Below are 62237 nucleotides of genomic sequence, written 5' to 3' on the forward strand. Positions count from 1 at the left end.
AGCCCAGCATTTCTCATGATGTACCCTGCACCCTGCATAGAAGTTAAATAAGCAGGGTGACAATATACAGCCTTGATGTACTCCTTTTCCTATTTGGAATCAGTCTGTTGTTCCATGTCCAGTTCTAACTGTTGCTTCCTGACCTGCATACAGATTTCTCAAGAGGCAGGTCAGATGGTCTGGTATTCCCAACTCTTTCAGAATTTTCCACAGTTTATTGTGATCCACACAGTCAAAGGCTTTGGCATAGCCAATAAAGCAGAAATAGATGTTTTTCTGGAACTCTCTTGCTTTTTCCATGATCCAGCGGATGTTGGCAATTTGATCTCTGGTTCCTCTGCCTTTTCTAAAACCAGCGTGAACATCAAGAAGTTCATGGTTCACGTATTGCTGAAGCCTGGCTTGGAGAATTTTGAGTATTACTTTACTAGCATGTGAGATGAGTGCAATTGTGTGGTAGTTTGAGCATTCTTTGGCATTGCCTTTCTTTGGGATTGGAATGAAAACTGACCTTTTCCAGTCCTGTGGCCACTGCTGAGTTTTCCAAATTTGCTGGCATATTGAGTGCAGCACTTTCACAGCCTCATCTTTCAGGATTTGAAATAGCTCAACTGGAATTTCATCACCTGCACTAGCTTTGCTCATAGTAATGCTTTCTAAGGCCTACTTGCCTTCACATTCCAGGATGTCTGGCTCTAGATGAGTGATCACACCGGATTTACTCTTAACTATTGCTACAACTTTATAATCTTAGTTTATACATTTAGATTATTGATTCAGGGCTTCCCAGGTGGTGCTAGTGGTAAAGAACCCGCCTGCCAATGCAGGAGACATAGATTATTGATTCATTCAGTTAATTTTTATTGTGATGGGAAATAATGATTATGTTTCCCTTTTTACGAACATGAATTTTATCCAATTTTTGGAGCAACATTTGTAGAGAGTATATTGTTTTTTGTATCTTTTTAAAAAATTATTTATTCGTTTATTTATGTATGACTGCTGGGTCTTTGTTGCTACAAGGGTTTTTCTCTAGTTGCAGCCAGTGAGGGCTACTCTCTAGTTACTGTGTGTGGGCTTTTCACTGCAGTGTCTTTTCTTGTTGCAGAGCATTGGCTCTAAGGTGCATAGACTTGAGTAGCTGTGGCACGTGCGCTCAATAGCTGTCGCTCCTGGGCTCTATAGCACAGGCTCAGTAGTTGGAGCACATGGACTTGGTTGCTCCACAGCACATAGGATCTTTCTGGATCAGGGGTCTATGCGGTTGGTGTCTCCTGCATTTGTGGTGGATTCTTTACCACTGAGCCACCAGAGAAGCCTCTTTTTTTTGTACCTTAAAAAAAGATTTCCACATATTACTTGTATAAAAATATACAAGGGAATAATAAAAGTTGCAGACCTTTTATATAAGAAAATTAGGGGATGGAAGTCTTCCCCAAGTTTGCATTAATTATTGTTAAAACATTAAAAACATGTTTATGTATATGTAATACATGAATTTGTATGTTTATCTGCTTTGCAATGTCGGTGGAAATCATGAATAAACAATCTCTAATAGGAAGAGAAAAGATTTTTGATTCAAACTGAGGGCTATTACCCAGAAGGCAACCTCAGATAACTCTGAGGAGTTGCTCTGGATTTTCCGCACAGTTTTATACCTTGTCAGAATGAAGAACATCAATAAGTCAGGGATATATTCTTTTGAGGTTTAAAACAATAGCAACAAAAGATCAGCATGGACACAGAGAGTTAGTATGGCATTGGCATCTGGGAGGGGAGTCTTATCACTGGAGTCCCAGCTTTGATGTCCCAGGAACAGGACATTTAATCTTTATATTTAATATGGACATTATTTCTGGTCAGTGCATCTTTTTCTTCAATGATTAAACAAATGTAGAATGTGTTTGATAGCCTACAAACTGTTTTTATTTTAGTTAACATAATATTCAAGTTAAATTATGTATAAGCCAGCATGACTTCCCCATACCTCAATATGTGAAAATTTCTTCCATTAGTATTCATTTATCAATCTGTTCATTTACACATCATTACTTCCTACTTCAGTATGTATTCCTCAACAATTTTTGTATACAGAGCAGTAATAGCATGTATACAGCAGAGTTATCATTGATTCAACAATACTATCTAACATACAGGTTATATGTAAAATTTCCCAGTTTTCCTCGAATAACATTTTTTCTTTTTTTAAAAGAAAAACACCAATACAGTATACTAACGCATATATATGGAATTTAGAAAGATGTTAATGATAACCCTGTATGCGAGAGAGCAAAAGAGACAGATATATTGAACAGTCTTTTGGACTCTGTGGGAGAGGGAGAGGGTGGGATGCTTTGGGAAAATGGCATTGAAACATGTATAATATCATATAAGAAATGAACTGCCAGTCCAGGTTCGATGCAGGATACAGGATGCTTGGGGCTGGTGCACTGGGATGACCCAGAGGGATGGTATGGGGAGGAAGGTGGAAGGGAGGTTCAGGATGGGGAACATGTGTACACCCGTGACAGATTCATGTTGATGTATGGCAAAACCAATACAATATTGTACAGTAATTAGCCTCCACTTAAAATAAATAAATTTAAATTTAAAAAAAAAAAAAGAATCTGCCTGCCAGTGTAGCAGACATAGATTCCATCTCTGATCTGGGAAGATCCCACATACCAGAGAGCATCTAAATCCTGTGAAAGAAAAAAAAAAAGGCAAAGGAAATAAAAAAAGATATTCTTTATTGATATTTTTTGGGAGAAAAAACTTTATAGCTTTTTTTTTTTTCATTGCAAATCAATATCCAGCCAGGAGCAAGCCTATAATTTGGTTATATTTCCCTGTTTCCTCCTGTTATTGTTCTCTTTGCCTTGTTTGTTTTCTTTTAGTACATTTAACTTTGCGAAGAGTTCAGTTTAGTAGTCATGTAAGATTTTCCTCAGGCTGGTTTTATGTGATTGTTTCCTGGACACAGATTCCAGTTATGATTTGGTAAGAGAATTACATGGGCGCTTTGTGTATCCCACTGAATTTCATTAGGGAGGTGGAGCACATAGTATCACTTATCCCATTGTTGGTTATGCAATGTTGTTCATATGATAAAGTGGTATCTGCCAGATTTCTCTATGACAAAAGTTTTTTTTTTATATTCAATTAACTGAATGTTTCTTTATGGCTTTCTGAATATCATGCTTTTTATTCATTTACCTAGCAGTTTTTAGCATTAATAGATAAAAATTGCTTTAAATAATGATTCTAAGCTGAATTGCTGTAAAATGATTTTTCTAATTTTGTCATCCTTCTGGGTTTCAAAGCTAAGATTAATCTGTAATAAAGTCTACTCTATATTTTTAAATTAAGACAAATAATTTGTGCAGCAATGGTAAACACTAATATTTGTTACTGTGCTTAGTGTTGTTATCACAAAAGAGGTTATAACTCCACATACTTTAAATTAACAATAATGATTTAAATCATAAACCACATATGAGATTAAGTCATAAACCACATATGAGATGAGTGAAAATTGACATAATAAAATAAAGCAGCTGGTGGGGACTTATACTAGTATGATAATCAGATTGGATTCATAAGGTCTGACATCCTAGAGCCCAGGTACTGAGTATTTCAGATGCTGTCGAAGTTCACGTTAGCAACAACACTGCCACTTGTCTTAAATTTATCCTTGTTTGTTACCTGTTTCTTCTGCCTCAAAATACCACTGCCCTTCTTTGGACCTAGGATCATTCATCTATATCATAAGACTGGAGTAAATAATTTGTAACATTTCTCCCAGCTCCATGACTTCTTCATAGTTCAGTTTATCTTTATCTGTTCTTTCCAGGGAACAGATGTATTAACATCCCTGACTTCTGTGCTGCTGCTGCTGTTGCTGCTAAGTCACTTCAGTCATGTCCGACTCTGTGCGACCCCATAGACGGCAGCCCACCAGGCTCCCCCGTCCCTGGGATTCTCCAGGCAAGAGCACTGGAGTGGGTTGCCATTTCCTTCTCCAATGCATGAAAGTGAAAAGTGAAAGGGAAGCTGCTCAGTCGTGTCCGACTCTTAGCAACCCCATGGACTGCAGCCCACGAGGCTCCTCCGTCTATGGGATTTGCCAGACAAGTGTACTGGAGTGGGGTGCCATTGCCTTCTCCAGACTTCTGTGCTACATAATGACAAAGAATCCACAACCCAGAAGTGTTTGGACCTGACCACTTCCTGGATGAGAGTAGAAACTTTAAGAAGACTGACTACTTCATGGCTTTCTCAGCAAGCTATTTAAATTTATTTTCTTTTTTCTATGTATATCTTTTTTATTTCATTTTCTGTTTATTTCTTTTACTTTACAATATTGTATTGGTTTTACCATACATTGACTTGAATCTGCCATGGGTGTACAGGTATTCTCCATCCTGAACCCCCCTCTCACCTCCTTCCCCATCACATCCCTCTGGGTCATCCCAACGCACCATCCCCGAGCAGCCTGTATCATGCATTGAACCTGCACTGGCGATTCATTTCACATATGGTAATATACATGTTCCAATGCCATTCTCCCATATCATCCCACCCTCACACTCTCCCACAGAGTCCAAAAGACTGTTCTATACATCTGTGTCTCTTTTGCTGTCTCGCATACAGGGTTATTGTTACCATCTTTCTAAATTCCATATATATGCATTAGTATATTTTATTGGTGTTTTTCTTTCTGGCTTACTTCACTCTGTATAATCGGCTCCAGTTTCATCCATTAGAACTGATTCAAATGTATTCTTTGTAATGGCTGAGTAATACTCCATTGTGTATATGTACCACTGCTTTCTTATTCATTGGTCTGCCAATGGACATCTAGGTTGCTTACACGTCCTGGCTCTTATAAACAGTGCTGCGATGAACACTGGGGTACACGTGTTTCTTTAAATTCTGGTTTCCTCAGTGTGTATGCTCAACAGTGGGATTGCTAGATCATATGGCAGTTCTATTTCCAGTTTTTTATGGAATCTCCACACTGTTCTCTATAGTGGCTGTACTAGTTTGCATTCCCACCAACAGTGTAAGAAGGTTCCATTTTCTCCACACCCTCTCCAGTACTTATTGTTTGTAGATTTTTGGATAGAATCCATTTTGACTGGCATGAGATGGTACCTCATTGTGGTTTTGATTTGCATTTCTCTGATAATGAGTGATGTTGAGCATCTTTTCATGTGTTTGTTAGCCGTTTGTATGTCTTCTTTTGAGAAATGTCTGTTTAGGTCTTCGGCCCATTTTTTGATTGGGTCGTTGATTTTTCTGGAATTGAGCTGCGGGAGTTGCTCGTATATTTTTGAGATTAATTTTTTGTCAGTTGCTTCATTTGCTATTATTTTCTCCCATTCTGAAGACTGTCTTTCCACCTTGCTTATAGTTTCCTTTGTTGCGCAAAAGCTTTTAAGTTTTATTAGGTCCCATTTGTTTATTTTTGCTTTTATTTCCAATATTCTGGGTGGTGGGTTATAGAAGATCTTGCTGTGATTTATGTCAGAGAGTGTTTGCCTATGTTTTCCTCTAAGAGTTTTATAGATTTTGCTCTTACATTTAGATCTTTAATCCATTTTGAGTTTATTTTTGTGTATGGTGTTAGAAAGTGTTCTAATTTCATTCTTTTTTTTAATTTATTTATTTTAATTGGAGGCTAATTACTTTACAATATTGCATTGGTTTTGCTATACATCAACATGAATCTGCCACGGGTGTACACGTGTTTCCAGTCCTGCACCCCCCTCCCACCTCCCTCCCCATACCATCCCTCTGGGTCATCCCAGTGCACCACCCTTAATGCATATATATGGAATTTAGAAAGATGGTAACGATAAACCTGTATGCGAGACAGCAAAAGAGACACAGATGTATAGAACAGTCTTTTGGACTCTGTGGGAGAGGGTGAGGGTGGGATGATTAGGGAGAATGGCATTGAAACATGTATAATTTCATTCTTTTACAAGTGGTTGACCAGTTTTCCCAGCATCACTTGTTAAAGAGATTGTCCTTTTATCCATTGTATATTCTTGCCTTCTTTGTGAAAGATAAGGTGTCCATAGGTGCGTGGATTTATCTCTGGGCTTTCTATTTTGTTCCATTGATCTATATTTCTGTCTTTGTGCCAGTACCATGCTGTCTTGATGACTGTGGCTTTGTAGTAGAGCCTGAAGTTGGGCAGGTTTATTCCTCCAGTTCCATTCTTCTTTCTCAAGATGGCTTTGGCTATTCGAGGTTTTTTTGTATTGCCATACAAATTGTGAAATTATTTACTCTAGTTCTGTGAATACCATTGATAGCTTGATGGGGATTGCATTGAATCTCTTGATTGCTTTGCATAGTATGCTCATTTCCACTATATTAATTCTTCCACCTCATGAACATAGCATATTTTTCCATCTATTTCTGTCTTCTTTGATTTCTTTAATCAGTGTTTTATAGTTTTCTATATAGAGGTCTTTTGTTTCTTTATGTAGATATATGCCTAAGTGTTTTATTATTTTCATTGCAAAGGTGAATGGAACTGTTTCCTCAATTTCTCTTTCTGTTTTCTCATTGTTAGTGTATAGGAATGCAAGGGATTTCTGTGTGTTAATTTACATCTCCTGCAACTTTACTCTATTCATTGATTAGCTGTAGTAATTTTCTAGTGGAGTCTTTAGGGTTTTCTATGTAGACGATCATGTCATCTGCAAACAGTGAGAGTTTTACTTCTTTTCAAATCTGGAATCCTTTTATTTCTTTTTCTTCTCTGACTGCTGTGGCCAAAACTTCCAAAACTATGTTGAATAGTAGTGGTGAAAGTTCTCCATCTATTTGTGTCCTCTTTGATTTATTTCATCAGTGTTTTACAGTTTTCTATATATAGGTCTTTTGTTTCTTTAGGTAGATTTATTCCTAACTATTTTATTCTTTTCGTTGCAATGGTGAATGGAATTGTTTCCTTAATTTCTCTTTCTGTTTTCTCATTGTCAGTGTATAGGAATGCAAGGGATTTCTGTGTGTTGATTTTATATCCTGCAACTTTACTATATTCATTGATTAGCTCTAGTAATTTTCTGGTGGAGTCTTTAGGGTTTTCTATGTAGAGGATCATGTCATCTGCAAACAGTGAGAGTTTTACTTCTTCTTTTCCAACAAGCATTTAATCAATGACTTAAAATATGTAAAGAAGGACTCTGGTCTTGTAAATATTCTTCAACTTCAGGCTAATCTTATTCCTTAGTTGCAGATCTTCATAACCTTCAAGCTTCAACTGAAGTTGAAATGTCTACTTGGTCCATCTTTTTTTCTGATAGCCTTCAGAATATGCAAGATTTGGGGGAGTTCTAAAACTCCTACGTGACACCTTAGAGTCAACCTTTAAGACTCTCACCTCTGGATTTCAAATCAATAATCACCTCAAAGGTAAAATCACGTCAAATAAGAGGCTTCCTAACATGGACTTCCCAATCCCTCTGCTTTCTTGTCCCCAGAAATTGTCACAACTTTGATCACATTTACATGCTGACAAATATATATATATATATATGTTTGTGTATTGTCTGTGTGTGTCTGTGTGATGAGTCAGAGAAATACAGACATAAATATGCATATATATATAATATCACGAAATTTCTGGTCATTGCAATAAAATATTATCTGCAGATGATGAGATTTCTACTTGAAAGTTAACTAAAAGCTCCAAAATCCACCAAAGAATTCAGTCCTCAGTACACGTAAGGGTTTGATCAAGTAGTCTTTCTATTACAGTCATGACAGAAAAGAAAAGGACGTCCCTGGCAGTCCAGTGGTTAAGACCTCCCTTCCACTGCATGGGGCATGGTTTCCATCCCTGTCTGGAAATTAAGATCCTAACTGCCAGGCAGCGTGGCCAAAAAAACCTTTTTTTAAAGTAAAGTCTGGTTCCAAACAGGAAAAGGAGTACGTCAAGGCTGTATATTGTCACCCTGCTTATTTAACTTCTATGCAGAGTACATCATGAGAAACGCTGGGATAGAAGAAGCACAAGCTGGAATCAAGACTGCCGGGAAAAATATCAATAACCTCAGATATGCAGATGACACCACCCTTATGTCAGAAAGTGAAGAAGAACTAAAGAACCTCTTGATGAAAGTGAAAGAGGAAAGTGAAAAAGTTGGCTTAAAGCTCAACATTCAGAAAACGAAGATCATGGCATCCGGTCCCATCACTTCATGGGAAATAGATGGGGAAAGAGTGGAAACAGTGTCAGACTTTATTTTGGGGGGCTCCAAAATCACTACAGATGGTGATTGCAGCCATGAAATTAAAAGACGCTTACTCCTTGGAAGGAAAGTTATGACCAACCTAGATAGCATATTCAAAAGCAGAGACATTACTTTGCCAACAAAGGTCCGTCTAGTCAAGGCTATGGTTTTTCCAGTGGTCATCTATGAATGTCAGAGTTGGACTCTGAAGAAAGCTGAGTGCCAAAAATTGATGCTTTTGAACTGTGGTGTTGGGGAAGACTCTTGAGAGTCCCTTGAACTGCAAGGAGATACAACCAGTCCCTCTTAAAGGAGATCAATCCTGGGTGTTCATTAGAAGGACTGATGCTAAAGCTGAAACTCCAATACTTTGGCCACCTATGCGAAGGGTTGACTCATTAGAAAAGACTGTGATGCTGGGAGGGATTGGGGGCAGGAGGAGAAGGGGATGACAGAGGGTGAGATGCCTGGATGGCATCACCGACTCGATGGACATGAGTTTGAGTGAACTCCAGGAGTTGGTGATGGACAGGGAGGCCTGGCTTGCTGCAATTCATGGGGTCACAAAGAGTCGGACACGACTGAGAGACTGAACTGAACTGAACTGAAGCAGATATGTAATTTTTAGGGCATTATGCTTCTGTATCTACGAAAAATTAAAGTGCATATATATGTGCAGCCACACCACTTCTAAGAAACTATCCTGAAGAGACAGTAGAGGAATAATAGAAGACATGTGCATGTATTAATAGTAGCATTTTTATATTAACAAGGTTTCAAAAATAATATAAATATCCTTGAATAGGAAGATAATTTCAAAAAATTATCATATCTATTAACAAACTATTATGAGATACATTAACTTACACTGCTTGTGAAAATATCAACTTTATGCTATTATATAATGTCACCAAAAAACCATAGCTATAAACAATACATACACATGCAAACACTGAACACACACATAGATTTCTCTGTGTATGTTCAAATATAACCCATATATGTATTAATTACCTTCCCCTCTTCTTTACTTTTATATGTCTGTATGTCTGTGTGTGTGTGTTTAATCATTAGAGGAAAGAGAAAGAACATCTCTGGAAAGACTAATAAATTCAAGTTTTATCTCGTACTATTCCCTCTAGCTGGAGTCATCTTCACCTGATTTCTTTTGCATGTATATACATATATACACAAACATACCTGTCAATCACATAATTATATTTTTAATAAACATTGGGGAAAAGCAAAATTATTTATCCAAACTATCAAGAGATCATTCCCCTAGAGAGATAAATAGGAGTAAGAGATGAGTGCCTTTTTAAAAATTTTATCACATGGGATAATTGCCAACTTTAATTTTTAATAAAATATGACATTTATAAGGTGCCTTCCATTTGGCATACACAATAAATGGGATGTAGCTTAAGATCTCAGGACTGTAATTAAAAAAAAATTATTGGGGACGAAACTGTTGTATTTCATGCAAAAAAAAACTTGAAGTGAATCTTAAAGAAAATTAGAAGAGGCAGGGCTCAAGAATGTCACTCCTAAAGGAAAGGGAGAGGCGGACAATGGCTAACAGCCAGGATAGAGAGCATCAGCTTGTGTAGATGGAGCTGGAGATGCTCACTCTGCAACCTGGCAGTCAGCCCTTTCTTCAGACTGGAATGAAACACATCTCACAGAAGGGTGGAATAGAGATCATCCCTTTGAAACGTGGTGCAATATCAATGTGCTTTGGATCAACCACAGGTTTCAAGGTAAAATGCTGTAAAATGCTGACCAGGAGTAAAAACAGCTCCATGCGGGCCAGGCCTTCTCCAACACAAACTCTTTTTCCTAAAAATGACACATAAATTAAATAGTTGTTCAATTCTATTTATAACATATCACAAAGGGAAGCATAAATAAATATGAGATGAGTAAATACATAAACAAATTAATAAAAGACAAATTAACCTATGGCTTCTTCTATTTACACCAAAATCTGGTTTGCTTCATTTCCTCAGAACAGATTTCAGTGTACATTCTCTATTAAAAGGAATCTGTTCTGTACACCCATGTCAGGATTGCTTTCCTGAGGCTTGCCAGTAATATCTTTCTACATACACACTCACCCATCCCAAATAACATGAACTAAACACTATATTTTTCCATCTACTTCCAATTCAAGACTCAACAACAGATTTATTTCTCCTCATCTGGATTCCTAAAACTAATCTTGACATTGTCATGTCTCTGTTTCTAACAATATTTCAAGAGCTTACCATTGCCAAGTATAAAAAGAAATGTCACAAACTCGATACCAATATTATTAACCATTCTCTAAACCCCAGACACACTAGCTATTTCAAGTGTTATGAGTATCCAGTCATTCCTCCAACTGAAATATTGGTTCCTTCAGCTCTTCCTGATGAGATTCTCTACATCCTTCTAGATCCACCACAAGTGTCACTTGCTCTATACAAACTTCTTTGACCTATTCAGGGGGATATAATTCATTCTCTTGCTGGTTTTCCACAAGACTCATAAATACTTCTAATGCAAAATGTTTCAAATGAAATTATAATTATTACTGTGTCCCACACATGAAATATAAGCTCATAAAGTAAAGGCAAAAGGAGAAGGGATGTGACAGAGGATAAGATAGTTAGATAGTATCACCAACTCAATGGACATGAATTTGAGCAAACTCCGGGAGACAGTGGAGGACAGAGGGCCTGGTGTGCTGCTATCCATGGGGCTGCAAAGAGTCGAACATGACTTAGCAACTGAACAGCAACAACAAAGAAAGCCTTAGGTCTTATATGATACTACAGTGCCAAGACAAAGCAATCCTGCAAACCCCACAAACGGGGCAGAAATCTTAAGCCAGTTTGTTATGAAACAATGGACCTAAAATTAAGGAAGTAGATAAGGAATACATTAGCAGGATCTCATTTTGAGATCAAATTCTGGGCATTGTTCATAATCTTGGGACCAAGCATCAAGCATTCCTTGAAACCTATTTTCCTGGATGTTCAGTGAGGAGTAAACCTCCTATTTCTATCCCTATTTCAGTTCCTTCTGTAGGAAAGGCCCTTCACCCTCTCCTTTCTACCCTTCTCCTTTGGACTGTGCTGAACACTCTCCACTTCTCCGTCTTTCCAGATCCATACTGTGTTTGTTTTTCTTTTACACCTACTGTGTGTTTAGGAAGCTGATTTCTATGGACTGCATAACCCCACTAGTTAGTTCCCTTCTGCACTGTGAATAAACTCAAAGGATTAGACATTGAGAAGGTTAGAGTACGCCCCCCCTCAGTCCCAGCCTGTCAGGCCACAGTTTCAGCAGTGGCTGTATTCTCCAACCTATAGACCCATCTCCTGCTGAGGCATCCATTCTCTCTTTGCCAAAGATCTGCTTGGGTTCCAGCAACACCCTCCTTCTCCCGGTCCTTCCAACATAGGATGATAACGTTGTCTTGCTGATGTTCATCCCCAAGTACTTAACCACTCCTTGCTACTTCACTTAGTCGTGTCCACACCTCTGAAAAGAGTCTCTTCATTAAACTGCCTTTAATGAAACTTTTTGAGTACCCTGCCTCTTTCTTTGAAGGACCTCCCCCAATTAAAGGAAGATACTAAAATATCTCTTCCTGAAAGAAAATTTCTCCCTGTCCTCTGCCCTGACCCCAAAGTGTAAGATTCAGGAGCTCCTCTCTCTGGGTTTCCACAGAAGCCTTTTGAATAGAACTTTTCTCTCTGGAGTATCATCACCTGTTAAGTCGCATTCCTCTTTCTTAGAGGAGAGCTGTCCCTTATTCACATTTCTATCCCTGGATCTGAGTGAGCATGGGTCTACTACATTTAAGGTCCTCAGAGACATTTATAGAGTGAATGGCATCTCTGGACAGGGGAGAAAAGTCTCAGTGGAACTAGACTTCTATGAGGAGCCCTTAGGATTGTCAGAGTGGGTGAGAGGGCAGAACTCAGTGAGTGCAGCCTCCAATCCAATCACAAACTATCTGCACCTTGGGAGTGGTGCCTCTGGCCTCATGAAAATGACAATTTGTCCAGCTCAGAGTTGCCTACATACCAAAGCTCTTCCTCCTCTCATTTGACCTCTAATGGACAGATAAAAATGAAGCATGCTTGCCTGCTGAAAAAGCCATGAAGTGGTCAGTCTTCTTAAAGTTTCCACTTTCATCCAGGAAGTGAGCAGGATCAAACTGCCCTGGGTTGGGAAACTCCTTACCATCGTGCAGGACAGAAGTCAGAGATGTTAATATGGCTGTGCCCTGAGATGAAGAGAAACGCAATAACTAGATTATAAAGAAAGTCATGGCGTTTTTTTAAAAATGCCTTATCTAATCCTTTTATTTTATAAATGAGGTGAATGAAGCAAAAACATACTTTATTCTCACCATGTCAAAGAACAAATTAATGACCAAGCCTAAGAAGTCTTAAGCCGTATGATGCCATATAAATGATTTATGATTCAATCATATAAATCAACAGTGCCAGTCCAGGGCATTGTTAAGTGACTCCAAGGCTAATCGTCTTCAGCTTGTAGCCTACCAACAGCACTTGCTCTTCAGAAAATTAAGGCAGGTGCTTGTTCTTGACAAATAAATTGGAGTGTTGTTTAAAAGTGCTGATGTCACTAGAATTTCAGCTCATTCTCTTTGGAACCGAATATAGGGTTCTCTCCAAATATGACCTGATAGGCCATATTCTTGAAAACTATTCAGTTTCTCTCTAAGATGAGAAACTGATAAGTATCCCTCTTGCTGCTATGTTTTTTCAATGTAATTGTTGAATGCGCTTGTGGAAACAGGAAGGAATTTCTGAGTTCTAGTAAGTTTTTCATAAACTCAGAGATTTGAAGTTTAGTTTTTATCATCAATCAAGTATTTCTCTCTTAAATTAAGGTTTATGACCGTAGGTAAGTTGTTTAGCATTTCCATGCCCTTTACAAAACTTTCACCAACCTTGCTTTAAAGCAAAATTTATAACATTAATGGTATGTTCATAATATACAAAATATACATGTGATAGCTTTAACATAAAGGAAGTGGAACAAGTTAAATAGCCATATACAACTGCAGTCTTCTTGTATTTTAAACAAAATTTAATAGTATTAATTTTAATACTGTAAATATTTAAGGATGCAAATTGTAACCTCAGGGGCTTCTCAGGTGGTTGCTAGTGGTAAAGAACCTGCCTGCCAATTCAGGAGACACAGAAGACGTTGGTTCAATCACTGGGTCAGGAAGATTTCCTGGAGGAGGGCATGGATTGCAATGGATGACGGCAATCCACTCTGGTATTCTTGCCTGGAGAATTCCATGGACAGAGAAGCCTGGCAGGCTACAGCCCATAGGGTCACAGAAGCGACTTAACACATGCAAATGCACTGTAATCTCAAGAGAAACCACTAAAAAAAAAAATAGTTTGATGCCAATAGAAATTTACAAAGCACAAAAACTTAAACTATTCCAGAAGAAGGAAGAAAAGGAGAAATAAAGGAATATAAAGGAGAAGGACAAACAAAAACAATTATTTTAATATACAATTATTTCAGGAATAATAAAACAATGAAGAGGGAAGAGTGGAATATAAATTGAGTGAACAAGTTGGACAAAAATGATAGATTTATAGAAATAAAACACCTATTGATAATTATATTAAATTTTAATCAACTAGGCATTCCCACTCAAAAGTCAGAATGCACTTAACAGACATGTAAGGAAAACTCCATCCAAAAGCAACAGAACATGTTCTTCTAAGCACAGATGAAAGATTCTCCAGAATAGATCATATGATAGGGTACAAAAAAAGGTATTAATAAATTAAGAAGATTGAAATCATATCAAGTATCTTTTCCAACCAAAATGGTATAAATCAGGTAATCAATTACAAGAAGAAAACTGGAAAATTCACAAAGATGTGGAGATTAAACAATGTGCTATTGAACAATCAATGATCCAAAGACTAAATCAGAAGAGAATCAAAAAGTACATTGAGACAAACAAAAATGTAAGCTGCTGCTGCTAAGTCGCTTCAGTCGTGTCCGACTCTGTGCAACCCCATAGATGGCAGCCCACCAGGCTCTCCCGTCCCCAGGATTCTCCAAGGAAGAACAGTGGAGTGGGTTGCCATTTCTTTCCCCAATGTGTGAAAGTCAAAAGCGAAAGTGAAGTCGCTCATTTGCGTCCGACTCCTAGAGACCCCATGGATTGCAGCCTACTAGGCTCCACTGTCCATGGGGTTTTCCAGGCAAGAGTACTAGAGTGAGGTGCCAGTAAGCACAGCATATCAAAACTCATGAGATTCAGGAAAAATGGTTCTAAGATAAAAGTTCATAGTGAGGGGCGGTCCTAAGATGGTGGAGGAATAGGACAGGAAGACCACTTTCTCCCTAACAAATTCATCAAAAGATCATTTGAACGCTGAGCAAGTTCCACAAAACAACTCCTGAACACTGGCAGAGGACACCAGGCACCCAGAAAGGCAACCCATTATCTTTGAAAGGAGGTAGGACAAAATATAAAAGATTAAAAGAGAGACAAAAGAGCTAGGGATGGAGACCCATCCTGGAAAGGGAGTCATAAAAGAGGAGAAGTTTCCAAACACCAGGAAACCCTCTCCCCGGTGGGTCTGTAGGGAGTTTTGGAATCTCAGAGGGCAACATAACTGGAAGGAAAAATAAATAAAACCCACAGTTTTCGCATCTGATGGCAACTCAGCAGAGAAGTAGCCCAGATGCTAGCGTCCACCACCAGCAAGCAGGGGCTGAACAGGGAGGTGTGGGCAGCATTGCTTATGGTAGGGACCAGGCCTGAACACCCTGAGGACAGTCTGAGGGATCTAATGTGAGATAGCAATCCAAACAGTGGTATAGCCAGAGAGAGAGAAAAAAAAGAGAGAGAGAGAGAACTTTCCTGCAAAAAGCTCTAAGATAAGGCACTGCCAGCCCACTCACAGAACAAGGGACTGAGTAAATACCAGAGGAGAGCTAGCCGGCTGCAGACCGGCCCATCCCCCACTAGAAGCAGAGAGGCAGGCAGGTGACAGCCAGAGCTGGAAAGGGACAATCTTGGCTCCAGAGACGGCATCCACTACAAAACTGCGAGCAGGCTCCCAGTTGCTAACCAAGTCTACCTGGGATCCTGGATGGTTGACATCCACCAGGAAGATCGCAACCAGAGATCAGCTCCCAGAGGAGACACTCAGCACACCTGAGATGGTGCTCCCATTGTGCACCCAGGAAACTGAGCAGCCAGACCAGGGAGGTGATAAGATGCACCACCCCACCTGAGGAGAGCACGTTTGCCAAGCGCTTGGTCACCTGAGCTGCTCGGACCTGGGAAGGGCACAAAACACAGGCCCAACTGAGTCTGCACCTTTATGGAGTACCCGCGAATCTGAACCTGAGCAGCTTAGACCTGAGAAGTGCAAGCAATCCAGGGCCTGCTATAGACAATTCCCCTGCAGAGCAACTTGGAGCCTGAGCAGTGTAGACTGGCAAAGCACATACAACCTGAGCAGAGGCAAACCCAGTGTGTCACGAACACTGCGAGCACTCCCCACACACGCCAGTGATATTTGTTGGCATTGTTGCTCCCTCCCCACGGCACGACTGAACAAGTGAGCCTAAGTAAGTGACCACCTTTGCCCTCTTGTGTCAGGGTGGAAATTAGACACTGAAGAGACTTGCAAACAGAAGAATCCAAAATACACAGAGGGAACCTCTTTGGAAGTGACAGGTGCAACAGTCACTTAAAATCCTGTCATTGGCACCAACTACATTGGAAGGGGCCTATAGACCTTGAGAAGTATAGGCTGGAACAAGGAACTATCTGAAAGTGAACTGACCCCACACTTCCCACAGCAGCTCCAGAGAAATTCCTAGATATATTTTTACTATTACTATTTTTTCATTTTTTCATTTTTTTGATTTTTAAGTCTTTTATTACTGCTTTAATTTTCATTTATATAACCTGCCTTGCAAAAAAAAAAAAGACCCTATTTTTAAAGCAAATTTCATATATTTTTATAAGTTTTGTGATTGTGTTTTATTTTTTTAGTATTGCATTTTTGAGTGTCTAACCTCTACTCTAGATTTTTAATCTTTGCTTTCTGGTATTTGTTATCAATTTTGTACCTTTAGGAATCCAATCTTCGGTAGTCATTTTTACCTAAGAGTGTGATTACTGGATTGATTGCCCTCTCCCCTTTTTGACTCTCTTTTTTCTCCTCTAGGTCACCTCTATCTCCTTCCTCCCCCATCTCTGCTCTACCCAACTCTGTGAATCTCTTTGGGTATTCCAGGCTGTGGCGAACACTTAGAGAACTGATAACTGGCTAGATTTGTCTCTCTCCTTTTGACCGCCACCCCCCCTCCCCTTCTCCTAGTGACTTCTGTCTCCTTCCTCCCTCTTCTCTTCTCTTCTCCACGTAACTCTGTGAAACTCTCTGGGTGTTCCAGGCTGTGGAGAGTACATAGGGATTTGATTACTGGCTAGATTGCTCTCTCCCTTCTTGATTCCCCCTCTTCTCCTCCTGGTCACCTTTATCTCCCTCCTCCCTCTTCTCTGATGCATGTAACTCAGTGAAACTTTCTGGGTGTCCCTCACTGTGGAGAACCTTTTCACCATTAACCTAGATGTTTTATCATTGTTGCTGTATGGATGCAAAAGTCTTGAGACTACTGCAAGATAAGACTGAAACCAGAGACAGGAGGCTTAAATCCAAAACCTGAGAACACCAGAGAACTCCTGACTCCAGGGAACATTAATGAATAACATCTCATCCAAAAGCGTCCATACCTACACTGAAACCAAGCTCCACACAAGAGCCAATAAGTTCCAGAGCAAGACATACCACGCAAATTCTCCAAAAATACAGGAACATAGACCTGAGCTTTAATATACAGGCAGTCCAAAGCCACACCAAACCCACAGACATCTCAAAACTCACTACTGGACACTTCATTGCACTCCAGAGAGAAGAAATCCAGCTCCACCCACCAGAACACCAACGCAAGCTTCCCTAAACAGGAAACCTTGACAAGCCACTCGTCCAACCCCATCCATGAAGAGGAACCTGCGAAATAAAGAGGAACCACAAACTTCCAGAATACAGAAAGGCCACCCCAAAGACAGCAATCTAAACAAGATGAAAAGGCAGAGAAATATTCAGCAGGTAAAGGAACATGAGAAAGCTACTGGAGATCAGTGGAGAAATAACTCCAGAAAGAATGAAGGGATGGAGCCAAAGGAAACAACACCCAGTTGTGGATGGGACTGGTGATAGAAACAAGATTCAATGCTGTAAAGAGCAATATTGCATAGGAACTTGAAATGTTAGGTCCATGAATCAAGGCAAATTGGAAGTGGTCAAATAGGAGATGGCAAGAGTGAATATTGAAATTCTAGAAATCAGCGAACTAAGATGGACTGGAATGGGTGAATTTGACTCAGATGACCATTATATCTACTACTGTGGGCAGGAATCCCTTAGAAGATATGGAGTAGCCATCATAGTAAACAGAAGATTCCGAAATGTAGTACTTGGATGCAGTCTCAAAAACGACAGAATGATCTCTGTTCGTTTCCAAGGCAAACCATTCAATATCATGGTAATCCAAGTCTATGCCCTGACCAGTAATGCTGAAGAAGCTGAAGTTGAATGGTTCTATGAAGACCTACAAGGCCTGCTAGAACTAACACCCCAAAAAAGATGTTCTTTTCATTATAGGGTCATGGAATGCAAAAGTAGGAAGTCAAGAAACACCTGGAGTAACAGGCAAATTTGGCCTTGGAGTACAGAATGAAGCAGGGCAAAGACTAATAGAGTTTTGCCAAGAGGATGCACTGGTCATAGCAAACACCCTCTTCCAATAACACAGGAGAAGATTCTATACATAGACATCACCAGATGGTCAACACCGAGATAAGACTGATTATATTCTTTGCAGCCAAAGATGGAGAAGCTCCATAAGGTCAACAAAAACAAAACTGGGAGCTGACTGTGGCTCCGATCATGAATTCCTTATTGCCAAATTCAGACTTAAATTGAAGAAAGTGGGAAAACCACTAGACCATTCAGGTATGACCTAAATCAAATCCCTTATGACTATACAGTGGAAGAGAGAAATAGATTTAAAGGACTAGATCTGATAGACAGAGTGCCTGATGAACTATGGATGGAGGTTTGTGACATTTTACAGGAGACAGGAGGCAAGATAATTCCCAAGAAAAAGAAATGCAAAACAGCAAAATGGCTGTCTGAAGACAGCTGCAAAATAGCTCTGAAAAGAAGAGAAGCAAAAGGCAAAGGAGAAAAGGAAAGTTACACCAACTTGAATGCAGAGTTCCAAAGAATAGCAAGGAGAGGCAAGAAAGCCTTCCTCAGTGATCAATGCAAAGATATTGAGGAAAATAATAGAATGGGAAAGACTAGAGATCTCTTCAAGAAAATTAGAGATACCAAGGGAACATTTTATGCAAAGATGAGCTCAATAAAGGACAGAAATGGTATGGACCTAACAGAAGCAGAAGATATTAAGATGAGGTGTCAAGAATACGCAGAAGAATTGTACAAAAAAAGATCTTCACGACCCATATAATTACGAAGGTGTGATCACTCACACTCACCTAGAGCCGGATATCCTCAAATGTGAACTCAGGTGGGCCTTAGGAAGCATCACTATGAACAAACCTAGTGGAGGCTATATATTCAGGTTGAGCTCTTTCAAATTTTAAAAGATGATGCTGTGAAAGTGCTGCACTCAATATATCAGCAAACTTGGAAAAATCAGCAGTGGCCACAGGACTGAAAAGGTCAGTTTTCATTCCAATCCCAAAGAAAGGCAATGCCAAAGAAGTCTCAAACTACCACACAATTGCCCTCGTCTCACACGCTAGTAAAGTAATCCTCAAAATTCTCCAAGCCAGGCTTCAGCAATACGTGAACCATGAACTTTGGATGTTCAAGCTGGTTTTAGAAAAGGCAGAGGAACCAGAGAACAAATTGCCAACATCTGCTGGATCATCAAAAAAGCAAGAAAGTTCCAGAAAAATATCTATTTCTGCTTTATTGACTATGCCAAAGACTTTGACTGTGTGGATCACAATAAACTGTGGAAAATTCTGAAAGAGATGGGAATACCAGACCACCTGACCTGCCTCTTGAGAAATTTCTGTACAGGTCAGGAAGCAACAGTTAGAGCTAGACATGGAACAACAGACTGATTCCAAATAGGAAAAGGAGTAAATCAAGGCTGTATATTGTCACCCTGCTTATTTAACTTCTATGCAGAGTACATCATGAGAAACGCTGGACTGGAAGAAACACAAGCTGGAATCAAGATTGCCGGGAGAAATATCAATAACCTCAGATATGCAGATGACATCACCCTTTTGGCAGAAAGAGTAGAAGAATGAAAGAGCCTCTTGATGAAGGTGAAAGACGAATGAAAATGTTCGCTTAAAGCTCAACACTCAGAAAATGAAGATCATGGCATCTGGTCCCATCATTTCATGGGAAATAGATGGGGAAAGAGTGGAAACAGTGTCAGACTTTATTTTGGGGGCTCCAAAATCACTGCAGATGGTGATTACAGCCATGAAATTAAAAGACGCTTACTCCTTGGAAGGAAACTTATGACCAACTTAGACAGCATATTCGAAAGCAGAGGCATTTCTTTGTCAACAAAGGTTCATCTAGTCAAGCTATGGGTTTTCCAGTAGTCATGTATGGATGTGAGAATTGCACTATAAAGAAAGCTGAGCACCCAAGAATTGATGCTTTTGAACTGTGGTGTTGGAGAAGACTCTTGAGAGTCCCTTGGACTGCATGGAGATCCAACCAGTCTATCACAAAGGAGATTAGTCCTGGGTGTTCATTGGAGGGACTGATGTTGAAGGCGAAACTCCAATACTTTGGCCACCTGATGTGGAGAGCTGACTCATTTGAAAAGGCTCTGATGCTGGGAAAGATTGAGGGCAGGAGGAGAAGGGAACGACACAGGATGAGATGGTTGGATGGCATCACTGACACAATGGACATGGTTTTGGGTGGACTCAGGGAGGTGGTGATGGACAGGGAGGCCTGGCGTGCTGCAATTCAAGGGGTTGCAAAGAGTTGGACACGACTGAGCGACTGAACTGAACTGAAAGGAACATGATAAGTGCCCAATAAACCAAACAAAAGAAGAAGAGATAGGGACTCTGCCCCCCCCCCCAAAAAAAATTCAGAAGATGATAGTAATAATGATTCAAAATCTTGAAAACAAAATGGAGTTAGAGACAAATAGCCTGGACACAACGATTGAGAAGATGCAAGAAATGTTTAACAAGAACCTGCTGCTGCTGCTGCTAAGTTGCTTCAGTTGTGTCCAACTCTGTGTGACCCGGTAGACGGCAGCCCACCAGGCTCCTCCATCCCTGGGATTCTCCAGGCAAGAACACTGGAGTGGGTTGCCATTTCCTTATCCAATGCATGAAAGTGAAAAATGAAAGTGAAGTCGCTCAGTCATGTACAACTCTTCGCGACCCCATGGACTGCAGCCTACCAGTCTCCTCCTTCCATGGTTTCCAGGCAAGAATATTGGAGTGGGTTGCCATTGCCTTCTCCGAACAAGAACCTAGAGAAATAAAAAAAGTCAGTCAATAATGAACAATGGAATAACTGAGATCAAAAACACTCCGGAGGGAACCAACAGAAGAATAACGGAAGCAGAAGACGGGATAAGTGAGGTAGAAGATGGAATGGTGGAAATAGATGAAGCACAGAGGAAAAAAGAAAAAAAATTAAAAGAAATGACGACAACCTTAGAGAACTCTGGGACAATGTCAAATGCCCAAACATTCGAACCATAGGAGTCCCAGAAGAACAAGACAAAAAGAAAAGCCATGAGAAAATATTTGAGGAGATGATAACTGAAAACTTCCTCAAAATGAGGAAGGAAATAGCCACCCAAGTGCAAGAAACCCAGAGAGTCCCAACAGGATAAATCCAAGGCAAAATACCCCAGTTCAGTTCAGTTCAGTTCAGTCACTCAGTCGTGTCCGACTCTGTGACCCCATGAATCGCAGCACACCAGGCCTCCCTGTCCATCACCAACTCCCGGAATTCACTCAGACTCATGGCCATTGAGTCAGTGATGTCATCCAGCCATCTCATCCTCTGTTGTCCCCTTCTTCTCCTGCCCCCAATCCCTCCCAGCATCAGAGTCTTTTCCAATGAGTCACCTCTTCGCATGAGGTGGCCAAAGTACTGGAGCTTCAGCTTTAGCATCACTCCTTCCAAAGAAATCCCAGGGCTGATCTCCTTTAAGATGGACTGGTTGGATCTCCATGCAGTCCAAGGGACTCTCAAGAGTCTTCTCCAACACCACAGTTCAAAAGCATCAATTCTTCGGTGCTCAGCTTTCTTTACAGTCCAACTCTCACATCCATACATGACTACTGGAAAAACCATAGCCTTGACTAGACGGACCTTAGTTGGCGAAGTAATGTCTCTGCTTTTGAATATGCTGTCTAGGTTGATCATAATTTTCTTCCAAGGAGTAAGCGCCTTTTAATTTCATGGCTGCAATCACCATCTGCAGTGTTTTTGGAGCCCCAAAAATAAAGTCTGACACTGTTTCCACTCTTTCCCCATCTATTTCCCATAATGTGATGGGACAAGATGCCATGATATTTGTTTTCTGAATGTTGAGCTTTAAGCCAACTTTTCCACTCTCCTCTTTCATCAAGAGGCTTTTTAGTTCTTCTTCACTTTCTGCCATAAGGGTGGTGTCATCTGCATATCTGAGGTTATTGATATTTCTCCCGGCAATCTTGATTCCAGCTTGTGTTTCTTCCAGTCCAGCGTTTCTCATGATGTACTCTGCATAGAAGTTAAATAAGCAGGGTGACAATATACAGCCTTGATGTACTCCTTTTCCTATTTGGAATCAGTCTGTTGTTCCATGTCTAGCTCTAACTGTTGCTTCCTGACCTGTACAGAAATTTCTCAAGAGGCAGGTCAGGTGGTCTGGTATTCCCATCTCTTTCAGAATCTTCCACAGTTTATTGTGATCCACACAGTCAAAGTCTTTGGCATAGTCAATAAAGCAGAAATAGATGTTTTTCTGGAACTCTCTTGCTTTTTCCATGATCCAGTGAATGTTGGCAGTTTGATCTGTGGTTCCTCTGCCTTTTCTAAAACCAGCTTGAACATCAGGAAGTTCACGGTTCATGTATTGCTGAAGCCTGGCTTGGAGAATTTTGAGCATTACTTTACTAGCATGTGAGATGAGTGCAATTGTGTGGTAGTTTGAGCATTCTTTGGCATTGCCTTTCTTTGGGATTGGAGTGAAAACTGACCTTTTTCAGTCCAAAACACATATTAATCAAATTAAAAAATATCAAACACAAAGAGCAAATATTAAAAGCAGCAAGGGAAAAACAACAAACACACATGGGGATTCCCAGGCTGATCTTTCATAGAAACTCTTCAGGCTAGGAGGGAATGGCAGAACATACTTAAAGTGATGAAAGAAAATAACCTACAGCCCAGATTACTGTACTCAGCAAGGATCTCTTTCGAATATGAAGGAGAAACCAAAAGCTTTACAGACCAGCAAAAGGTGAGAGAATTCAGCACCACCAAACCAGCTCTCCAACAAATGCTAAAGAATCTTTAGACAGGAAACACAGAAAAGATATATGGCAAAACCAATACAATATTGTAACAGTAATTAACCTCCAATTAAAATAAATAAATGTATATTTAAAAAAAAAACTCAAACCCCAAACAACAATGTAATGGCAATGGGATCATATTTATCAATAATTACCTTAAATGTAAATGAGTTGAATGCCCCAACCAAAAGATAAAGAAAGACAAAGACTGGCTGAATGGATACAAAAACGAGACCCCCTATATATGCTGTCCACAAGAGACCCACCTCAAAACAAGGAACACGTAGAGACTGAAAGTGAAGGGCTGGAAAAAGATACTTCATGCAACTGGAGACCTAAAGAAAGCAGGAGTAGCAATACTCGTATCAGATAAAATAGACTTTGAAATAAAGGCTGTGAAAAGAGACCAAGATGGACGCTACATAATGATCAAAAAGTCAGTCCAAGAAGAAGATATAACAATTATAAATATATATGCACCCAACCTAGGAGCACTGCAATCTGTAAGACATGTGCTAACAAGTATGAAAGGGGAAATTAACAATAACACACTATTAGTGGGAGATTTTAATACGCCACTCACACCTATGGATAGATCAACTAAACAGAAAATTAGCAAGGAAACACAAACTTTAAATGAACAATGGACCAGTTAGACCTATTTGATATCTATAGGACATTTTACCCAAAACAATGAATTCCACCTTTTTCTCAAATGCACACAGGACTTTCTCCAGGATAGATCACGTCTGGGGCCATAAATCTAGCTTTGGTGAATTCAAAAAACTTGAAGTCATTACAAGCATCTTTTCTGATCACAATGCATTAAGATTAGATATCAACTACAGGGAAAAAAACTATTTTAAAAATTCCAAAATATGGAGGCTAAACAACACACTTCTGAATAACCACAAATCAGAGAAGAAATCAAAATATGCATAGAAACAAATGAAAATGAAAACACAACAACCGAAAACCTGTGGGACACTGTAAAAGCAGTACTAAGGGAAGGTTCATAGCAATACAGGCATACCTCAAGAAACAGAGAAAAGTCAAATAAATAACCTAACTCCACATCTAAAGTAACTAGAAAAGGAAGAAATGGAGAACTCCAGAGTTAGTAGAAGGAAAGAAATCATAAAAATTAGGGCAGAAATAAATGCAAAAGAAACAAAAGAGACCATAGCAAAAATTAAAAAAGCCAAAAGCTAGTTCTTTGAGAAGATAGATAAAATTGACAAGCCATTAGCCAGACTCATCAAGAAACAAAGGGAGAAAAATCAAATCAATAAAATTAGAAATGAAAAAGGAGAAATCACAACAGACAACACAGAAATACAAAGGATCATAAGAGATTACTATCAGCAACTACATGCCAATAAAATGGACAACTTGGAAGAAATGGACAAATTCTTAGAAAAGTATAACTTTCCAAAACTGAACCAGGAAGAAATGGAAAATCTTAACAGATCCATCACAAGCATGGAACTTAAAACTGTAAACAGAAATCTTCCAGCAAACAAAAGCACAGGACCAGACGGCTTACAGCTGAATTCTACCAAAAATTTAGAGAGGACTAACACTTGTTCTACTCAAATGCTTCCAGAAAATTGCAGAGGAATGTAAACTTCCAAACTCATTCTATGAGGCCACCATCACCCTAATGCCAAAACCAGACAAACATGCCACAAAAAAAGAAAACTACAGGCCAATATCACTGATGAACATAGATGCAAAAATCCTTAACAAAATTCTGGCAAACAGAATCCAACGACATATTAAAAAGTTCATACATCATGACCAAGTTGGCTTTATCCCAGGGATGCAAGGATTCTTTAATGTCCACAAATCAATCAATGTAATATACCATATTAACAAATTGAAAGATAAAAACCATTTAATTATCTCAATAGATGCAGAGAAAACCTTTGACAAAATTCAACATCCATTTATGATAAAAACTCTCCAGAAAGCAGGAATAGAAGGTACATACTTCAACATAATAAAAGCTATATATGACAAACCCACAGCAAACATTATCCACAGCAAACATGAAAGATTGAAAGCATGTCCCCTAAAGTCAGGAACAAGACGAGGGTGCCCATTCTCACCACTACTATTCAACATAGTTTTGGAAGTTTTGGCCACAGCAATCAGGGCAGAAATAGAAATAAAGGAATCCATATTGGAAAAGAAGAAGTAAAACTTTCACTGTTTGCAGATGACATGATCCTCTACATAGAAAACTCCAAAGACTCCACTGAAAAATTACTAAAGCTAATCAATGAATATAGTAAAGTTGCAGCATATAAAAATAACACACAGAAATCCCTTGCATTCCTATACACTGACAATGAGAAAATAGAAAGAGAAATTAAGGAAACAATTCCATTCACCATTGCAACTAAAAGAAAAAAATAGTTAGGAAAAAATCTACCTAAAGAAACAAAAGACCTGTATATAGAAAACTGTAAAACACTGATGAAAGAAATCAAAGAGGACACAAATAGATGGAGAGATTACCATGTCCATGGATCGGAAGAATCGATATAGTGAAAATGAGTATACTACCCAAAGCAATCTATAGACCCAATGCAATCCCTATCAAAGCTACCAACGGTATTTTTCACAGAACTAGAACAAATAATTTTACTATTTGTATGAAAATACAAAAAAAAAAAAAAAACAACCAATAACTCATATAGTCAAAGCAATCTTGAGAAAGAAGAATGGAACTGGAGGAATCAACCTGCCTGACTTCAGTCTCTATTACAAAGCCACAGTCATCAAGACAGTATGACACTGGCACAAAGACAGATATATAGATCAATGGAACAAACTAGAAAGCCCAGAGATAAATCCATGCACCTATGACACCTTATCTTTGACAAAGCAGGCAAAAATATACAATGGAGAAAACATAGTCTCTTTAACAAGTGGTGCTGGGAAAACTGGTCAACCACTTGTAAAAGAATGAAATTAGAACACTTTCTAACATCATACACAAAAATAAACTCAAAATGGATTAAAGATCTAAAAGTAAGACCAGAAACTGTAAAATTCTTAGAGAAAAACATAGGTAAAACACTCTCCGACATAAATCACAGCAGGATCCTCTATGACCCACCTCCCAGAATATTGGAAATAAAGGCAAAAATAAACAAATGGGACCTAATTAAAATTAAAAGCTTCTGCACAACAAAAGAAACTATAAGCAAGGTGAAAAGACAGCCTTCAGAATGGGAGAAAATGATAGCAAATGAAGCAACTGACAAGGAATTAATCTCAAAAATATTCAAGCAACTCTCGCAGCTCAATTCCAGAAAAATCAATGACCCAATCAAAAAATGGGCCAAAGACCTAAACAGACATTTCTCGAAAGAAGACATACAGATGGCTAACAAACACATGAAAAGATGCTCAATATCACTCATTATGAGAGAAATGCAAATCAAAACCACAATGAGGTACCATGTCACGCTGGTCAGAATGGCTGCTATTCAAAATAAATTCTGGAGAGGGTGTGGAGAAAAGGGAACCCACTTACACTGTTGGTGGGAATGCAAACTAGTACAGCCACTATGGAGAGCAGTAAAGAGATTCCTTAAAAAACTGCAAATAGAACCGCCATATGACCCAGCAATCCCACTGCTGGGCATACACACCGAAGAAACCAGAATTGAAAGAGACACATGTACCCCAATGTTCATCGCAGCATTGTTTATGATAGCCAGGACATAGAAGCAACCTAGATGTCCCTTGGCAGATGAATGGATAAGAAAGTTGTGGTACATATACACCGATGGGATATTACTTAGCCATTAAAAAGAATCCATGTGAATCAGTTCTAATGAGGTGGATTAAATTGGAGCCTATTACACAGAGTGAAGTTAGTCAAAAAGAAAAGCACCAATACAATATATTAATGCATATATATGCAATTTAGAAAGGTGGCAACGATGATCTTATTTGCAAGACAGCAAAAAGACACAGAAGTAAAGAAAAGACTGTTGGACTCTCTGGGAAAAGGCGAGGGTGGGGTCATTTGAAAGAATAGCATTGAATCATGTATATTATCATATGCGAAATAGATTGCCAGTCCAGGTTGGACGCATGAGGCAGGGTGCTCAGGGCTGGTGCACTGAGATGACCCTGAGAGATGGGATGGGGAGCGAGGTGGGAGAGGGGTTCAGGATGGGGAACACATGTACACCGATGGCTGATTCATGTCAATGTATGGCAAAAACCACTGCAATATTGTAAAGTAATTAGCGTCCAATTAAAGTAAATAAATTTTTTTAAAATTTCATGGTGATGAATGCCTACATCAAGAAATAAGAAAGATCTCAAACAAAAAAAAAACCTAACTTGATACCTCAAAGAACTAGAAAAAGAATAAAAACCAAAATTCATATATAGTAGAAAGGAAATAACCAAGAATGGAAAAAATAGAGAGAGACTAATAAGACAATATGAATAAGACCTGTATTTTTTTTTAAATGATAAACAAAGTTGACAAACCTTTAGATTCACCAAGAAATAAAGAAGCACAACTCAAATAAACAAAATCAGAAATAAAAGAGGAAACATTAAAATTGATACCACAGAAACAGAGGATGATGACAGATGATAATGAACAACAATGCATGAACAAATTGGACAACCTGGAAAAAATAGATAAATTCTTTAAAACATGCAACCTATTAAGACAGAATCATGAACAAACAGAAAATTTGAACACAGCAATAACCAGTAAGGAGATTGAGTTGGTAGTCATAAACTCTCAACAAACAATCAAAAAAACCCAAAGATAGTTTTGGGTTTTCCTGGTGACTCAGGCAGTAAAGAATCGGCCTGCAGTGGGGGAGACCTGGGTTTGATTTCTGGGTTGGGGAGATCCCCTGGAGGAGGGCATGACAACATACTCTAGTATTCATGCCTGGAGAATCCCCATGGACAGAGAAGCCCAGTTGGATACAGTCCATGGGGTCACAAAGAGTCAGACAAGACTGAGCAACTAAGCACAGCACACGGATAGTTTTGATAATGAATTCTACCAAATACAACATTTAAAGATAAACGAATACCAACTCTTCCCAAACTCTTCCAAAAATTACAAGAGGAAGGAACACTTCCAAATTTATTTTGCAAGGTCAACCTTGCTCTGCTATCACAACCAGATAAGAACATTACAAAAAAATGAAAATTAAAGGTCAATAGGCTTGATAAACATAGATGCAAAAATCCTCAACAAAATATTAGCAAACTAAATTGACGAATACAGTAAAAGGGCCATAGACTATGAACAAGCTGGATTCATTTCAATTATGCAAGGATGATTCAATATTTGTAAATCAATCAATGTGATTCAACTCATTAAGAAAATGAGGGATAAAAATCATATGACCATCTCAAGAGAGTCAGAAAAAGCATCTATGAATGTCAACATTAATTCATGATTAAAAAAAAGAAAAAGAAAACTGAACAAAGTGGGTATGGAGGGAACATATCTCAACCTAACACCAGCTGTATACAGCAACCCCACAGCCAATATATTCAACAGTGAAAAGGGGAAAGCTTTTCCTCTAATATCAGGAATAAGACAAGGATAACCACTCTCACCACTTTTATTGAACAGAAGGGATCAGGATTTGGGGAAATTTTTCTTAAAATGCAAAAAGATTGAATATGTTTAAATGCTAATGGAAAGGAGCCAGCAAGGAGAGAGAGAATACAGATAGAGAAAAAAGAAGAAATGGTTCCTGAAAAAGTGATAGGAAAGGGATCCATGAGACAGGCAGAAAGATTTACTTTAGATAAAAAGAGAGCCCTTCTTCTACAACAAAATGAAAGAGAAAACAAAGAGTGTGGATGTAGCTAAATTTGTAAACCTCGTGGACTGGAGTTGAGGGAGTTTCCTACAATGGCTCTTAGTTTCTTTGTGGAAGACTAACTCACTTGGGGAGAAGTCCTCAGCGGAGAACTGGAAGGGAAGAATTCAGGGCTGAAAGCCCTTGTCGTGCTTATTGGAGCAAGTTGAGTTGGGTTAACAAGCAAGAATGTTGGATAAGACTGAGGATTCATTTAAGGTTGGTGATAATAATACCAACCTGCTAGGCTGCATGGTCTTTTTCAGAGTCATTAGCTCAAGCACAGGCAGAAAGGCAGAAGACTGTTGCATTGGATTTTGGATAAGTAAGTGAAACAGATAGTTAGGGAAGTGACTAACTATCTGATAGATAGTCAAGTGGGGGCAGCATGGTGTGAGACATATGAGAATAGAGAATACTGGTTAAGTGCTCATAATAGTAAAACACACTGGAAAATAAGGAAGTAGACAGAAGAGTGGGCTAATGAACAGGCAGTGTGGAGTTATCAGTGTACTGAGAACCCTGTGGAAGCCTAAGCACTATTATATTTATTAAAGTGTATTAAACAAAAAGGAAAGGAACACGTGGTCAGAGGGTAAAATGTATGACATGACTGTGTAATACCTGTAAACATTTGTGTGCATGCTTAATTACCCAGCCATGTCTGACTCTTTGCGATCCCAGGGACTGTAGCCCACCAGGCTCCTCTGTCCATAGGAATTTTCCAGGCTAGAATAATAGAGTGAGTTGCCATGGCTCCTCCAGGAGATCTTCCCAATCCAAGGATAGAACCCAGGTCTTCTGCACTGAAGGAAGATTCTTTATCAGCTGAACCACTTTAAGACTCAGGTTATCAACTATCACAGCAGTAGAATTATACAGTGCCTAACTGTCTACTAGCTTCCCTGTGGTTCAGACAGTAAAGAATCTGTCTACAATGCAGGAGACCTGGGTTCCGTCCCTGGGTTGGGAAGATCCCCTGGAGAAGGGAAAGGCTACCCACTCCAGTATAATGGCTTGGAGAATTCCATGGACCATGTAGTCCATGGGGTTGCAAAGAGTGTTTCACTTTCAAGAGTCTTGAGTATAGATGAAATACTTCTTACCTTGGGAATGAGGTATTCTCTGAACTTAACATCCTGAGTTGCTACATGGGGCAGATTGCTGGGGACAAGGTCAATGTATCTCTGGATCTCATGCACCACAGCATCCGTGTAGGGCATGCGGCTCCTGTCCTGCATGCAGGGGCTTCGGTTTCTGCCAACCACACGGTCAATTTCTTCCTGAACTTTAGCTGGCAAGATAGGAATCAGAATTTAGGTCAAGTGATAAAGACATTTTTTATCTTCTTAATCATGGTTACATTGGAAAATTTGTTGTCTCAAAAGAATATAATTGAAAAGAATTTTTAATTGTATATAACTTTTTTAGAGTGAATCTTTTTGACAAAGAACTGTAATTTTGCTGAGTCAATCCTTTCATTACAAATGCATTTGAGTTAGAATTATCTTTTGACAACAATATATTTATCTGGACTTAGAAGGCTTTATCAAGCAATACCCTTTTAGAGAGAGAGGAAGGTTAATGCTTTCCAGATCCTAGGATAACTCTCTTTACTACATTTGACATGATGCAGATCAATGATACTCCTCCACAGAAAACAACAGTGACCTCAGCCCTTGAAACCTCTGCTGCTGATTAAATATTTCTTTATGAGTTTTACTTTAATTTGAATTTAATTCATCCATAGGAAGATCTACTAATGATGATTTTTTTTTTCTTGTACAATATCTAGGCAGATGAAGAATGTTTCATCCTGTCCACCATCTCTGATCCTACCTGTGACTTCTGGGTGCTTCAGCAGGAGCAGGAGCCCATATCTCAGAGTGAGGCTTGTTGTCTCTGTTCCAGCACTAAATACATCCCATACAGTGGTGATCAAGTTGTCCATGGTAAATTCAGGATGTTTATTGTGTTTTTCCTAGCAATGATGTATTAGGATTACTTGATAAATAAAAGAACCTTAACCTAAATAACCTAAAATAATTCCATATGACATCATAATTTTTTTTAAAATTACTCATTTGACAAATTAAGCCAAACATTAGAGAGTGTTATAGATGAAGGTAAAGTTAGATGAGTGTTAGAATTACTTCAGTTAAAACATAGAGTTAAACTTTCAAGTCCTTTCTGATTCTTCACTTTTGATACTCACTAAAGCAAATCAGTTCTTCAGTAATTTCTACCTTGTCTCTTATCAAGTCATCACTGTTACTGTCAATTCAAGTATCTATTGTTTATTTCATCATATCTGAAGTTCTCACTCAAGTATTCAGAATCACCTACCTTCAAACTGCAACACTATTCCCAAAATCATCAGTCATTACACCCATGACAGTTTCTCAGTTACAATCAAGATAATCTCTAAAAATTCCACACACTTCATCACTGCACTTATCCTTCCCTGAACCAATTTTGTCATCTCTGCTAATCTAAGCTGGAGTTTTCTCAAAACCTACCTCAGCTGTTTCCTACTATCTTTCCAACAGTAAGCCTTTCATGATTCCCACCAATTCCTGCTTTCTCTCATTTCTTACATCATCCATTCATGGAATTTATATGATGAAAAAGAATATGCTGTCTATCAATAATCTTGGATGTGCCTATTTGTCTGTATGTGAGTGCTTCAACCTGTCCCCAAATAAAGAACCAGCTTTAACGTGGTAAATATGAAAACTTCCAAATAATTTTCAGTGACAATTCATAAATATCTCAAGACATCCATAACGGTTTGCACAAGCAATATTCATTCTTGTATGTGCAAGCAGTGAACACATCTTTAAGAAGGAGCATTTGTTCTAATAAACCAATTTCACTGAGAAGAACAAAGCTATTCCATGTGTCACATCACTCCATTCGCAAAGATGAAGTAGCGAATCTGGGTTCCATTTTACCTTTTCCATTTTAATCAGAAAGTAATCAATAAAATCTTGAGGGTTATTGAGGTCCAGGGATTCTTGGTGTTTCTTTATTTCCTCCAAAATAAACTTCCTTTGCTCAGTCATGTTTTTAAATATTGTATTATGACTTCCTGGGAAATGACGCAGTAAAGAGGGGAAAGCATTGAAGAGCTGAAAGATGAAAGAATCATTCATTAATTTATTCAGCAAACTTTTATGAGCCCATATTATGGATCAAACACATTGCTATAAAATGAGTAGATTAAGATGAGTAAGACATGCATCTTAAACTAGAATATATTTGAGATTGAGAGGGAACTGATAAATTGGCTGGAGTAACAGCAGGCACACATTACCAACTAATTTCAAAACCATTCATGTTGATGTATGGCAAAACCAATACAATATTGTAAAGTAATTAACCTCCAATTAAAATAAATAAATTTATATTAAAAATATTCAAATTCATTTCTAACCATAGTTCTCTAAAGAAATTCAGGATCATACTACCATCTTTTCAAATGAGGGTACTGAGATTCAGAAAGGCTAGTCAATCAGTTTAAGACACAAAACTAGTGATAGAGGTAGAACCCAGTGTTCACTCCAGTTTACCCTACATGCATGTCTACAGAGAGTCACCTAAAAAGTGTGCAGGGATCGCATCCTTTTTATTATAGTTTTTATGAAAGTATAGCTGATGTGCAATATTTATTCATTTCAGGTGTACAAAATTGTGATTTGACGTTTGTATGCATTACAAATTTTTCACCATGGTTAGTTTAGGAACCCTCTGTCATCATACAGCTATTGAAATGTTATTGACTATTCCTTGTGCTGTATATTATATCCCTGTGACTTTATTTTATAACTAGAAGTTCAGACTTCTTAATCTCCCTCATCTATTTCATTCATGCCCACATTCTATCCCCTCAAGTGATCACTAGTTTATTCTCTGGGTCTATGAGTCTCTGTTTTGTTTTGTTTGTTTTCATTTTTAAATTCCAAATATGAAGTAAATCACATGGCATTTGTCTTTCTCTGCCTGACATTTTCCCTTTAGCGTAATATCTTCCAGGCCCATCGATACTGTCATAAACAGCACTATTCAATCTGTTATATGGCTGAATAAATTTCCATTGTATATATACAAACCATATTTTCTTATCCATTCATTCTTTGATAGATACTAAGGTTGCTTCTATATCTTGACTATTGTAAACAAAGGTACAGTGAACATAGGGGTACACATACATTTTCAAATTATTGTTTTTATTTCCTTTGGATAAATACCCAGGACTGGAATTGCTGAATTGTACATTAGTTCTAGTTTTAATTTTTTGACAAGCTTTCATATTGTTTTCCATAGTGCCTGCATCAATTTAAATTCCCACCAACAGTTCATAAGGGTTCCTTTTTCTCCACATTCTCCCCTACACTTGTTATTTCTTTTTGACAAGAGCTATTCTGACTGGTATGAGGTCATATCTCATTGTGGTTTTGATCTGCATTTCCCTGATTACCTGTGATGCTGAATATATTTTCATATGCTTATTGGACATCTATACATCCTCTTTGGAAAAAATGTTTATTCAAGTCCTCTAGACACTTTTATTTATTTTGAGTTTGTTTTTCTGTTTTGATTTTGAATTGCATGTGTTCTATGTGAATTTTTTATATTAATCCCTTGTCAGAAATTTTGTTTGGAAATGTCTTTTCCCATTTAATAGGTAACTGTTTTATTCCACTGGCATCCTTGTCTTTTGGCTGATCTTAAAAAATGTTTTCAGATATTCACTGTTGAGTATGATGTTAGCTATGGGCTTGTCATTATGGCCTTTATTACATTTTGAGGTGTATTCCTTCAATACTCACCCATGAAGAGCTTTTGTCATAAATGGATGTTGAATTTTTTAAAGTATTTTTAAACATAATTTGCGATCATAAATTTTTTCTTTCATTTTATTAATTTAATGTATCAGATTGAATGATTTGCAGATATGGAACCACTCTTGCATCGCTGGGATAAATTTAACTTAATCGTGGTTTGGGCTTTCCTGATAGCTCAGCTGGTAAAGAATACGCCTGCAATGCAGGAGACCCTTGTTCAATTCCTGGGTCAGGAATATCCACTAAAGAAGAGATAGGCTACCCACTCCAGTATTCTTGGGCTTCCCTTGTGGCTCAGCTGGTAAAGAACCCGCCTGCAATGCAGGAGACCTAGGTTTGATCCTTGGGTTGGGAAGATCCCCTGGAGAAGGGAATGGCCACTCTGGTATTCTAGCCTGGAAAATTCCATGGACTGTATAGTCCATGGGGGTTGCAAAGAGTCAGATGCAACTCAGCGACTTTCACTTCACAATCATTTGGTTTATGACACTTTTAATGTATTGGTGAATTCTGTTTGCAAATATTTTATTGAGAATTTTTGAGGAAGTGTTTCTTTCTCTTCATTTTTTTGCAAAAGTTTTAGAAAGATATGTATTAACTCATCTCTAAATCTTTAATAGAATTGACCTGTGAGGCTATCTGGTCCTATATTTTCAATGATGGAAGTGTTTAGATGATTATTTCAATATGATTACTAATGATTATCAGTCTGATTAGATTTTCTGTTTCTTCCTGATTTAGTCTTGGTATGTTACGTGTTTCTGTGAATGCACACGTTTTTTCTAGGTATCCAGTTCACTGGTATGTAATTGTCCATAGTGTTGATCATGATCCTTTGAAGTGTTGTGATATCAGTTGTAATACTTTTCTCTTTCATTTCTGATTTTATCTATTTGGATTGTCTCTCTTTTTATCTTGATGAGTCTGGCAAAGGTTTATCAATTTTTGTTTATCTTTGCAAGAACCAGCTTTTAGTTTCATTGATCTTTTCTACTGTCTACAGTTAATGTTTCATTTATTTAATCTCTGACCTTTATTATCTCCTTCCTTCTACTAACTTTGGGCATTGTTTGTTCTTTTCTAGTTATTTTATGTGTAAAGTCAGATTGTTTTTTTGAATTTTTTTTAGTTTCCTGGGGTGAAGGGCTGTTTTCTACAAAACTCCCTCTTAGAACTGTTTTTGTTTGTCACAAAGATTTTTAAATGTTCTATTTCTCACTTCAATTATCTCAAAATATTTTCATTTCCTCTTTAATTTATTTATTGACCTATTATCCCGTCCTTTGTATTTTTTCTAGTTATTTTTTTCTTGTGATTGATTTCTAGTTTCACACAGTTGTGGTTAGAAGAGATGCTTGATATGATTTCAATTTCTTGAATTTATTGACATAATTAATTTGTTTGTGACATAACACAATCTATCCTGGAGAATGTTTCATGTGCACTTGAACAGAATGTGTATTTGACTGCATTTGGATAGAATGTTCTGTATAAACCTGATCTAATGTGTTGCTTAACACCAATTTTTCCTTATTAAGTTTAGATCTGCATGATTTATTTATTGGTGCAAATGATGTGTTAAAGTCTCATACCATTATTATATTCTGATCAACAATTCCCTTTATGTCTATTAATATTCACACCCTTTTTTAGTAATGAATAAACTCACCAGCAATATTAAGTTAATGCCTAAACTATGTAGCTTAGTTTTATTTAGGCATTTTATACCCTGAGAAATATACATGTTAAATCTCTTCAGTCATATTCAACTTTTTGTGACCCTATGGACTGTGGGTTGCCATGCCCTCTTCCAGGAGACCTTCCTCACTCAGGGAATGGAACCTGTATCTCTTACACCTCCTACATTGGCAGATGCTTTTTTTACTACTAGCACCACCTGGGAAGCCCTGAGAAATATACATGTTGCCCTTATTCACTTGGCTATTTCTAATCCTAAAGGTTATTGGCTCCTTTTTAAGTAGTACCTTCATGACTTAATACCTTTGCTAGACACTGAAGAAATTTATTAAGGCTGGTAGCTTGTATCAAACTAGCTAGAGAATTGAGAAATCTAGTTTCTAAGTTCGGAGAAGGCAATGGCACCCCACTCCAGTACTCTTGCCTGGAAAATCCATGGATGGAAGAGCCTGGTGGGCTGCAGTCCATGGGGTCGCTAAGAGTAGTACACGACTGAGTGACTTCACTTTCACTTTTCACTTTCATGCATTGGAGAAGGAAATGGCAATCCACTCCAGTGTTCTTGTCTAGAGAATCCCAGAGATGGAGGAGCCTGGTGGGCTGCCATCTATGGGGTCGCACAGAGTCGGACACGACTGAAGCGACTTAGCAGCAGCAGCAGCAGCAGCTTCTAAGTCTAGCTCATTCTTTTTCTTGGTTAGGCTACTTTGGAAAATACATTTAATATCTCTGGGTGAATTTGTATGTTCCAAAAAATGAGGAATAGGATACTTGTCCTCTATGATCCTTCCCAAATGGAAAACATCATAACCTTACATCCCACATAGAATTTTAGTTATAAAGGATGTACCACATATATTATTAACTTTTCCTGACATGTACTATCATAAAAAACACATTTTATATACCACTCTCTTTATCTATAGATATACAAATCAGGGGGTTAAAAAGGTTTCTGAAAAAAATATTTTGCTATAATTGATACACTACAATATTATATTTTTCTTTTTATTACTATATTTCACATTTTAAAACTCAATTCATTAGCTAAATTGAATTGATAACTCACTAATCAGTTACAGGTGATAGTCTGAGTAACATTATCCATTTTGATAGAACACAAAGGGATGATGAAGGATGAGCAATCAATTAGCTAGAAAGTTGTCTCCCATTTAAAGAGAATCTTGACCTTACCTCTATCCAGGGGGTGCTTACAAGCATTGCATTTTCATTAAAATATTTTATCAAGGTTAGCAATTTCTCATCACTGTACTCAAAACGATTCCGGAAAACAATGGAGCATATCACATTGCAGGGAGCACAGCTCAGAAGTAAAGTAGGATCACAAGGAGATCCTAAAAAGTCAATATAAATGTTAGAAAATATTCTAGTATAAATCTTACATTTACTGTTTAAAGTAAGTAAGAAGGGTTGAATTTCAAGATTTTTTTTTAATTATAGGAACAACCTGGACATGCAATCATCACTATTCAACATGCCTAAAATAAAATCTATTGTGTTTTCCCAAACAAAATTATCTAATCCAGTGTGACTTACTTATTTTCCCTCCAAGTGTTCTCCTATTTATGTCATTCTCCAAATAACAGCCACAAGGTAATTCACAAGAAAAAGGTTATTTTAAAATGTCTTTAATGTTGCCAGATTTAGCCCTCACTGTCGATACTTCTTCATCATGCCTACAGGAAACAGCAATATCATAAGAAAACCAAGAGACTGGGGAGAGTTGAAATAATATTTCCAAAATGCAGTTGAAAAAAGTGGACTGGTCAGAATGGTCGTCATAAAAAAATCCACAAACAATAAATACTGGAGAGGATGTGGAGAAAAGGGAACCCTCCTGCACAGTTGATAGGAATGTAAACAGATACAGCCTCTATGAAAGACAGTATGGAGATTCCTTTAAAAACTAGGAATAAAACTACCATATGACCCATCAATCCCACTACTAGGCATTACGCTGAGGAAACCAAAATTGAAAAAGACACATGTACCCCAATGTTCACTGAAGCATTATTTGCAATAGCTAGGACATGAAAGCAACCTAGATGTCCATCAACAGATGAATGGATAAAGAAGCTGTGGTACATATATATAATGAATATTATATATTCATTAGGCCTAAAAAGGAATGCATTTGAATCTGTTCTAATGAGGTGGACAAACCTAGAGCCTATTACACAGAGTGAAATAAGTCAGAAAGAGAAAAGCAACTGTTGTATATTAACTCATAAATATGGTATCTAGAAAGATAGTACTGATGAAACTATTTCCAGGGTATAAATGGGTGCAGACATAGAGAACAGACATATGGACACAGGTGGGTGGGAGAAAGGAGAAAGTGGGATGGATGGAGAGAGTGGCATGGAAACATATACACTAACGTATGTAAAATAGATACCAAAGGGAATTTGCTGTATGAATCAGGAACCTCAAACCAGGGTGACAACCTAGAGGGATAGAAAGGCGTGGGAGGTAGAAGGGAAGTTCAAGAGGGAGAGGACATATGTATACCCATGACTGATTCATGTTGATGTATGGCAGAAACCAACACAATGTTGTAAAACAATTATCTTTCAATTAAAAAAAATAATTTTTTAAAGAAAAAAATTGGAGCATGTTTTTCTGTAGAAGAAAAGAACAGTGATGGAAATTGGAGTTACATTCAAATATTTTAAAAATATGTTATAGTATTTGAAACAGGCTTCCCAACCAAAATAAAGAATATGACTAGCTTAATTCCTGTTTGATAACGATTTGTAAGCCTCGTCTTTTCTTCTTCTACTGACATCTAGACTAGGTGACTTTAAAGAAAGCTCAAGTGATACTTCATTGCAACAAGAACAAAATTTAAAGAACATAAGGTCTGGTTTTTCACTGAGAACCTTCAACCCCAATCTATCCCCCAAAGACCATAAAAATCTCAAGGCTGCATCCTTTCTCTGCTCTCTCAAGCCATTTTTTTGATCTGGTTTCTAGCCACCTGCCCTCCACAGAAAGCCTCATTACGTGTGTAATAGACCTTTTCATGTCCTATTGAGATGTGTGTATCACTACCATTCTCAACATCTAAACTAAATTTTCGATGGGAGGTCCACCCTGCCTCTGCCTGGTTACTACCACAACACTATACTCCAAAAGGAAAAAGTCTATCAGGGATTAAAAAGTAGAAGTTACAAGGAAAAAGGTTATGCCCAACATGTAAAATAAACTTCCAACAGTCAGTTAACCAGTGACAAACTCATTTCAGTTCAGTTCAGTTCAGTCGATCATTCGTGTCTGACTCTTTGCAACCCCATGGACAGCAGCACACTGGGCTTTGCTGTCCTTCACCAACTTCTGGAGCTTGCTCAAACTCATGTCCATCGAGTAGGTGATGCCATCCAATCATCTCATCTTCTGTCATCCCCTTCGACTCCTGCCTTCGATCCTTCCCAGCATCAGAGTATTTTCCAATGAGTCAGTTCTTCCCATCAGGTAGTCAAAGTAATGGAGTTTCAGCTTCAGCATCAGTCTCTTCAATGAATATTCAGGACAGATTTCCTTGGGATTGACTGGTTGGATCTCCTTGCAGTACAAGGGAATCTCAAGAGTGTTCTCCAATACCACAGTTCAAAAGCATATATTCTTTAGCACTCAGCTTTCTTTATAATCCAACTCTCGCATCCATACGTGACTGCTGGAAAAACCACAAGTTTGACTAGATGGACCTTTGTTGGCAAAGTCATGTCTCTATTTTTTAATATGCTGTCTAGGTTGGTCACAGCTTTTCTTCCAAGGAGCAAGCACCTCTTAATTTCATGGCTACAGTCACCATCTGTAGTGATTTTGGAGCCCAAAAAAGTAAAGTCTCTCACTGTTTCTATTGTTTCCCAGTCTACTTGCCATGAGGTGATGGGACTGGATGCCGTGATCTTAGTTTTCTGAATGTTCAGTTTTAAGCCAATATTTTAATAACTTTTTCACTCTCCTCTTTCACTTGCATCAAGAGGCTCTTTAGTTTTTATTCACTTTCTGCTGTAAGGATGGTGTCATCTGTGTATTTGTGGAGAAGGAAATGGCAGCCCACTCCAGTGTTATTGCCTGGAGAATCACAGGGACGGGGGAGCCTGATGGGCTGGGACCCCAGGGTCTATGGGGTCACCCAGAGTCAGACACGACTGAAGTTACTTAGCAGCAGCAGCAGTAGCAGCATATGTGTATTTGAGTTTATTGATATTTTCCCAGCAATCTTGATTCTGCTTGAGCTTCATCCAGCCCAGGAATTCATATGATGTACTCTGCATATAAGTTAAATAAGCAGGGTGAATACACAGCCTCAATGTACTCCTTTCCTAATTTGGAACCAGTCTGTTGTTCCATGTCCAGTTCTAACTGTCACTTCAGACCTGCCTACAGATTTCTCAGGAGGCAAGTCAGGTGGTCTGGTATTTCCATCTCTTTCAGAATTTCCACAGTTTGTTGTAATGCACACAGTCAAAGGCTTTGGCATAGTCAATAAAGCAGAAGTAGATATTTTTCTGGAACTCTCTCAGTTTTTTGATGATCCACCAGATTTTGGCAATTTGATCTCTGGCAGTTTCCTCTGCCTTTTCTAAATCCAGATTGAACATCTGGAAATTCACAGTTCACATGCTGTTGAAGACTGGATTTGAGAATTTTGAGCATTACTTTGCTAGCATGTGTTCAGTTCAGTTCAGTCACATAGTCGTGTCCGACTCTTTGCGATCCCATGAACCTCAGCACGCCAGGCCTCCCTGTCCATCACCAACTCCTGGAGTTCACTCAGACTCACGTCCATCGAGTCAGTGATGCCATCCAGCCATCTCATCCTCTGTCGTCCCCTTCTCCTCCTGCCCTCAATCTTTCCCAGCATCAGGGTCTTTTCAAATGAATCAGCTCCTTTCAGCTTCAACAGCAGTCCTTCCAATGAGCACCCAGAACTGATCTCCTTTAGGATGGACTGGTTGGATCTCCTTGCAGTCCAAGGGACTCTCAAGAGTCTTCTCCAACACCACAACTCAAAAACATCAATTCTTCAGCACTCAGCTCACTTTATAGCTCAACTCTCACATCCATACATGACTGCTGGAAAAACTCTAGCCTTGACTAGATGGACCTTTGTTGGCAAAGTAATGTCTCTGCTTTTTAATATGCTGTCTAGGTTGGTCATAATTTTCTCTCCAAGAAGTAAGTGTCTTTTAATTGCATGGCAGCAATAACCACCCGCAGTGATTTTGGAGCCTCAAAAAATAAAGCCTGCCACTGTTTCCACTGTTTCCCCATCTATTTCCCATGAAGTGATGGGACCAGATGCCATGATCTTCGTTTACTGAATGTTTAGCTTTAAGCCAACTTTTTCACTCTCCTCTTTCACCTTCATTAAGATGCTCTTTAGTTCTTCTTCACTTTCTGCCATAAAGGTGGTGTCATCTGCATATCTGAGGTTATTGAGATTTCTCCCGGCAATCTTGATTCCAGCTTGTGCCTCTGCCATCCCAGTGTTTCTCTTACAGCTCTGTATGTAAGTTAAATAAGCAGGGTGACAATATACAGCCCTGACGTACTCCTTTCCCTATTTGACACCAGTCTGTTGTTCCATGTCCAGTTCTAACTACTGCTTCCTGACCTGCATACAGGTTTCTCAAGAGTCAGGTCAGGTGGTCAGGGATTCCCATCTCTTTCAGAATTTTCCACAGTTTGTTGTGATCCACACAGTCAAAGGCTTTGGCATAGTCAATAAAGCAGAAATAGATGTTTTTCTGGAACTCTCTTGCTTTTTCCATGATCCAACAGATGTTGGCAGTTTGATCTGTGGTTCCTCTGCCTTTTCTCAAACCAGCTTGAACATCTGGAAGTTCGTGGTTCACATATTGCTGAAGCCCGGCTTGTAGAATTTTGAGCATTACTTTACTAGTGTGCGAGATGATTGCAACTGTGTGGTAATTTGAACATTCTTTGGTATTGCCCTTCTTTGGAATTGGAATGAAAATTTACCAGTCCTGTGGCCACTGCTGAGTTTTCCCAATTTGCTGACATATTGCATGCAGCACTTTCACAGCATCATCTTTCAGGATCTGAAAAAGCTCAACTAGAATTCCATCACCTCCATTAGCTTTGCTCATACACACTTACCTAAAGCCAGACATCCTGGAATGTGATGAGATGAGTGCAATTGTGTGGTAGTTTGAGCATTCTTTGGCATTGCCTTTCTTTGGGATGGGAATGAAAAATGAACTTTTCTAGTCCTGAAGCCAGTGCTGAGTTTTCCACGTTTGCTGGCATATTGAGTGCAGCACTTTCACATCTTTTAGGATTTAAAATAGATCATCTGGAACTCCATCACCTCCACTAGCTTTGTTTGTAGTGATGCTATCTAAGGCCCACTTGACTTCGCATTCCAGCATTTCTGGCTCTAGGTGAGTGATCACACCATTGTGATTATCTCGGTCATGAAGATTTTTTTGTGTGTGTAGTTCTGTGTATTCTTGCCACCTCTTCTTAATATCTTCTGCTTCTGTTAGGTCTATACCATTTCTGTTTTATTGTGCACATCTTTGCATGAAATATTCCATTGCTGTCTCTAATTTTCTTGAAGAGATCTCTAGTCTTTCCCACTCTATTTTTTCCCTCTATTTCTTTGCATTATTCACTAAGGGACACTTTCTTATCTCTCCTTGCTATTCTTTGGAACTCTGCAGTCAAACTGGGCAACCCCATAGGTATGAGGTCTCACAGTTAGGTGAAATTGAGCAGAGTCTGGGTGGTCATCAGTGAGGAAGCTGAGAGAAGGCCGTATTAATCATGGGGAAAATGAATCAGCTAACAATAATTTCTGTGTGAAATACAAATCATGTGGACAAAACCACTTACAAGTAATGTGTATCAAATTTCAGTATTCATTGATTTACTAATTCCATTTCAGAAATTTTATTCTAGAAAGTAATCAGGACAGCAGTCCTAAGATGGCAGAGAATAGGATGGGGAGACCACTTTCTTCCCCGCAAATTCATCAAAAGAACATTTGAACGTTGAGTAAACTCAACAAAACAACTTATGAATGCTGGCAGAAGACATCAGACACCCAGAAAAGCAGCCCACTGTCTTTGAAAGGAGGTAGGAAAAAATATAAAAGATAAAAAGCAAGGCAAAAGAGGTAGGGACAGAGCTTTGTCCCAGGAAGTGAGTCTTAAAAAAGAGAGGTTTCCAGACACCAGGAAAACTCTCACTGGTGAGTCTGGGGTGAGTCTTGGAACCTCAGAGGTCAACATAACCAGGAGGAAAAATAAATAAATAATTAAAACCCACAGATTACGTGTGCAACATTATTTCCCAGTGGAGAAGTAACGCAGACGCCAACATCTGCCACTAGCAAGTGGGGGCTGGGCAGCTAGGCGTGGGCTGTATTGCTTAGAGTAAGGACTGGGCCTGAATTGCGTGGAGTAAGGACCGGGCCTGAATGTCCCAAGGGCAATCTCAGGGAGGTAACTTGAAATAGCAACCCAGACTGTAGGATAGCTACCCCATGAAAAGCCCTAACCTAAGACACCACCAGGCCAGATCACAGAACAAAGGACTGAGCAGAGCCAGCCGGCTGCGGACTGGCCCATCCCCCACCAAAGACAGGCAGGCAAGGGCAGCCAGAGGTGGAAGGGGGCAATTGCAACCCCAGAGAGGCATTATCTACCAAACTGCAAGCAGGTTTTGGTGCTAACCAAGACTTCGTGGGATTCTGGACAATCGACATTCGCTTGAGAAGCTGTGCCGGTTGTATACCCAGAAAACCGAGTGGCAGGGACAGGGGAGGCAATAAGTTGCAGCAATCACACTTGCCAAACACCTGGTCACCTGAGCTGCTCGGACCTGGGAAGGGCTCAAAACACAGGCCCAACCGAGTCTGCACCTTTGAAGAGTACCTGAGTACCTGAACCTGAGCGGCTTAGACCTGGGAAATGCATAAAACCCAGGGCAGGCATCAGACAGTTCCTGGCAGAGCAACCTAGAGCCTAAGCAGTGTAGACAGAGAAAGCACATACGCTGTGAGCGGGGGCAAACACAGTGGGGCCGAGACACTGCAAGGACACACCAATGTTGTTTGCTTGCAGTGTTCCTCTTTCCCCACAGCATGACTGAACAAGTGAGCCTCAAAAAGTGTCCACCACCACCCCCTTGTGTCAGGGCAAAAATCAGACACTGAAGAGACCAGCAAACAGAAGAAGCTAAAACAGAGGGAACCGCCTTGGAAGTGACAGGTGCAATAGATCAAAACACTGTAGTTAGCACCGACTACATAGGAAGGGACCTATAGAGCTTGAGAAGTATAAGCCGGATAAAGGAACTATCTGAAAATGAACTAACCCCACACTGTCCACAACAACACCAAAGAAAGTCCTATATATATTTTTTCTATTATCATTCTTTAAATTAAAAAAAAATTATTGTTGAGTCCTCTATTATTTAATTTCTATTTTTATAACCTACTATTACTTTGCAAAAAAAATACCCTACTTTTTAGAGCAAACTTCATATATATATATTTTATAATTTTTGTGACTTTGTTCTTTTTTCTTTAATATTATATTTTTGAGAATCCAACCTCTAATCTAGATTTTTAATCTTTGATTTTTAGTATTTGTTATCAATTATGTACCTTTAAAAACCCAATCTTCAGTACCCATTTTTACTTGGGGGCAAGATTACTGGCTTGACTGCCCTCTCCCTCTTTAGACTCTACTTTTTCTCTACTAGATCGCCTCTATCTCCTCCCTCCACCTTTGCTTCTCTAGCCAACTCTGTGAATCTCTTTGTGTGTTCTGGATGGTGGAGAACACTTAGGGAACTGTATACTGGCTGGATCTGTCTCTGTGTTTGATTTCCCCCTTTGTTCTCCTGGTCACCTCTGTCTTCTCTTCTCTGTATAACTCTGTGAACATCTCTGAGTGATCCACACTGTGGGGAGCACATAAGGAAGTGATTACTGGCTAGCTTTCTCTCGCATCTTTTGATTCCCCCTCTCCTTCTCCTGGTCACCTCTATCTCTCTCCTCCCTCTTCTTTTCTCCGTGTAACTCTGTGAACCTCTCTGGGTGTCCCTCACTGTGGAGAAACTTTTCAACTTTAACCTAGATGTTATATCATTGGTGAAGTATAGATGGAGAAGTCTTGAGGCTACTGTAAGAATAAGACTGAAAACCAGAGGCAGTAGGCCCAAGTCGAAATCCAGAGAACACCAGAGAACTCCTGACTTGAGGGAACATTAATTGATAGGAGTTCAACAAACGCCTCCATACCTACACTGAAACCAAGCACCACCAAAGGGACAACAAGTTCCAGAGCAAGACATACCACACAAATTCTCCAGCAACACAGGAACATAGCCCTGAGCTTCAATATACAGGCTGACATCTCATAACTCATTACTGGACACTTGATTGCATTCCAGAAAGAAGAAATCCAGCTCCACCCACCAGAACACTGACACAAGCTTTGCTAACCAAGAAACTTTCACAAACCACCCATCCAAACCCACCCGCAGCGAGGAAACTCCACAATAAAGAGAACTCCACAAACTGCCACAATACAGAAAGGCCACCCCAAACACAGCAATATAAGCAAGATGAAGTGGCAGAGAAATACCCAGCAGGTAAAGGAACAGGATAAATGCCCAAAAAACCATACAAAAGATGAAGAGATAGGGAATATAACTGATAAAGAATTCCAAATAATGATAGTGAAAATAATCCAAAATCTTGAAAACAAACTGGAGTTAAAGATAAATAGCCTGGAGACAAGAATTGAGAAGATGCAAGAAAGGTTTAACAAGGACCTAGAAGAAATAAAAAAGAGTCAATCAATAATGAATAACGCAATAAATGATATCAAAAGCACTCTGAAGGGAACCAAGAGTAGAATAACGGAGGCAGAAGATAGGATAAGTGAAGTAGAAGATAGAATGGTTGAAATAAATTAAACAGAGGGAAAAAATAAAAAAGAATTAAAAGAAATGAGGACAGCCTCAGAGACCTCTGGGACAATGTTAAACGCCCAAACATTCGAATCATGAGTCCCAGAGAAGAAGCCAAAAGGCAGACCATAAGAGAATACTTGAGGAAATAATAGTTGAAAACTTCCCTAAAATGGTGAAGGAAATAATCACCCAAAGTCCAAGAAACTCAAAGAGTCCCAAACAGTATAAACCCAAGGCGAAACACCCCAAGACATATATTAATCAAATTAACAAAGATCAAACACAAAGAACAAAAATTAACAGCAGCAAGGGAAAAACAACAAATAACACACAAGGGGATTCCCATAGAGATAACAGCTGATCTTTCAATAGAAACTCTTCAGCCCAGGACGGAATGGCAGGACATACTTAAAGTGATGAAAGGAAATAATCTACAGGCCAGATTACTGTATCCAGCAAGAATCTCATTCAAATATGAAGGAGAAATCAAAAGCTTTACAGACAAGCAAAAGCTGAGAGAATTCAGCATCATCAAACCAGCTCTCCAGCAAAAGCTAAAAGATCTTCTTCAGACAGGAAACACAAAAAGGGTGTATAAACTCGAACACAAAACATTAAAGTAAATGGCAATGGGATCATACTTATCAATAATTACCTTAAATGTAAATGGGTTGAATGCCCCAACCAAAAAAAAAAAAAAAAAAAGACAAAGACTGGCTGAATGGATACAAAAACAAGACCCCTATATATGTTGTCTACAAGAGACCCACTTCAAAACAAGGGACACATACAGACTGAAAGTGAAGGGCTGGAAAAAGATAATCCTCGCAAATAGAGACCAAACGAAAGCAGGAGTAGCAATACTCATATCAGATAAAATAGACTTTAAATCAAAGCCTATGAAAAGAGACAAAGAAGGACACTACATAATGATAAAAGATTCGATCCAAGAAGAAGATATAACAATTATAAATATATATGCACCCAAAATAGGAGCAATGCAATATGTAAGGCAAATGCTAACAAGTATGAAAGGGGAAATTAACAATAACACAATAATAGTGGGAGACTTTAATACCCCACTCACAACTATGGATAGATCAACTAAACAGAAAATTAGCAAGCAAACAGAAATTTTAAATGATACAATAGACCAGTATAGGACATTTCACCCCAAAACAATAAATTTCACCTTTTTCTCAAGTGCACACAGAACCTCCTTTAGGCTAGATCACAACCTGGGCCATAAACTTAGCCTTGGTAAATTCAAAAAACTTCAAATCATTCCAAGCATCTTTTCTGACCACAATCAAGTCAGATTAGATCTCAATTACAGGAGAAAAATATTAAAAATTCCAAAATATGGAGGCTGAACAACTCGCTGCTGAATATCCAATAAATCACAGAAGAAATCAAAAAAGAAATCAAAATATGCATAGAAATGAATGAAAATGATAACACAACAACCCAAAACCTGTGGGACACTGTAAAAGCAGTGCTAAGGGGAAGGTTCATAGCAATACAGACATACCTCAAGAAATAAGAAAAAGTCAAATAAATAACCTAACTCGACACCTCAAGCAACTAGAAAAGGAAGAAATGAAGAACCCCAGGGTGAGTAGAAGGAAAGAAATCTTAAAAATTAGAGTAGAAATAAATGCAAAAGCAACAAAAGAGACCATAGCAAAAATCAACAAAGCCAAAAGCTGGTTCTTTGAGAGGATACATAAAATTGACAAACCATTAGCCAGAAACATCAAGAAACAAAGGGAGAAAAATATCAAATCAATAAAATTAGAAATTAAAATGGAGAGATCACAATAGACAACGCAGAAATACAAAGGATCATAAGAGACTACTATCAGCAATTATATGCCAATAAAATGGACAACTTGGAAGAAATGGACAAATTCTTAGAAAAGTATAACTTTCCAAAACTAAACCAGGAAGAAATAGAAAATGTTAACTGACCCATCACAAGCACGGAAATTGAAACTGTAATCAGAAATCTTTCAGCAAACAAAAGCCCAGGTCCAGACAGCTTCACAGCTGAATTCTACCAAAAATTTAGAGAACTAACACCTATCCTACTCAACCTCTTCCAGAAAGTTGCAGAGGAAGGTAAACTTCCAAACTCATTCTATGAGGCCACCATCACCCTAATACCAAACCAGACAAAACATGCCATAAAAAAAGAAAACTACAGGCCAATATCACTGATGAACATAGATGCAAAAATCCTTATCAAATTCTGACAAACAGAATCCAACAACATATTAAAAAGATCATACATCATGACCAAGTGGGCTTTATCCCAGGGATGCAAGGATTCTGTAATATCCACAAATCAATCAATGTAACACACCACATTAACAAATTGAAACATAAAAACCGTATGATTATCTCAATAGATGCAGAGAAAGCCTTTGACAAAATTCAACATCCATTTATGATAAAAACTCTCCAGAAAGCAGGAATAGAAGGAACATACCTCAACACAATAAAAGCTATATATGACAAACCCACAGCAAACATTATCCTCAATGGTGAAAAATTGAAAGAATTTCCCCTAAAGTCAGGAACAAAACAAAGGTGCCCACTCTCCCAACTACTATTCAACATAGTTTTGGAAGTTTTTGCCACAGCAATCAGAGCAGGAAACGAAATAAAATGAATCCAGATTGGAAAAGAAGAAGTAAAACTCTTACTGTTTACAAATGACATGATCCTCCAAATAGAAAATCCCAAAGACTCCACCAGAAAATTACTAGAGCTAATCAATGAATATAGTAAAGTTGTAGGATATAAATCAATGCACAGAAATCCCTTGCATGCCTATACACTAATAATGAGAAAACAGAAAGAGAAATTAAGGAAACAATTCCATTCACCATTGCAATGAAAAGAATAAAATACTTAGGAATATATGTACCTAAAGAAATTAAAGACTTATATATAGAAAACTATAAAACATTGGTGAAAGAAATCAAAGAGGACTCTAATAGATGGGGAAATATACCAGGTTCATGGATCAGAAGAATCAATATATGAAAATGAGTATACTACCCAAAGCAATCATGAGATTCAATGCAATCCCTATCAAGCTACTGATGATATTTTTTGCAGAGCTAGAAAGAAGAATTTCATAATTTGTATGGAAATACAAAAAAACTCAAATAACCAAAGCAATCTTGAGAAAGAAGAATGGAACTGGAGGAATCAACCTGCCTGGCTTCAGGCTCTACTACAAAGCCACAGTCATCAAGACAATATGGTACTGGCACAAAGACAGAAATATAGATCAATGGAAAAAAATAGAAAGCCCAGAGATAAATCCATGCACCTATGGACACCTTATCTTTGACAGAGGGGGCAAGAATATACAGTGGAGAAAAGACAATCTCTTTAACAAGTGGTACTGGGAAAACTGGTTACCATTTGTAAAAAAAAAAAAAAAAATGAAGCTAGAACACTTTCTAATACCATACACAAAAATAATATCAAAATGGATTAAAGATCTAAATGTAAGATCAGAATCTATAAAACTCCTAGAGGAGAACATAGGCAAAACACTCTCCGACATAAATCACAGCAGGATCCTCTATGACCCACCTTCCTGAATATTGGAAATAAATGCAAAAATAAACAAATGGGACCTAATTAAAATTAAAAGCTTCTGCACAACAAAGGAAACTATAAGCAAGATGAAAAGTCAGCCTTCAAAGACAGCCTTCAGAATGGGAGAAAATAATAGCAAATGAAGCAACTGACAAAGAATTAATCTCAAAAATATACAAGCAACACCTGCAGCTCAACTTCAGAAAAATAAATGACCCAATCAAAAAATGGGCCAAAGCACTAAATAGACATTTCTCCAAAGAAGACATACAGATGGCTAACAAACACATGAAAAGATCCTCAACATCACTCATTATCAGAGAAATGCAAATCAAAACCACAATGAGATATCATTTCATGCCAGTCAGAATGGCTGCGATCCAAAAGTCTACAAGGAAGAAATGCTGGAGAGGGTGTGGAGAAAAGGGAAACCTCTTACATTGTTGGTGGGAATGCAAACTAGTGCAGCCACTATGGAGAATAGTGTGGAGATTACTTCAAAAACTGGAAATTGAACTGCCTTATGACCTAGCAATCCCACTGCTAGGCATACACACCAAGGAAACCAGAATTGAAAGAGACACGTGTACCCCAATGTTCGTCACAGCGCTATTTATAATAGCCAGGACATGCAAGCAACCTAGCTGTCCATCAGCAGATGAATGGATAAGAAAGCTGTGGTACATATACACAATGGACTATTACTCAGCCATTAGAAAGAATACATTTGAATCCGTTCTAATAAGGTGGATGAAACTGGAGCCGATTATACAGAGTGAAGTAAGCCAGAAAGAAAAACACCAATACGGTATACTAACACATATATATGGTATTTAGAAAGATGGTAATGATAACCCTGTATGTGAGACAGTTAAAGAGACACAGATATATAGAACAGACTTTTGGACTCTGTGGGAGAGGGAGAGGGTGGGATGATTTGGGAGAATGACATTGAAACCTGTATACTATCATGTAATAAACGAATCGCCAGTCTAGATTCGATACAGGATACAGGATGCTTGGGGCTGGTGCACTGCAATGACCCAGAGAGATGATATGGGGAGAGAGGTGGGCAGGGGGTTCAGGATTGGGAACTCGTGTACACCCGTGGTGGATTCGGTCAATGTATGGCAAAACCAATACAGTATTGGAAAGTAAAATAAAAATTTTAAAAAGAATACATTTGAATCTGTTCTAATGAGGTAGATGAAACGAGCCTATTATACAGAGTGAAGTAAGCCAGAAAGAAAATCACCAATACAGCATAATAACGTATATATATGGAACTTAGAAAGATGGTAACGATAACCCTGTATGCGAGACAGCAAAATAGACACAGATATATAGAACAGTCTTTTGGACTCTGTGAGAGAGGGCAAGGGTGGGATGATTTGGGAGAATGGCATTGAAACATGTATATCATCATACGTGAAATGAATCGCCAGTCCAGGTTTGATGCATGATACAGGGTCCTCGCATCTGGTGAACTGGGATGATCCAGAGGGATTGGATGAGGAAGGAAGTGGGAGGGGTGTTTCGGATGGGAAACGCATATACACCCGTGGTAGGTTCATGTCAATGTATGGCAAAACCAATACAATATTTTAAAGTAAAAAAAAAAAAAACACACAAAACTTTAAATTAAAAAAAAGAAAAAGAAGTATAAAGTAATCAGAAATATTCAATGATTAATATGTTTTTTATATTATTAGCAACAGTCTATCTGGAGAAATAAATAAAGCTTGGTTAATTAAACTATGGTAACTTCAAAAGAATAGACTACTATACTATTAATAATGTTCTTGATAAAAGAACATGCAAACATATCGATTTAATATGTTAAATTTTAACATAAGGATAGAGAACAATCTATTCAGATGAACCTTGTGTTCTTATGACTGCTTCTGCCAAATCTCCCACGCATTCCTAGGTAATATGCACCAAATGTCCACATGATGTTCATTGATACTCTACCTGAGAAACTTACTCAAAAGAGGAAACCAGAATCATGCAGATAACTGTAATTTTTGCATTATTTATATCAGTAGCAGCAAAAAAAGGGGGGGAGAAATCTATCTGGATGACTATATATCAGGGGTAAAAAAAACACAATACCAAGTCACAACTTAGAATATAGCATTAGTAAGTTAATACTGTTCTTTAAATCTGAATATTGAGGTTAAAAACCACATATGTCTTATGATTCTGATCTTGCTCCTTCCCTGTCAAGTCTCCTACTCACACTTTTCTCTCCTATTCCCTCTTCGGTCCTGAGTGGGCATCCACACACGTGTACACTGAGCAGATGTGTGCTGCTGCAGCTCCCTCCCTTCACACACAAGGGGAGCTATGATACAGCCTTATGCACAGAGAAGGACTTGGTGCAAAATCTATGCCTGAACCACTAATTTTATTTCAGTTTTATTGAGATATCACAGATAGACAAGAATGTACAAGTTGAAGGTGTAGTGCACAATGACATGATATACATGTGTTGCAAAAAATTTGCAATATTTCTCAAGGAGCTACCTGAGAACTTAGTCTTTCAAATTATTTTCACCAAGTTACTAGCAGATTGTCAAAATTCACACTTGCTTCTTCTTCCTGTGCACACATATAAGCACATTTCCCAGCTCCTCTTACAGATAAGCACATTTCCCAACACTTGTGACTGAGTTACAGCCCATGGGATATGAAAGAACTTTTGTGTGTCTGCTATACCTCACCTATTAAAAACAGTATTGCACTTTTCTTTATTCTTTCCTTCACCCCCACTACCATTCAAAGAGATGAACTCTGGGAGCCACTGGAAGGCAACCATGTGTTGAAGGCATCAAAGGCCCTGGAAACCAGGTGCTTGACTACTGCCATGGGAGCAGAAAGTCAACTTCTGTTGTATTTGAGCCGTTACCACTCTGTAGTCTACTTGTAATAGCATTTGGTCTACCCCAGCTGTTACTGCTAATTACATAAAGAAATACCCACCATTGGTTTTTTTTAATGCTTCCACCAAACACAAGGCTTCCTCTTGAATTCTGTGTTCAATAGTCCTCTTCCCCATCCCCATATTCCTCAAAACCATGAGGGAGAAACGTCGAGTTTGCTTCCATATTTCTCCATTGCTGAAAACAATTCCTATCAGGACGAAAACCAAAAACAGAGAAGAATAATCCATTGCCATGAATTCTAGCTGGGAGTCTTTAAACCAGGAAATGACAAGGACACCTAAGCCAGGATTAAATATAGTAGTGACAGCCTCAGGAATTCCTATCGGGCCCTTCATCACCTGCCTCCTCCTCTCTTAACCCAGCTTGTATCTTACTGTCAAGACTCTTGGTTTTACATATTACACTCTTCTTAATATTAGCTTTTGCAAAATTCAGAACAACCCTAAGAACCAAGTGTTTTGTCTCCATTTTACTTATGAGGATGCTGAAAATCACAGATGCAAGATATTCGCTCTTTGATAACACAGCTAACAATCCATAGAGTCCAAGTTATAGGTTAAGTTTTCAGGATTGATTTGTGCACTGAAAATGAACTGTGGGAGAAACAACAAGAGTCAATTCTAAAGCCAGAGATAGACAGCACTTGTGTATTGAAAGGAAGCTCATGAAAATCTATTCCTCAAGTAAGGGACATGGCCATAGCTCTTCTCATTTTGACATTTTCCTTCTATTTTCTAATCTCTTCCTTGAAATATGGATGTCTTCCCTGTGTTCTATCCTGCGGGTGCATGCCGCCCCTTCTCACAGTCCCACGGCTAGGCTGGGTCTATGATACAAAGCATAAAGCACAAACATGCTCTGAAAAGAGGGTCATGGGGAAAGACAATCATTATAAATTAGAGTATTAAAGAAAATCTTCTGAAATCAAATACTTGTGCTGTCATCTGTTTTACTACATTGTACCAAAAAAAGTTTAATGTCAAACTTCCAGAGCCAAGAACAATATCAGAAGAGACAATGCTCATAGGGACCTTCTCAAATAAGACCTTAAAGAACAATGTAAAGGATGAAGTGACCCTATTTAGGCATTATTTTTGTAAGAACTCTGTGACCCACAGAGTATGGGACAGTTTAAGGTCTAGCTCTTAAAACACAGATGACAGACAGAGCAAGTATTTGATTTCAAAAGATTTTCTTTAATATTCTAATTTATATTTCTTGTCTTTCCCCATGACCCTCTTTTCAGAGCATATTTGTGCTTTATGCTTTGTATTATATTCTATTGGATGAAAAAATTGTTGTGCTTTTTATTCTAAGAAGAATAGAAAGTTGAATGCAATGTACATACTTCAAACCTTTGTTGGTTCCATGTATATATTATGCAAGCTTCCAAAACTAGTCTCTTAGCAACCATGACTCAGGCCAGAAAGCAAAATGTTCAGTAAATAGGATAATTTATTGTCATTTTCCTCCTTTCTTTTTCTCTCTGTCTCTTTCTCATTATCTGACCTGGCCATAATTTATTAATAGAACATTAGTGATTAGAAGATTTGTTTTCACTGCACTTAATGTTTCATTCAGACTGTGTCATCTTCATAATTTTAAATATGGATTAATGATCCATAGAAAACTGTTTAATGATGATGCTTTCATAAACTTCTCTATTACCTATAATTTCTCAATTCCTTAGCCTATTTGAATCTTTCCAACCTACAATTTCCACACAATCCTCAAATAGAAGCATACCTAATCCCTGGTTGATGTTGTCTGCCACTGGTAAACTACCTCTGCCAGAAAATTCCTCACTCTGATCAATCAGGACTTGCTTCACTGCTTCATATCCATGCAACACCACAGTGGGCTTCATGCCAAAATACAGAGTGAACACAGGACCATAATCTTCTGCTAGCTGGAAAAGGAACAGGGGATGCAAGAACAGTGAGCATTTCAAAACTGAAAATGTAGATAATGTAGGAAAATGTAGATAATGTGGGAAATATTTTTAATCTTAACATTCACCCATTATAAAAAGTTTCAATTTCTAGAACAAGTAATTTAGTATGACATCACTTTACTACAATGGTAATTATCATTATATTATTAGAATCCTGTTATAATTATTATCATCACCATCTATAGTTATTCTTTATTCAGCTCCTACTATGTGACAAAGGCCATAGTATGAGTTTTATTAGTATTATTCTATTAAGCTTTTTTCTGCCAAACTATAATTGCTCCTTCCTTCTTATAGTGGCAAAAAATGATATGTTTCCTCTATGTAAGGGAAGGTGCTCCATCTCTCACACATGCAGACTAATAATCATCCCCTCATTATCCATTCTTCACATCTTTAACACCAGAGACCTCTAAGCTTTCAAAATACATAAGGACATAGCCATAGACATTTTCCATCTTCCCAGTGTGATGATGTAAATAAGTTTCCATGAACTGAGATAAACAGAAGGGATGTGCACAAATTCTACACTGGCATAAATGGGTGACAACACATCTTTCATTTCTCCAAATATCCATAGGTTGAAATGACAGCGTGGAGATGACCCCTCTGTGACTACAAATGAGAACAACAGCCTTAGAGCACAGGATGGTAAACTATAAGACTGAGAAGATCTGGTTCTCTGAAAGACCTGAAGGAGAGGCAGCCCAGCAGCACTTAACTCTATGCCTTCTATGTGGAAGGCAGAAATAAACTGTCTTCCTTAAGTCACTGCATTATTGTGGTCTTTCTGTCATGGCAGCTTATTTAGTGTACGACATGGTATAGACTTTCACTCTTTCAACTTGTCCAATGTTTGAGTCCTTTTGCCACCTTATAATTCATTCTCCCTACAGCAACCCATTTCACAAAGCATATGTTAAAGAACATCATATTGCTCTTAAGCTAAAGACCAATATTCTTAAAATCCCTGTAAGATCTACATACTCTGGTCCCTGCTTACCTGCCTAATCTCATCTCACACTGTGCTTTTACCTACTCTCTGGGTAACAAAAAATTGGTCCTCTTTTAGACATTCCATTAACTAAGTCTGCTCCAGACTGAGAAAAAAGATGGAACAAACATTTACCTGTATCTTATCCAGTTAATGTCTAATTATATTTCAGATCTTAGCTCCCATTTCACTTCCACAGAGAACCCTTACTGACTATGCCTCCTACCTGTAATCCTTTAAACTACATCACCTTTCTCTACTGTGTTCCTATTGCATGGTTTATAATCATACACTTATTTGCATAACGGTTTCATAAATATATGCCTATCTAGACTGTAAATTCCGTACTGCTGATTTTTTTTTTTTTAATTCACTGCTCGGATAGTCAAGGAACCTGCCTGCAATGTGGAAGACCTGGGTTCCGTTCCTGGGTTGGGAAGATCCCTGGGAGAAGGGAAGAGCTACCCACTCCAGTATTCTTGCTTGGAGAATTCCACGGACAGAGGAGCCTGGCTGGTGGGCCACAGTCCATGGGGTAGCAAAGAGTCGGACATGACTGAGTAACTAAAATTTTCACCTTCTTTCACTTTGAAAATTTCCAGCATCTGACACACCTGGTACTGAAAACAGGCATTCAATAACTTGTTAAGCTCAGGTATTAATATTTGTGCATAATAATTATTATTCACATTTTAAAGAAATAAATATTAAATCTCAGAGAGATTTTTAAAATTTGACCAAGGCTGTGAGTTAACAAGTGTATGAGCTGGCGTGCTGACACAATCTCTTCAAAACCAGAGTCTGATACACAGAAGGAGAGCTTCCAGGGGCAGTACTCTCATAACTACCTTTCCCAGAGAAGTCAGATTTCAGATAATTCCTTCAAGATTTAAAGAGCTATAGAACAGTTATTCATTCATTGAGCAAATACAACAGAAACTGTGAGATCTCTTGAAACTTGGTTATTTCCTTGATTTCAAATCACTGTATTATTCTTTCAGGAAAGTTTGGGGTAGTCACTCTGTAAATATGCAGTTTTTAAAAATTAAAGCAATTGTATTGCCATTAGAATTCACCAAAAATAAATGTTATAAAGGACACGTAGGTCACAACATGGACAGGGAATTCCTACTGTTGACGATTTCAACAACAATCTCATTGATCTCAATCCTTTCTGGCAACCTTTAGCTTCATACCATCTGAAATCATGTCTGGGTGTTATACATCATGGACAAGTGGGATTTATCCCAGGGATGCAAGTATGGTTCAATATTCTCAAATTAATCAATGCTATACACGACATTAACAAATGGAAAAATAAAATTCATAGGATAACTCAATAGATATAGAAAAGTATTTTTTATAAAATTCAATATCCATTTAAGATTAAAAATTCTCAACAAAGTAAGTATAGAGGCAACATACTTCAACATAATTTAAAAATCACATATATAATAAGTCTACAGCTATCATCATCATACTTGACAGTGAAAAACTGAAAGTATTTTCTCTAAAATCAAGAAGAAGATAAGGATGCCTACTTTTGCCACTTTTACTCAAAATATCATATTGGAAATCAAAGACATAGCAATCAAAGAAAGTGAAATAAAAGGAACTGAAAAGAATGAAGAAAAACTGTCCTTATTTGTAGATGATACAATACTATGCTTACAAAATTCTAAATTTATTTCAGTTGTTCAGTCGTGTCCAACTCTTTGTGATCCCATGGACTGCAGCATGCCAGGCCTCTCTGTCCATCACCATCTCCTGGAGTTTGCTTAAACTCATATCCATTGAGTCGATGATGTCATCTGAACATCTCATCCTCTGTCATCCCCTTCTCCTCCCGCCTTCAATTTTTCCCAGCATCAGGGTCTTTTCCAATGAGTCAGTTCTTTGCATCAGGTGGCCAAAATATTGGAGTTTCAGCTTGAGCATCAGTCCTTCCAATGTATACTCAGGACTAATTTCCTTTAGGATGGACTGGCTAGATCTCCTTACTGTCCAAAATTCTAAAGATCCCAACAAAAATCTTCTAGAGCTCATCAGTGAATTTGGAAAAGTTGTAGGATAAAAAAATTAACATACAGAAATCTGTTCCATTTCTAAACAGTAAGAACAACCTATCAGAAAGAGAAATTATTTTAAAAATCCCACTTATCATCACATAGAAGAGAATAAAATTCCAAGCAATAAATCTAATTAACCAGGGAAGTAAAAGACATGTACTCAGAAAACTGTAAGATGCTGATTAAAAAAAAAAAAAAAAAGACAATACAAATAGATGGAAAGACATAATATGCTCATGGACAGGAAAAGTTAATATTGTTAAAATGAACATATTATATATTACCCAAGGAAATCAACAGATTCAGAGCAAATCCTATCAAAATACCAGTGTAATTTTCAAAGTGCTACAAGTAATTCCAAAATTTGTATGGAAACACAAAAGATCTCAAGTAGACAAAGATATCCAAAGAAAGAACAGAACTGAAAGTATCATACTCCCTGATGTCAGACTACAGTACAAAGTTACAGTAACCAAAACAGAATTGTACTGGCATAAAAATGGAAACAGGTCTATGGAGCAGAACATATATCCCAGAAAATAACCCACACTTACATGAACAATGAATACATAAAAAAGGACACAAAAATATACAGTGGGGAAAAGGCAATTTCTTCAATAAGTGATGTGAGGAAAACTAGACAGCTACATGTAAAAGAATTAAATTAAAATATTTCACAAGCTAGTAATATTATGCTCAAAATCTTTTAGGATAGGCTTCAGCAGTACATGAATCGAGACCTTCCAGATGCAAAAGCTGGGTTTAGAAAAGGCAGAGGAACCAGAGATCAAACGTCTGCTTCACTGACTACACTAAATCCTTTTACGGTATGGATCACAAAATCTGTGAAAAATTATTGAAGAGAATGTAGTACCAGACCACCTTACCTGTCTCCTGTGAAACCTGTATGCAGGTAAAGAAGCAACAGTTAGAACTGAACATGCAACAACTGACTGGTTGAAAATTGGGAAAGGAGTACAACAAAGCTGTATATTGTCACCCTGCTTATATGCACAGTATATCTTAACTTATATGAAGAGTACATCATATGAAATGCTGGGCTGAATGAATCACAAGCTGGCATGAAGAATACTAGCAGAAATATCAATAACCTCAGATATGCAGATGATACCAATCTAATGGCAAAAGGCAAAGAGGAACTAAAGAACCCCTTGGGGAGGCTGAGAGAGGATAGTGAAAAAGCTGACTTAAATCAGCATTCAAAAAACTAAGATCATGGCATTTGATCCCATTATTTATTTCATGGCAAATAGAAGGGGAAAAGTGGAAGCAGTGACAGATTTATTTTCTTGGGTTCCAAAATTACTGTGGACAGTGACTGCAGCCATGAAATTAAAAAGTATTTCCTCCTTGGAAGAGAAGCTATCACAAATCTAGACAGCATATCAAAAAGCAGAGACATCACTTTGCTGACAAAGGTCCATATAGTCAAAGCTATAGTTTCTAGTAGTCATGTATGGATGTGAGAGGTGAACCATAAAGAAGGCTGAGCACTGAAGAACTGATACTTTTGAATTGTGGTATTGGAGAAGACTCTTGAGAGTCCCTGGGACTGCAAGGAGATCCGACCAATCCATCCTAAAGGAAATCAGTCCTGAATAGTCATTGGAAGGACTGTTGATCAAGCTAAAGCTCCAATACTTTGGCAACCTGATTGGAAGAGCCAACTCACTGGAAAAGACCCTCATGCTGGGAAAGACTGAAGACAAAGGAGAAGAGGGTGGCAGAGGGTGAGATGGTTAGATACATCACTGACTCAACAGACATGAGTTTGAGCAAACTTCAAGAGACAGCGGAACAGAGTAGCCTGGCATGCTGCAGTCCATGGGTCACAAAGAGTCAGACACAACTCAGTGATGAACAACACAGAAAAAAACATTTTCTCATACTGTATACAAAACTTAACTCAAAAAGGTTGAGGACTTAAATGTTAGACCAGAAGCCATAAAACTCTAGAAGAAAACATAAGCAGTATACTCTTTCACATGTATCATAGCATATATTTTTGGATCTGCCTTCTAGTGAAGTGAAAGTGTTAGTCACTAAGCTGTATCCGACTCTTTGCGACCCCCTAGACTGTAGCCCACCAGGCTCCTCTGTCCATGGAATTCTCCAGGCAAAAATACTGAAGTGGGTAGCCATTCCATTCTCCAGGGGGTCTTTCTCAATCCAGGAATCAAACCCAGGTCTTCAACACTTGGGGCAGATTCTTTACCATCTTTACCATAAAAAAGAATGAAATGTTGCCATTTGCAATAACATAGACTAATCTGGAGGGCATTACACTTAGTGAAGTAAGTCAGACAGAGAAAGACAAATACTCTATGTTATCATTTATATGTGGAATATTAAAAAATAAAATTAATGAATTGAACAGAATATAAACAGGCTCATATACATAGAGAAAAAACTAGTGGTTACCAGGGGGAAACAAGAAGAATGGAGGGGGAAAAAGGGGGTAGGGGATTAAAAACTATAGACTACTATGTATAAAACAAATAAACTTCACAGGGAATACAGCCTATAATTTACAATAAATTTCAAAGGAGCATAATCTCTAAAATTTTCTATATTCTCACTTGAAACTAACATAATATTGTAAATCAACTCTAGCTCAATTGAAAATAAATTAATAGGGCTCTGCTGGTAATCCAGCAGTAACCCACCTCACAATGCAAGGGACACTGGTTTGATCCTCGTCTGGGAAGACCCCACATGCTGCAGAGAAAAAGCCTGAGTGCCACAGCTACTGAGCCTACACTCTGGAGACTGTGAGGGGCAACTACTGAACCCAAGAGCCACAGAGCCTTCTCTTGTTGCAACAAGAGAAGTCATGGTAGGAGAATTCCACACACTACAACTATAGTGCAGTGTCTGCTCGCCACAGCTAAAGAAAACCTGTACATAGTAATAAAGACTGAGCACATGAATATTGTAAAGTATTCATTTATTTAAAAATATTTATTTTGGCAATTAAATAAATTTATATTAAAAAATAAATGAATAAAAACAAATAACAATGAATAAATATATAAATAAAACCATGTCCAGGTGTCCAATGGGAACTCCCCTTTAAAACCATTTTTAATAAACATGGTGGCTGGGACTATGGAGTCTGGGATAAGACATAGAGCAGTCTTATTTACTCATTACAAACAACTGGAAGAAAAGTAATCATACTTGCCTTGCTTATGGATTTGCTGACATTCTTAATATTTATCTGGAGAATATTTCCAACAACTGGGAGAGGAGTGGGCCCAGGTGGCAGCTTCCCTTTGGCATGCCTCTGATTCCAGAGAAAAAGGAAAATCAAAATAGAAAGACAGATCACCAGAACTACAAAGAGACCCATTGGTGCACTTTGTGTGAGGGCAGCTGAAAGCTTAGAATCCAAACACTTTATAAAAACTAAGTGCAAAGAAAAAAACAAACAAACAAAGTGCAAGCTTATCATCAAACATGCAATAAGTCTTTGAACTTTTAAATAAATATTGCTTTATCATCAGTGCACTTTGGCTTGTCAATAGATATTTAAACAAAAGGTTACATTAGTATTGATAAACATGTAAATTTCAATGGAAATCTCAACTGAAAAATAATTCACTTTATCAGAGATGGCCATATTTTAGTAGTAAAATTGAAGCTATCAGAGTTTCAAAGGACTGGAATTCACAATCACAACAAATGATGAGAGTGTCTCTGCTCATCATATAAGCAGAAAAAGAAGCACTCTCTTAGAGCTTTTTTCTCATAAAATCCATGGAAAGGCCAGGTGAAAACAGAAGAAGGGGGCAGGACAAATAAAGAAAGGAATAGGGGGCTGGTCTTCTCTTAGAAAAGAGTAGAGCTATCCCACGAGTTCTCACAGAGCCCTTTTTTTGTGCCGGGAGTTCTGACACCACTTGCTTCCAGAGGAGATGCTGGTCAGCAGACAGTAGACAGAAAACAGGAATAACAAGTCAAGGAAAGAAATCACTCAAAGACATCAGTGGAAGGTCCCGTGGCTGCATATCACCCTCCCCACTTCTTTGCATACCCATTTCCAATAAGCATCACATAGCCAGAGCAAACATTTTATGTTCACACCTAGGTGAAAAAATACACTCCAGCAGTCAATACTATAAATATTTGAAAATATCTAGAAACTCACAGATATGAACAAAATTTCAAGATTCAAAAGATATTTGAGGACCTCCAATTGCATAATAAGCATCAAACTTAAAAGTCAGAAAACTATTCCTTGAAGGACTTAACTTAGTGAAAACAGAAAAGTTAAAATAACTGTATCATCAGATAAATTTAGCCATGAAAAACAAAAAGTTATTAGAAAACTGAGAAGTTCTTGGTAATTAAGTATGTGGTGGCAAAAAATATTTTTCAATAAATGGATACGCTGAGTAATAAAATAGATTTAGTTCCATTATCACTTATTTTAAACAGCAGTAAGATTTAGCAGTAACATGGGTTTTCACGAGGATAGAGTAAAAATAGTAATGATGAAAACATTAAACAAATTAAGTAGTATGGGAAATAATTCTATTAATAGAAATCCTAGTGACTTTATCACAGGAGTTTTGAAGAGAGAGAAAAACAAGCAAAAAATAATAAGCAAAGGAAATTGAATACATTTTTCCTACAATGATGAAAAATCCAAAGAATCCACTAAATTCTAAACAGGATTACAGAGAAAAGATCCACACTCCCAAAATCTTGTGAAACATGAGAATAACAAGGGAAAATAAAACCCTGAAAACTTTTAAAGAGAAAAAGGAAGTTACAAAGAATGAGACTCAATTTAGAATAAAATTTTCCTTACACAATGCTTATAAATGATTAAAAACAGTCAAGTAAAATCTTCAAAAGCTCAATAGGAAATGATTTTCAAAATTGTTATTCCATACCAGATAAACTCAATTCAACCATAAGGTCAAAGTATAGACATTTGGGGGCCTTCCCTGGTGGTCTAGTGGTTAAGACTCCATGCTTCCACTGCAGGGAGCACGGGTTCAATCCCTGGTCAGGGCACTAAGGTTCTGTGCTGTGTGGCAGAGCCCAAAATAAAGTAAGTAAGAAACATATAGACACTTTTGGACATGTGAACATTCAGAGTTTTATAATCTTGAAATCATTTCTGAAATAATTACCTGAGGAAAAACTCCAAAAAAAATAAAAAACATATCCCCTAAAGGGGAGAAAGTGAGACACAAAATTAATGATGTACAAAAGGCAAGCAAAACTTTTGAGTCTAAATAATGACTGAGAATGTGGTAGCAAAGCTTAAAGAAATTATCAAGTTATTTTT

At 38.2% G+C, this 62237-nt stretch overlaps 1 protein-coding gene across 1 annotated transcript; it reads right to left on the reverse strand.

Moving 5' to 3' along the window:
- Positions 1–9912: 9912 nt before the first annotated feature.
- Positions 9913–60287, reverse strand: LOC128067982 (cytochrome P450 2C31). The gene is made up of 9 exons (XM_052661124.1): positions 60120–60287; positions 53644–53806; positions 51935–52084; positions 36542–36702; positions 31757–31933; positions 30642–30783; positions 29909–30096; positions 12393–12534; positions 9913–10094 (listed from the first exon to the last, which is right to left on the reverse strand). Exons 1-9 carry the CDS (start codon positions 60285–60287, stop codon positions 9913–9915), a joined length of 1473 nt encoding a protein of 490 aa, XP_052517084.1.
- Between the last annotated feature and the right edge of the window lie 1950 nt (positions 60288–62237).

This window comes from Budorcas taxicolor, chromosome 23 (assembly GCF_023091745.1).
Source record: "Budorcas taxicolor isolate Tak-1 chromosome 23, Takin1.1, whole genome shotgun sequence".
Taxonomy (NCBI): Eukaryota; Metazoa; Chordata; class Mammalia; order Artiodactyla; family Bovidae; genus Budorcas; species Budorcas taxicolor.

Excerpts from the sequence above, each read along its gene's own strand:
- LOC128067982 (XM_052661124.1), bottom strand. The coding sequence starts at position 60,287 with ATGGGTCTCTTTGTAGTTCTGGTGATCTGTCTTTCTATTTTGATTTTC. Across the intron at positions 53,807-60,119 it reads TCAGCAAATCCATAAGCAAG|CTAGCAGAAGATTATGGTCC; the intron begins GCAAGTATGATT and ends TTCCTTTTCCAG. Across the intron at positions 12,535-29,908 it reads GAGAATACCTCATTCCCAAG|GGCACAGCCATATTAACATC; the intron begins GTAAGAAGTATT and ends TCTTCATCTCAG.